The sequence below is a fragment of the Schistocerca serialis genome, chromosome 1 (assembly GCF_023864345.2).
Source record: "Schistocerca serialis cubense isolate TAMUIC-IGC-003099 chromosome 1, iqSchSeri2.2, whole genome shotgun sequence".
Taxonomy (NCBI): Eukaryota; Metazoa; Arthropoda; class Insecta; order Orthoptera; family Acrididae; genus Schistocerca; species Schistocerca serialis.
In genome coordinates, this window is record NC_064638.1 from 548,656,451 (window position 1) to 548,728,539 (window position 72,089).

A 72,089-nucleotide genomic window follows, 5' to 3' on the forward strand; every position below is an offset into this window, starting at 1 on the left:
CTTTCCGCTTCCCCTTCTTTGTTTGGGACTGGTTTTCCATCTGAGCTCTTGATATTCTTACAGGTGGTTCTCTTTTCTCCAAAGGTCTCTTTCAATTTTCCTGTAGGCATTATCTATGTTACCCCTAGTGACATATGCCTCTACATCCTTACATTTGTCCTCTAGCCAGCTCTGCTTCGTTATTTTGCAATTCCTGTCGATCTCATTTTTGAGACGTTTGTACCTTTTTCTCCATATTCATTTACTAAATTTTTATATTTTCTCATTTCATCAGTTCAATTCAATATTTCTTGTGTTACCCAAGGATTTCTACTAGAAACCGTCTTTTTACCTACTTGATCCTCTCCTGCCATCACTATTTCATCTCTCAAAGCTACTCCTATTTCTTCTACTGTATTTCTTTCCGCTGTTGTTGTCAATGGGTCGCTAATGCTCTCTCCGAAATTCTCTACAACTTTTAGTTCTTTTAGTGTATCCAGGTCCCATTTCCTTAAATTCCTACATTTTGCAGTTTCTTCAGATATTTTCTACGGTTCGTAACCAATAAATTGTGGTCAGTGTCCATATCAGCCCCTGGAAATATCTTACAATTTGAAATCTGGTTCTTAAATCTCTGTCGTACCAGTATATAATATACCTGAAGCGTTCTATTGAGTTATGCTCTGTACAAAATTCTACCATTCAGCTTCCTATTTCATTTCTTACCCCCAGTCCATATTCACCTACTCCTATTCCTACAACAAAATTCCTGTCTCCCAAGATTATTACATTTTCGTCTCCCTTAACTATCCGAATAATTTCTTTTATCGCATAGTACATTTCTTCAACCTCTTCACGATCTGCGGAGCTAGTTGGCATATAAACTTTTACTACCGTGTTATGCGTGGGCTTCGTGTCTATCTTCGCTACAATAATGTGTTCACTATGTGCTGTTCATAGTTGCTTATCTGTGCTCATATTTCTTATTCTTTATTACACATACCTTTGCATTATTCTTAGTTGATCTTGTATTCGTAACCCTATATTCACCTGACCAGACGTCTTGTTCCTCCAGCCACCGAACTTCACTAATTCCATTACATCTAATTTTAACATATCTATTCCCCTTTTTAAATTTTCTAACCTACCTGCCCGATTCAGCGTTCTGACATTCCACGCTCCAATCCGTATAACGCCAGTTTTGTTTCTCATGATAACGACGTGATCCTGAGTAGTCCCTGCCCGGATATCCGAATGGGGACTTTTTTACCTCCAGAATATTTTACCCAAGAGAACGCCTTCATCACTTAAGCATACAGTAAAGCTGCATGCCCTCGGGAAAAATTACGGCTGTAGTTTCCCTTTTCTTTCGGCCATTCACAGTACCACCACAGCAAAGCCGTTTTGGTTAATGTTAAGGCCAGATCAGTCAATCATCCAGAATGTTGCCCCTGCACTTACTGAAAAGGCTGCTGACCTCTTCAGGAGCTACACGTTCGTGTGGCCTCTCAACAGATACCCCTCCGTCAGATCCACGGTTAATGGGTGGATCTCAGATACGCTTCCACAATTCATCATGTGAATTAAGATGTCTCCAGATGACTTCCCATTCTGTCTGAAGATAGTGTTACAAGTTAGGATGGAGCGAGCATTGCTGACCTTGTTAAATGCGTAGATGATTTTGCAGATTGGTTGACTGGCCAGCAGGTACAAAGAAACAGTTCCTCCGTCACCGTGGGATCATAAATGCAGCAGTTACAACGTGTTTTGTCAGCACAATTGATACAGGCGATGTAGATAGTGTTCCAGCGCATGTGCACGATCCTGGGTGACAGCAGTTGCCTAGTGAAGCACACGCCATCACGAGGCGAATAGAAACGTGGCCACTGCAAGTGAGCGGTGCCAGCTCCTCAGCGAGTGCGCAGCTACGTCAGATCTGATGCTGTCAGACGCACAGAGGCATCAGATTTCTGTGTGCGCTAGCCAGCAGCTCTAAGTGTGTCAGGTGGAGGAGGCACCTTTCGAAAGCTCTCGAACCAATGGGAAGACGTCAGTTCGAGTCACAGAAGCATTGGGGTTGGGCATGGTTCATAGACAAGCAGATATTAGAGGCAGCAGCTACTTCTCACTTCTGGGTCTCTGGCTAGTATGCAGGAGCTGATAGCTGATAGTGTTAGGTATGTGGCTAATACCTATACTTGCTCACCTTCGAGTTATTATGAGAAACCGCCTCTTGTACTCGCGTACAGGGCCAAGCCACCCAATATCAAGGCGCACAGTGTGGCAACCACACTAGCTTCACTGCCTGACAACAGGCTTTCACAACGACAGCTCAGCACTCTTCTGGCACTGGCAGCTGAGCTTGGCAGACAGCCTGCTGACACGCCTTGCTGGAGCTAGGGAAGATGGTAAGATGGTACTACAACATACTCAATAAAAAATGTACAAGATCACACAACACGAAGGAAATATCCATATGGAATGGAAATTCGTAGATCTGATGTACATGCACAGACAAATAAATCATTACAGTTTGACAAAAGCTGGGTGATCCAAAAGAACAAATTTCACAAATTGAGCAAGTCAGTAGTGCACTGGTCCATTCCTGTGATCCTTATGTAAGCAATTATTTCGTTTGGAGTTGATGTATAGAGGTGTTGTATATCGTCCTATGGGGTGTCATGCCAAATTCTGTCCAATTGGTGCATTATATCGTTGAAATCCTGAGCTGATTGGAGCCCCTTCTCTATAATGCTCCTCACTTTTTCAGTTCGGAAGAAATCCAATGACCTTGCTGGCAAAGGTGGAGTTTGGCAGGCATGAAGACAAGCAGTAGAAAGTCTCGCAGTGTGTGGACGGGCCTTACCTTGCAGAAAGATAAGCCCAGGATGGCTTGCCATGAAGTGCAACAAAACAGTGTAAAGAGAATCGTTAACCTGTCGCTGTGCTGTAACGGTCCTGTGTACCAAAGGCGTTCTGCTATGAAAAGAAATGCCAACGCAGACCGGTGTCAAAGGTGTCTCTAGACATGTCTTTGGCTTGGAATCTCAATGGTGTAGAATTATCTTCGGTGATGAGTCCCGCTTCAAAATGAGCGCCGATGACCAGAGATGTCCTGGACAATGGGGGGATGCCAATCGCACTGAAGCACGACATACGGCGCAAAATCCAGGAGTGGTGGTGGTCTAGGGTCCCATTTGTTCTCACAGCACGACTCCTTTGTTTATCATCCACTGCAACATTACAATGGAGGGTGAGTATCTAGTGAAAGACCAACTCCAAGTCATGGCAATAACTGAAGTATTACGACTTCCTCTCACATTTAAGTAATAAGGAACGAAAAATAACTTTGTCGCTGAAGTTCAACCACGTTTTATCGTTTTGGGTATGAAAAGCTCGTTCGTCTTTGCAGAAACATGGAACGTAGAAAAGGTGCCTCTGGTCAACTACTGGGTCCAGAGGCGCTAGTGCTGCGTGTTTTGGGACTTTGGAGACAGCAGCAAGGCGGCGGGAACTTACCTGGAGTTCTGATTGCGTCGGTAACTCTGGCCTCGATCGCTGTAGTTCCTGCTGGAGCTGCTCTCAGACTGTGTGCAGATTTTCCAGAAGAACTCGAGGAATTGGTGCTCTGCAGCTACATGTTTATTATTTGCTCCGGATCTCTGATTAAGGTGAGGCTTATAGGGTTTCATAGAACGATATCTCTGCAAAAAGAGACAGTTATCTTAGGAGAACACTGCTGAAATGAATTATTTCCTATATTTTAGTGCTGATCAGTTAATTACCAGCGGTGGAGTAAGAGCGTAATCGGCGAGGCTTCACCAGAACACTGTGTCCCCATTCCATCGCGTTGCTATTCTAACATATTCTGTATGTCATCGAATTACCACGTGATCGGAAGAGTAGTTGTAAATGCAGTTATTGTACCTCAAATTGGGATTCTAAAACAGACCTCTCACGTTCTCAAGCGTTATTCTCCCAGATGAGCCACCCGCTTAAGCCCAACTGAAAGATTAAGTCTGTCATAACGCTTATTGTGTCAGTCATTCTCTGGCATTTGTAATGCAATACAAAACTGCAACTCTCAGAAAGATTACCAGAATAAATTCAGTCTTAGTGGGAGTGTAGGAACATTGTAACAACAGTAACCTAAGTAGTAGGTAAAGCGGCGATGTTCACACAGTCTCAGTGACGACTTCCTTGTATAACCGTAAATATCAGCATTTTCGCAGATTGGTATGTAAAGATTCGGGTCATGAAAATAGGTGAGCAATGATATTTAGTCTCTTACAGACCATGCAGCTGTTTATGCGGAACCGGAGAACATATGATGGTCCTGTGCAGCGATGAAATGGAAGGCTCGATGAAGAAATGGGTAACGCTTCATTTAGAAACAAATTTCTCACGTTATCTGTTATGTATTCGAATATACCATACGTTGGTGACCAGTAGTTCCTTTAGTATGGATATAATATATCTCGATATATAACGGAAGCTCGAAATTTAACACGGACATCAATGCGGGATGCTTATAATAGTTTCCACCATGAAACTTTGTCTCGAAACCTGGCAGCAGATCAAAAAAGATTCTGGCCAGCGGCAAGACGCAATCAATGCCTTCTCCACGTAAGAGCAATGGAAACATGTCAATGACAGTGCTTCTAAAGTAGGGGTACTAAACACAGCATTCTGGAATTTCTTCACCAAAGAAGACGAAGAAAATATTACAGAATTTGAATCAAGAACAGATGTCAATATGAGTAACTTAGAAGCACATGTCGTTGAAGTAGTGAAGCAACTTCAATCTCTTAATAAAATCAAGTCTTCCAGTACAGATTAGTCTTTCAGAATAGGCTGATGAAATAGCCCCGTGCTTAACAATTATATATAACTGCTCACTTGTAGAAAGATCCATACCCAAAGCCTGGAAAGCTTCTCGGGAAACACCAATATTCAAGAAACGTACTATGAGTAATCAACTAAATTATAGGCTCATATCGCTAAATCCATATTCGGCAGGTTCTTGGAACATATATTGTGTTCGAACATTATGAATGACCTCGAAGAGAATGGTCTATTGACATATAGACAACACGGATTTACAAAACATCTTTCTTACGGAACACAACTAGCGCTTTACTACCACTGTGTTCACTGTTATCGTCAAAGGATTTCACACTGATCCGTATTCGAGATTTCCAGAAGGATTTTGACACCGTACCTGACAAGCGGCTTGTAGTGAAATTGCTTGCTTGTGGAATATCGTCTCAGTTATGGAACTTGATTCGTGGTTTTCTATCAGAGAGTTCACAGTTTTTAGTAATTGATGGAAAGTAAACGAGTAAAATAGCAGGGATTTCTGGCGATTTATATGTCCTCTGCTGTTCTTTTTCTATATAAACGATTTAGGAGACAATCTCAGCGTGCTTCTTATGTTGTTTGTAGGTGATACTGTTGTTTAACGTCTTTTAAAGCCATCACAAGGTAAAAACAAATTGAAAATCGATTTAGGAAAGATATCTACAAGGTGCGGAAATTTGCAATTGACCCTATACAGGGTGGCCGGAAATTCCCGTTACAAACGTCTAGGACTTGTAGTGGGTTGTGAGTACAGAACATTTTGAATAGGAACCCACGTCCGGAATCGTATCGTTTCCGTTCTACGACAGCATGATGGAGCACCACCTCACTTTTCACTGGCTGTCCGGAGACATCTCAACAGACGGTATGCGAAAGATGGATAGGCCGTGGTGGTCCAACCGCGTGGCCGCCACGATGGCCGGATTTAACCCCTCTGGGCTATGTCTTGTGGGGTCGTATGAAGAGCCTAATTTGTGAGACACCTGTAGAGACAGAGGAAGATCTGCTCGCACGAGTTCTGACCCCTGCACAAGACACTGAAGAGACACCAGGTGGGATGGAGACAGTGTACCAGAACATGCTACGGAAGTTCTATGTGTGTAACAACGTTGGTGGTCGCCACATCGAGCCGCTGTTGTAACGCATCGGTACGTTGCAGCTGGTGCCGTAGATGCTGGGTCTTGTTGTTGTCGGCTAATGTAAACCATAACGTATAAGTTGTAATGAAAATGCGTAAGTAATAACGGAAAGAGTCAGTATTCTTTTCAAATGGATTGCTACAATTGTACTGGATCACGAATAAGTATATTCCTCACGTGGGTTTTGATGAGATAATCATCTGCATTGAAACTGTCGTAGAATGGAAACGGTACATTTCCGGACATGGGTTCCCATTCAAAATGTTATGTACTCACTACCCTCTACATGTCCTAGAAGTTTGTAACGGGAATTTCCGACCACCCTGTTTCAAGAAACGTGTGAGGTGATGCCCACGAGTACTAAAAGGAATTCAGTAAATTTTGGCCACATGATAAATCAATCAAATCTAAAAGCCGTAAATTCAATTAAATATCTAGGATTAGCAATTACGAGCAACTCCAATTGGAAAGAACATATAGAAAATTTTGTGGGGAAGGAAAACCAAAGCTGCGTTTTTTGTCAGAACGCTCGGAAAATGTAACAGAACTACTACAGAGAATGCCTACACTACGCTTATCTGTCTGCTACGCGATGTGGGATACTTAACCAGATAGGGTTAACGGAGTACATTGAGAAAGTTCAAACAAGGGTCGGCCGTTTTATACTATCGAGAAATAGGGGAGAGAGTGTCACGGGCGTGATACAGGATTTGGGATGGACATCACTAAAACAAAGGCGTTTCTTGCTGCGGCAGGATCTTGTCACAATATATCTTCACCAACTTTCCCCTCCGATTGCGGGAAACTTTCTTTGCTGTCGACCTACATAGGGAGAAAGGACCATGATAATAAAATAAGGGAGATCACAGCTCGCACGCATAGGTGTTGATTTTTTTTTCTTTTTTTTGCGCGCTGTTCAAGAGAGGAATAATACAGAGAATTATTGTGAAGGTGGTTCGACGAACTCTCTGCCAGGCAGTTAAGTGTGATTTGCAGAGTAAGTACGTAGATATCTAGAGTATTGTACACAGGCGGTGGACAAAAGTGTGGAAACACCAAAAACACAACAAATTAGTTTGCGTAACAGAGCGTAGGAATTCAGTTGTGATTCAAAGCAGTTTCCAACCTTCTCGGAATGGATAATTTCAGGTCTTGTACGGTTTTCTTTGGAATCTTATATTATTCTTCCTGTAAAACAGTAGCAAGTTTATGTAATTATATCGAAGGTGTATTGTGATCACGATCCCTTCTCTCCACAGTAGATCAGCATTGCTCAACAATATTGCAATCTGGTGACTTTTGTGGCCAGGAGACTGGCGACAACTCATCCTCGCTCTCATGAAACCAGTACTGGACGGTGCGAATTGTGTGAAAAGGGTCCCTGTCATCTTGGAACACAGTATCAACGTTGCGGAACAAACACTGTATCATGCAGTGGCAATCAGGAACGCCCCACAGTGCAATAGGCAAGTGAGCCCCGTGGCTGGATTGCTTAGTAGCGAAGTGTAGTGCTTCTGGAGGAGTGATGATACGACATTGATGGGCGAATATCTGTCAGTTGCAGTTGTGGTCACCGAAAACCGGTAGCATACATTGCTGACTGGGCAAACGAACCAACGTCTCACGCTTCATGCTGTCAAGTACTAACCGCGTAAAAACTGATTAGTAATGAAGGTATCCAGACGTTCTCTGGTGCTATATAACGACGTTTGGAGACGTTTGGAGACGCTACTGCGGAACGTTAGAGATTCATACCAAACTGAATGCTCAAGATCACAGATAATATAAGGTTCCGTCATTCTCATCATCTGTGTATTGTCATATAGTCATTCCACGGCACAAAACTAATCAAATACGAATGTCTTGTTCTTGTTGTTAGCATATTTATAAAAGATGGTGTAGTTATTAGACACTGTGTCATATAACAAACACAACTCATAGATAAATTTATAATTATAAATTCAACATAAATTTGTGTATAGTGGCTTATCTCAGTTAACAATTGCCAGCTTATACAAGAAGAAACGTATTTGTTACCAGCGCTCCCGTCATAGACATTTGCCGCTGAAATCGAAAATACTGGAATACCACACTAAATTAGCAAGTGCTATTTTCGAAAATTTACTCATACGATGAATTGAAACCGTAGACACTTAGTAAGACACTAAATGACAAGGCTGATGAAAATCTCTTGTTATTACAACTAATAGTGTCAGCAGAGCTTGTATATTTCCAAAGAGTGGTTTTATTAATTGACAATAAATAAACAACCTACAAAGTCTCATTGGAAATGTATGTGGTGGTGATTGTGGACATTATCACCAGTACATCTCCTGACGCACAAGAAAATTAGGAAGATAAGTATAAATCTTCTCGTAGTGTACTACTTAGTTATTATTATCATTATTATTATCTGCATTACTCAGTGTATACTTACCTGTTACTTCAATCGCTTCAACGCTGTTAAAACTATGCTATACGTTTATCTTATTCTTACTGATCCTTTTTTCCTATTTGCAGTTAATATCAGGATGTAAGCATCTCAGCTCAGCTATATGGTTAACCGTGATATAGTGCCACGATGTATGTAGGAGCATTGTCAGGAGAGCCGAGTTTCATCGTTAGAGTTTCTGTCTGCTTGGGTTAATCTATTGTACAAATGAATTAATAGGAAAGAAATTATAAGCCGAATCTAGTAGGCAAAAGCTGCTTTTAACAAGAGTAGGAGCCTTTTCACATCCAGCAGCATCGATAAACATCTCAGGGAAGACCATATAGAGACGTTTGTTTTTAGTACACTGCTGTACGGATGTGAAACATTGACAACCGGAGAAGCAGAAAAACATAAAATAACATCCTTCAAGATGTAAAGCTGCTACAGAATGTTCAAGATTTTCTACATAGACAGGATATCAAACGAAGACATGCTCCATAGAGTGGACGAAGAGAATCCTTGTCTCCTGAAAGTAATCGAAGACTAAAGGGACACATGGGTTGGTCGTCTGCTGAGACAGGATCGTCATCAGAAGTTACGCTGAAGCAACAGTAGAAAGGAAGAATGCAAAACGCAGATCGAGACTACAATACATCAAACAGATCTTGAATGGCACCAGATGGACCAGCTGTACCACTCTACTCTCAAAAGGAAGGCTGAAGACAGAAACGCACGGCCGGCTGCTGCTAAACCAGCCTGATGGCCGAAGAAAAAATTCCCTTGGGGAGGACGGAACTTGTGCTAGTTGCCAGTCTTCGCGATAACGTCTCAGTAACATAGCGGTTCTAGATCTTGACTTGCTAATATACTAGTAAATATACAAGAGAGCTTAATATGCTAGGTAATGTGTCTGAATAAAGCCCTCTTCCTCGTTAATAGCTCCTTCACCGCTTACTTTGTTACAAGCGTGTATGCAGGCAATTGAGGTGATGGTGTAACAGGCCGACGGAGTTTAACAACTTCCTTGCATTTCTTTCAGGTTGCTCTTTTGATTGGAGAAGGGGGAACTCTACGTGAGCTGGTTCGCCTACTGAGCGATACAAGGAGACAGTATGGCAGCGGAGACAGCAGTGATTGCATCCGCAACCGTTATACAAGAATAGTGGATAGACTGCACCGATACTTCCAGGTGCGTGTTTTGCTTTGCTCTTCGGCATCTTATGTAAATTATTCTTGCTTTGTAGCGCTTTTTAAGTAATATTATTGACTTTTATTTATATTTAAGTCATACAAAACTTCGCTGTTTGTTTGCTATCTGAAAATGGCTAGTATGGAATCCTTTTAAACTATTATGTCAATACCGTTAACAAGAAAACAGTATCACCTTATCCTTTCAATGGCTTTTGCTACAAGTACCGCGAAAACCAGTTTGCAACGTAATTTTATCCTTCGTGTGGATGTAATACAAATTTTAGGGTATTTGGATCCTGGCAGTTCTTTCCTGTAACTGCTGTCGTTCTTCTTCAGACTGTTCTTCTTACTCATTTTAAAAGGCAGCCACGCACATCACTCTAGCAGCCAGTATTTGCTATTGTTTAACTAATGTATAAAGACATTTCATTCAATTACGCAAATATCTCTAACAGGCTACAACGTTGGGCACATGTAGTAGCGAAAGTATGAAAATAATATGGTCATATTACGCACTCGTATTCACGAGAGCTATTCGGGAAGTAAATTTCAATCGGTCGCGAAATAGAAACCACTGTGAAAATCAAAAATGCTTTATTTGCAACAGTTACCTATATCTACCAGTTACTTCTCCACGCAGTCGCGGCTCCGGCTTAGACCTTAGACCTTAGATCACCTGTCTGACATAACAGGAGACCACGAAGTTCTTGGAATGACTTCGTCAATTGAATAGTGCTCCATTTCGGGATACGCTAGAAGGAGGCCCTGCATATAGAGGCTCATTAATTAACCTTGTAGTAATAATAATAATAGTAATTACAGTTTCCAAAATGTAGAATTCCAACGCGATGTAAATGCGTTGCACGGTATCCGAATCCTGACCGTATGCCAGTTACGGACTTCAAATGGCGTTCGATTATGATGATGATTTTTGATTTGTAGGACGCTCAAGCGCGGTCATCAGTGCCCGTAGCAAGTCCCAATTTTTTCACAGTCAAATTTTTACGCAATCCAATTTAGCCACTGTCACGAATGATGGTGATCATGAGGACAACACAAATAGCCAGTCCCCGGGCAGTGAAAATCTCCAACCCGGCCGGGAATCAAACCCAGGACCCTGTGGTCCAGAGGCAGCAACGCTAGCCACTAGACCACGAGCTGCGGACGCGTTCGTTTAGTAGCACACACTCGAACTACGATCTTGGGCAAAGGCCTCTTCTGTTATCTGCGATCATAAGGCTGAGATTCAGCTTCGTTAAATTCGAATTACGCAGATATTCATATCTTAGTTTTGAAATTAGTTCAGGGATCGTCGTTGCATGAACTTCGATAAACCTCTTCTTTGAAAACTGCTTAACTGTCTCATTGTGTACCGAAAGCCAAGCACCTCTTCTCAGAACATCTCTTAAAAAAAAAAAAAAAAAAAAAAAAGACACAGTTGTACAGGCGACACAAAAAGTTCACTCAGTATCTCCTGACCAGAGTTTTGCAGTTGCAGAACGTTATAAGACGTCAAACTACTGGAATACGAAACATACTGAAGAAGTGCAAATGCCCTTCTTTTGAGTGAAACATTTGGATAACATGAAGTAACCCAGAAAGATGATTTGCAGTAGGCCTTAATCAGATTTCCTTTTTTAACAATATCTGGAAAACAATAGCTCAGTAACAAATCTTTCGTGTGACTTTAGACGTTTGAAGCGACTCTAAATTTTCAGCTAAACATTTTTATAGAAAATTCTCGTACGAATCTACAACATACATTAAAACATAGTACTGAATGGAGCACTTAGTTGCTGAACCTAGAACGGTTTGGGAATTTGTTTCACTGTCCTCACATAAGCGGTCAGTATCGGAAATCTGGGAATTTGCTAAACAACTATAGGTCTCAGTTTGAGAAGTGTATTAGTGATGTTCATGTAAATGTGTAGTCCAAGAGTTGCGCCGTAGAGATAGAGACATTTTTACGTATTATTATTGGTTTTTCTGTCGATTAGACTATTCGTCCCTGTCTGGTATAACGTTATGATAGTAACATGATAGGCCGGCCGCGGTAGCCGTGCTGTTCTAGGCGCTACAGTCCGGAACAGCGGGGCTGCTACGGTCGGTTCGAATCCTGCCTCTGGCATGGATGTGTGTGATGTCCTTAGGTTAGTTAGGTTTAAGTAGTTCTAAGTTCTAGGGGACTGATGACCTAAGATGTTAAGTCCCATAGTGCTCAGAGCCATTTTTTGAACCAAGATCTGTCTTGCTGTGTTTGCTTTGTTTACTAACAGGTTTTGACTTCCGTGACTGCCGTCAGAGCCCAGTTAACGGAACTGACGCGAGGTGGCAAACATGTAACAGGTTTTTAATCTGGGTATGACATTCGAATGGTGTGCTAGGCAGCCTGCGGAGGAAACATTATTGCTATAACACTCTATGTTGTAGCGTAACAAGACAGCTACGCCACAATGAAGCAGCCGAAAGGCACGCGTAATCTCACTTAGGCTAGATAGAGGTCTGAAACAGGATACGTAATAAGTGGTAACAAGAAAAGTACGTAGCTGTTTTAATACTTAACTTTTAATCGTCCGTGTTGTATACATCGTTCTTGATGAGACATTTCATACGATAACTATCAACTATGTAAGGCTAATGGCGCCTTGCTAGGTCGTAGCCATGGACTTAGCTGAAGGCTATTCTAACTGTCTCTCGGTAAATGAGAGAAAGGCTTCGTCAGTATAGTCGCTAGCAAAGTCGTCGTACAACTGGGGTCGAGTGCTAGTCCGTATCTCGAGACCTGCCTTGTGGTGGCGCTCGGTCTGCGATCACACAGTGGCGACACGCGGGTCCGACATGTACTAAATGGACCGCAGCCGATTTAAGCTACCACCTAGCAAGTGTGGTGTCTGGCGGTGACACCACATTCCTCCCCCGCAAATCGGCGAACGGTCGTGTGATAAGGCTTCCGCCCGCCGTGGGGAGGACCCCATGTTGACGTATGCGATGAGGTGGGGAGCCCAACAACAGGCGAGGCTGTGCCACCCGCACCCGGCCATTCGGTCCGAGGGGAGCTAGGAAACGCCTGAAAACCTAGTCCAGGGTGCACGTCAACATGCGGTGTATGCCCCCGTAAAGAGACAGGAGGGGCCGAAGGGTCGACCTCCATTGCGTCGGGGTACCCGACGCGCGATGACGTCATGTGGTCCGGAGCGGGCAAGAGTTCCATGGCGGAGGACAGCTGGTCATGGGAAGCGATCGGCGGCGCGTGACCCAGGGAGGCGCTTGGCGGCTGCAGCGAAGCGTCGAATGCGGGCGGCGCCGGCGGGAGAACAGGCGGCGGCGGCGGCGGCTGCGGCGGCGCGTCGCCATAGGGCAAAATGGAAGGCATCGTCGGTAACACCTGGGGATGAGGAGAGCCAGTAGATGGGTCCCCAGGGCGCTGACCGGATGGCACCGTCGCTGAAAGCAGACGGGGAGCGGCAGAACCCGTGCGACGACAGAGGCGCAGCTGATTGAGATGCCGACGCACCTCACCAGAGGCCCCCAAAACCAAATACATCGCGCGGCCGAGGCACCGAAGAATGCGCCCTGCGAGCCAACGCCGTGAACCTCGATAGTTGCGATAAAATACAACGTCGCCTGGAGCAAAAGCAGAAGTCTGCCGCTGCACAGGAACCTGATGCGGCGGGTGCAGCAAAGACATCAAGGTCCGATGAGGACGACCGTGCAGCATCTCAGCCGGCGAGCGACTATCTCGGGGCTGAGAGCGATACGATGACAAAAAGAGCAACAACGCGACCTCCCGAGAATGCGACTCTGTCAACTTCAACATCTGTGACTTGAAAGTCCGGACCAATCGTTCAGCGGCACCGTTTGACTGAGGCGAAAACGGCGCGGATGTCAGATGTTGAATACCATTGGCCTGGCAGAATGGCTGGAATTCTGCGGACATGAATTGTGGGCCATTGTCGGAAACAATAGCGTGTAGAAGACCTTCAATGCAAAAGATAGCAGACAACGCTTGGATGGTGGCAGAGGACGTCATGGAAGACATCCGGACTACAAAAGGAAAATTACTGAAGGCATCCACCAGAACCAACCATCGAGCATTCCAGAATGGACCAGCAAAATCAATGTGCAAGCGTTGCCAAGGGGAAGTGGCTTTTGGCCATGCAAAGACTTTCCGCGGCGGTGCGGATTGTTGTTCGGCACACGCCATGCAAGAAGAACACATAGTCGTAATCGCAGCATCGATTCCGAACCAAGTACAGTGCTGACGAGCAAGTTGTTTCGTTCGCACTATACCCCAATGTCCTTGGTGAAGAAGCCGTAAGACAGAGGACTCTAACGAACGTGGGACCACGACTCTGGACTGATCATTATCAGAACGCAACAACAAAACACCACGTCGAACAAAAAGTCTTTCTTTGTGAGCAAAAAATCGGCGAACCAACGGATCCTCGATCCGAGACTTTGACGAAGGCCATTGCGTAGCAACAAAACGCAAAACGGTAGCAAGGACAGGGTCAGCAGCGGTGGCTGTAGCTACACGACGAAAATCAATCGGAAACGATTCGACCACTTCATCGGTTTCAGAATCAATGAACATGCAAGCAAGTTCGGAAGAATCGAATGCTTTATCCTCAGCAACAGGCAAACGGGACGACGCATCGGCGTTTCCGTGCTTAGCAGTGGACCGATACAAGATATCGTAGCGGTACTGCGAGAGGAAAATAGACCAGCGAATGAATTTCTGCGCTGTACGCGGAGGTACAGGCTTGTTCGGATGAAAAAGCGACGTCAAAGGTTTGTGGTCTGTGATGATGGTAAAGTGACGACCATACAAGAAATCATGGAACTTAGTAACACCAAATACGAGAGCCAAAGCTTCTTTCTCTATCTGTGAATAATTTCTTTGCGCAGACGAGAGAAATTTGGACGCAAAGGCAATAGGGCGATCATGCGACCCATCTTTGTGCGCAAGCACAGCACCGATCCCGAAATCCGATGCATCTACCATCAACAAAATGGGTTTCTGGGGATCGAATGGCGTAAGGCAAGTATTAGAAAGCAACGCCGATTTCAACTGGCGAAAGGCGCGTTCGCATTACGTCGTCCAGACGAACGGAACACCCTTACGGCGTAAGCTATGAAGCGGAGCTGAAATGGAAGAGGCATTGCGCAGAAAGCGATAATAATAGTTAATTTTACCCAACACACTCTGTAGCTGCTTCACATTCTGTGGCGACACGCGGGTCCGACATGTACTAAATGGACCGCGGCCGATTTAAGCTACCACCTAGCAAGTGTGGTGTCTGGCGGTGACACCGCACTCTACATTACAGAAACTGAGAAAACTGAACCTGAGTGCTAGGCAAGTTCCAGAGGAAACTTTATTTCTATAGTATAGACTTCTGCATTACAGAAATTGTGAAAACTGAGCCTTAAAGAAATGGTACTGGAGTGCATATGCGAGGCAGTAGGTTACGAACTGCTAAACCGTAAATAAAAATTCTAACTTAAAAATATAAAACCCCTTTCTTAGATATAGAAAAACGCATAATCTGAAAGTTAAATACAAAGGACTAAATTAATCTTCTGCTGTAGTGGAAATCAGAATAAAGGAATGGATATTTGTAGGGAAACTAACATTATCGTTGGGAATAATTGTTCACAATGTACACCCATCAAAAAACGTTTTACATTACCTCGAGTCCCTGAACTCCTCAAGATAGACATTGACTGTGGATATTGTACCACAGACATAGTCCCATTGACTGTTCAGATATGTCACTAAACCCAATGTAAACAATCATGCATGAGCAACGTCTATTAGACGGAGAGGGTACGACAGCCGATCAGTTCCAGTCATTCAATCAGGAAGGAGGTACACGGCTCCTGTTTCCTGTAGTTCAAGCATGCCTAGACGGTCAATACCGCTGTTCTAGCGCGTCCTCATTGTTACTTTGTGCCAGGAAGGATTCTCAACAAGGGAAGTGTCCAGGCGTCTCGGAGTGAACCAAAGCGATGTTGTTCGGACATAGAGGAGACACAGAGAAACAGGAACAGTCGATTAAATACCTCGCTCAGGCCGCCCAAGGGTGCAAAATGGCTCTGAGCACTATGGGTCATCAGTCCTCTAGAACTTATAACTACTTAAACCTAACTAACCGAAGGACATCACACACAGCCATTCCAGAGGCAGGATTCGAACCTGCGACCGTAGCAGCAGCGCGGTTCCGGACTGTAGTGCCTAGAACCGCCCGGCCACACCGGCCGGCCCGCTCAAGGGCTACTGCTGCAGTGGATGACCGCTACCTACGGATTATGCCTCTGTGGAACCCTGACAGCAACGCAACCATGTTGAATAACGGTTTTCGTTCAGCCACAGGACGTCGTGTTGCGACTCAAACTGTGCCCAATAGGCTGCAACTTCACTCCCGACGTCCATGACGAGGTCCATCTTTGCAAACACACCATGCAGAGCCGTACAGATGGGCCCAAAAACATGCCAAATGGACCGCACAAGATTGGCATAAAGTTCTCTTCACCGATAAGTGTCGCATATGCCCTCAGACAGTCGTCGGAGACGTGTTGGAGGCAACCCAGTCAGACTGAACGCCTTGGACACACTGTCCAGCGAGAGCCGCAAGGTGGAGGTACCGTGATGTTTCGGGGAGGCATTATGTGGGACCGACGTATGCCGCTGGTTGCAATGGAAGGGGCCGTAATGGCTGTACGATATGTGAATGCCATCCTCCGACCGATAGCGCAACCACAGCATATCGTCGAGGCATTCGTCTTCGTGGTCGACAATTCGCGTTCCCATCGTGCACATTTTGTGAATGAATTCTTCCAGGATAACGACATTGCTCGATTAGAGTGTTCTCCAGACATGAATCTTATCGAACATGCCTGGTATAGATTCAATAGGGCTGTTTATGGACGACGTGATCCGACAACCACTGCGAGATCCACGCCGAATCACCGCTGAGGATGGGACGATTTGGACCAACAGTGCATTGATGAGCTTGTGGATAGTATGCCACGAGGAGTACAGGCATGCACCAACGCAAGAGGACGTGCTGCTGTGTATTAGATGTACCAGTGTGTACAGCAGTCTTGACCATCAACTCTGTAGGTCTCGCTGTATGGTTGTACAACATACAATGTGTGGTTTTCATGAACAAGGAAAACTGCGGACATGTTTATGTTGATTTCTATTCCAATTTTCCTACAGGTTCTGGAACTCTCGGAAGCGAGGTGATGTAAACCTTTTTTGATGTGTGTATATGCAGTAGTATGAAATCGAGCATAACGACATATGTCGGATTCGGTTCCCGGCTGGGTAGGAGATTTTTCTCCGCTCAGGGACTGGGTGGTTCTGTCGTCTTCTTCATCCTCATTTCATCCTCATCGACGTGCAAGTCGCCGAAGTGGCGTCATCTCAAAAGACTTGCACCAGGCGATCCGGTGAACCCGCCGGGAGGCCGTCGCCACACGAAATTTCATTTTCATAGTAAATTCGTTACGTGTATGCTTCAGATATTGTAGTATTATTTTCGTGGAACCCTGCCTTTATACTGATTGCCACTACTGTATAGCTGAACACGCCACGTCGCCAGACGGAGAGGTGAACCAGACAAGGATTAACGATAGATTAACAATCTTTGACTGGTACAGCGACCTGTGTAATGCGGTTTTATAGCTGACGTTACATGCTCATTTATGCAAATGCTGGACTGGTCACCCATGGGCGCCTCAGAAAACACGATTCACCAACTGAAATACAATGAAACATTGAATAAAGTTTACACAATTCAAAGAATGATGATGCCCTCACTTACATTACGTAGCAACTGTGGCGAGAAAAAGAACAGCTTGTCAGTAAAATAAAATAAATATGTCAGTCATGAGAACAATGGGTTTCGTAGAATGTGATAACCGTTAGATAACAGACGTAGGGTGAGTCGTTCAGAAAGAAGATACTTTGCAAATCCTGTAAAACTAGGTGTTTTAAAGCAGATAAATAACGAATTTTTCGAAACCTCACACGAGAAAAATTTTGATTTTCTTAAGGTACCGGAACTAAACAATGTTACAACCCAGTTAACTTGTTCACTGGCGCCGATTTGCATGTTTTGCAAATAACTTTTTGTTACTCACAAGGTGGGTCGCATATCGGTCTGTCACGTACGTAATCGTTATGTTCATCAAAATCTGCACAAAACGTTTACTCACGTATTAGTGAGAAACGAAAATACATTACTTCGCACAGACTCTAGAACACATAGAAAATAATTAAAAACGTATGTGGTACTGCTCTTGAAACTCCATGCAATCCCTGCTTCTTAGTACTGAGTCTTTCTCCAGAGTTAAATGAGACATTTATTGTAAGTACCTGGAGTACTGACCGTAGTGTTTGGTCACGCAAGACCATTATATCCCCTAATAGCATGTGGTCTATCGTAGTATTTGTCAGTTTCAGAAACCGTTCTGATGTGTTTTGACTCAGGACCTGCAAGCACCTGAGATGACAGCACACTCTGATCGTGATGCTGGATTTGTGGGTCGCTCAACTGCGCTGTCATCAGCGCCCATAGAAAGTCCCAATTTTTTCTCAGTCCAATTTTGCCACTGTCACACATGATGCTGATGATGAAATGATGAGGACAACGCAGACACCTAGTTCCCGGGTAGAGACTGCGGACAGCAGCACAATCTGGCCGTTGCACTACATCAAATAACTTTCGTAGAGTACGTAGGCATATTTCTTCTTTGAATAGCCATGAAGTGCTTTCTTTATTCTCAGTATCAGATAAGAAATCATAGAGAATACTTTTAGCGGTTTGATCCCTTCCAAGAAATCAGCTCTGTAGCCCAGTTAACTGTTCTCTGCCTATGAGGCTGCTTCAGGAGATGGTGGCTCTTATTTCTAATGCACGTCCTGTCCTCTTGAAACCTACGGTATGCACACGTCTCTACACAAATAACGGGGGAAGCCTTGTAGTTCTTAAAGATAGTTCGAGTGGTGTTCTCCATCGAAGTTAGTTTTTCTTCAATATTCGCGGCACCGCTCAAACTTTTCCTAAAGTCACGTGCGATATTATTGAGACTCACCGTCCTTTTCCAGAAGACAAAATGGCGCAAATAAACGAAAGCAATACAAAGGTAACAGTAGTGTTCATATGTGCCATTCGGCTTGCGATATCTGTTCGAAAGTAGAGATCGCCATACCCTCTCTGGTTATTGCGTTTCCTCCGCAAACATTAGTTGCAAAGATAACGCTGTTTGCACAAAATGCATTGTAATGTTCGTTGAGTATGTAATTCATATCATCCCTTAATATGATTAAAAAGACCCAAAAGCATCCTCCAACCTTATTCATGGCAACATGTTGAACCGCTCTGTAGCTTCTTTTATTGTGATATAGAGTTGCTAACGCCCAGCGCATTATGATACAGTACTTTCGACTTGGCTCCTCCATCTGGAAACTTTAGTAATTGTTGGTGAGTAATTTCCTTCATCGTAAAGTGTAATTCTGCGCTAGTGAGTATCCACAAAAAGATATGTAAATCTTTCAGAACAGAAATCAGCTTTAATAAGAAAAAGAACTGCAGTTTCTGCTTTGGAATATCAGTGTAATAATCAGATGAACAGATTCGAAACGATACTACTTCATTAATTAAAACCGTATTGCAACCATGTTAGTTCCAAAATATTTACCGGTGCACAACTTGTTGTTTATATTCAAAAAAATGGCTCTGAGCACTATGGGACTTAACAGCTAAGGTCATCAGTCCCCTAGAACTACTTAAACCTAACTAACCTAAGGACATCACACACATCCATATGCGAGGCAAGATTCGAACCTGCGACCGTAGCGGTCGCGCGGTTCCAGTCTTAAGTACCTAGAACCGCTCGGTCAGCCCGGCCGGCTATTTATATTCATTCATTCCTAACAACAGAATAGTAACAGAAGATAAGGCCTGTGACGTTTATCCTACTTTGCAGGTGATGACTGTACCTGCGCTGATGTGTTGGGTGGCGTCTCCGCTGCTTTCCAATGGCGCCCTGACAGCTGGTCAGCAGGACCAGCGACAGCTGCCTCTGCCACTCTGGCTACCTGCAGACACACACGCGTCGCCGACGTATGAACTGCTGTTCATCATCCAAGCCACCTGTCTGACGATAACGGCGGAGGCCACGCTGTGTCTGGATGTTTTCTTTGTTCGCCTCATGATGTTCGTTGCAGCCGAGATAGAAGTCTTAGATCAAAGCATTTCAACAATGCATAATTGCCATCTGAAGGATACAGCGCCGCATGATTATCTATATGGAGTCAGGAGCGAGCGGTCGTTGATGGCAACCGGTGTTTGTCACTCAACTCCACCTGTAGACGAATCCTCAGACACCGCTTCAGATGAAATGTTCTCTAAGCTAGTGAAGAATGCTCTTCATCACCAGGCAATTCTCAGGTTAGCATCAAAATACAACTGAACACATCTGACTGTTCTTAAGGCGTTAAAATGACGCACCTGGCAGTATAATGAACAAAATATACAGAAAACGGCACTATATTAGCTTACATATATTTATTATTGTGACTGGTAGCGGATATTTTTCTACAACCCCATAAAGAAACACTCACGGAGTTCGACAGCATCCACTATGGATAAAATTCACATGTATTTATGTATGTGGGAAACATTTTGCTAACGATATGTGATGTGCATGATCGCCAACTAACTTCGAATATGTTGTATCTATATTTGGTACATACGGTAACGAACGCCTTATTTACAACACCCTCACCGTCCTATAAATACCTAGGAGAGAGATGTATCCGTAATCATTTGATTAGGTAATTACGTCCGAAGATGTGCCGACTTGCTTCTATAGGGACAAACAAGTTTGGCAATGGATTTCACTCTACATTGCCTGCAGGGTATGGGCAGTAGTGATTTAATATTAGTACAGTATTAAACTTCTAACTAACTAATTAATAAGCCAAAATGGTAAATTTTGCTGATAGTGTTGTACATCTTCAATGTATTGAAAAAAGGCAATTTTTGAACACCATTACTCTCCTCTATAGATACAACGTTTATTGATAACAGTTTTTAGTTATAATACAATTCTCCAGTTGGTCTACATAACAGACAAGAGTAAAGGCAGAAGGGGTACTTATAGTCCAGTGTACGTAAACTTATGGGTTCATCTCATTTTATGAATACTGAGATATACAAAGGGAACTTTAATAAATCGTACTCTGATGATTGGAAATGCAGTTAGTCACTGAGTTAGCTGCATATCTGCATGTTCAATGGATCATAATCGCGGCTTCTGGTCATCAACTAGACCGAGTCAGTTTTACAATTAGAGTGCGCTTTTTTCAATAAACAAGAAGGCAATATTTGATCAATTATTTAATTTTTAAGGTGTGTTTTACACGCACACAGTGACTGTTAGTGCACTGTATTCACGTTCTCTCTATCTCCTTCTCTCAATTATTTTCTTTCCCACATACATTGATTAATTTACACTTAATAGTCCATCTGTCTCTCCTTCGTTTAAATACACGTTCCTATATCACTATACCACATTCAGAGATTCTTGGATGGTTTGGAAAGAACTGTGAAGTATTTCTGATTTCAGTACGAATCTGAAGATAATTTTATGATTTCTTAAATTTTTTAAATCCCTGGGTAAGAGGTCAAATATTTTAATCACTAAATACCACTCATATCTGTATACATTATGGCTGAAATACAGATATACTAACTTTTTTATTCTTCTAGTACTACATTTATGAGCTTCTTGGTTTCTTTAACTCTTTAGGATTGTTTACTGTAATCTATGGAATACAGTAAATGCAATCTGAAGCCATTGTCAGCAGTCTCAAATGTTTAAATAGTTGCGCACAGGAAGTCGTAAAGCGGCACCAAATATTATCCTTTTTGCACGCCTCAGTGCAACAAACACATTCTTCATAAGTAACAAGTTATCCCGGGATGTGATGTCATAACTAATTTACTGTAAGAAAAAGAGTTCTTCATTCGTGGCGTATTACTGTAGTTGGTGAAAAAGGGGATGAGTTACAAGGTGGAACGAAAACGGCAAATAAAATAAAATAAAATGAAAAGTCCAGCTTCTTGACTGCAGTTAATGAGACTACCCATAACTCAATTGATGCACTACTTGAAAATTTAAGAGGACCTCTAACATCAGACTTCACGTTTAAGTTCTTATCAACATAAATCTCCAAGAAATTAGAATAGTCTGTTTCATTTATTAATTTACCTAATGCATTACTTATGGCGATATCGTCGGTTCTTGTGCCAGACATAATTTCATGTATCGCGTTTTATCTAATTTCAGTGACAGTCCCTTCGCTGTGAATCAGTTGCAATGATTACCAGGTTTAAATGAACTGTAAGCTGCAGTATGTCTTAAGACTACGGTAGCCTCCAAAATTATGAACGAGGAAACTTGTTACTATTAAATGAGACATGAATCACAACTACTTTACTTTTACGACAAAATTATCAACAAAAAGAAGACAAACGGTGCCAACGTTAACAATAATAAGGCTTTGGCTTATGTAACATTGGGAGTTGAGGGAAAGATGCTTATAGTCATTTAAGTGAATTAATTGCAGTTGCAAAGTGTCCAGTGATTATCATGATGTTAACTGAAAACAGAAGGGAACACGTCACGCCTGTGGTTGGAGTTGTAAGAAGATTGTTCACTGATTTGAAATGCAAGTCTTCAAAGTGAAACATGAAATGACGGAAGTGTTATAAAATTGCTTTCGCTTCTTTATACATTAACTCTCAGTTGCGGCTCAGTCTCACTGTCGTATTCTGGATGGAAGCTGTAGTAGCTGCAAAATCAGTCATTGGCGGGACGACCGACTCTTGCCGGCGGCAAAGTACCTATCAGCTCGCTATTTCACGAAGTCCTTGATAAATCAAATACGAAGAGACAGGTCAGATTCTCTTTGCGATTTGGCAATGAAGCTGAAGATGACAAAATTCATGTTGAATACCAAGATTTTTAATATGTTTTCTTAAGACAGCACATTGTTCATTGCCATATGTATTCACTCCTATTTCTTTCTTGAACTAACCATTCTAAAAAATTTCCTGCTAATAGCACATTACTGATTCCTCTTTTAATCCAGATTTTTATGTCATATTAACAATATATTTTATTGTTTTCTTGGGAAACCATCTGTTAAAAACTAGCACACATTCTCAGTATACAGAAAACAGTCATCAACACACAAAATAATACACAACTGTTCTAAATATCCCACAGCTCACAAACGAGTCAGCTTTAGGTACTTCCTACATAGACTGAACAGAATACCAATAGATAAACGTAGCTAGACAGATTACCATAGATAATCGTTACAAATTAAACGCAGTAAATAAATTAAACCAAAAAAACAGAAACACAACCGATACAGCATAACACATCAGTGATAATCATACAGCAGAGCACACAAGAAATACTAAAACTACACTAAACTCCGCCCGAACAGGCCATCAAGGCCGAAAGGTACCGACCGGGCGCCGTGTCAACCTCAATGCATAGGTGTTACTGGATGAGGATATCGAGGGACATGTGGCCAGCACACCGCTCTCCCAGCCGTATGTCAGTTAACAAGACCGGAGCCGCTACTTCTCAATCATGGAGCTCCTCAGTTTGTCTCACAAGGGCTGACTGCACCCCGCTTGCCAACAGCTCTCATCAGACCGGATGGTCTCCCATCCAAGTGCTAGACTAGCCCGACAGCGCTTATCTTCGGTGATCTGGCGGGTTACACTGCGGCAATGGCGTTGGCACACACAAAATACACAAGATGGAAAACAGGAAAACATTGTAGATTCTGACTTTTGGCAACTAAATAGCCCAAAGAAGAAGAAAATTATGAACAGACAAGGAATCCGTGTGGCAAACTAAACAAAGAACACACTACACAAGATACTTAAAACGGCCAACACTGCTACAGATAAATAGGTAAGTAGGTTTACAAGGTGTCACGCCTTTTGGGAGAATCTGAAGCAGTTGATAGTGGGTCCACAACCGATTGTAAGGAGATAGGGAACCAATGATGGGGAATGCATACTTATTTAGTTATGGACACACACAGAATGCACCACATAACAACAGTGTGGTTCGTAGTCGCCGTTCAAGGTGATGACTACCAGTCTCAGTGAGTGTATTGCAAGAGATCATGCACTTCTGCCGCACTCTTACAAAGAGTTGCGCACTGAAACAGGCCGCAGGTGATGAGCAATGTACATCCTCTGACCACGAAACAGACTTATTGTATCCAACTTAGGTCGTGGCACTTGTGTCATATGATGACGGCAAGTATCAAAACGGTCCATTAACCTGTGCCGCATGCATACAACTATCTCCGTTGTCAGTTGTCCTAGTCGTACGCAGGAAAGCTCACGAAATGTGGAATTGGTTACGAGTACCTGTGTTCATTGTATCTGTGATGTTCCACTCTTTGATCATGTTTCACCATCATATGCACAACTGTCCTGGCTGCGTGCAGACAAGTGCACAGATTGGCATATCATCTACCTTCTCTACTGTCCTACCAACGCGCAGTCCCTCTTATCTTCTCTCAAACCTAACGCTCTTCTCTGAACAAGACGGCAGAACACATGTTCCCAACAGAGGAAAATTTTTTGTGCCCCACTCTATCGTCCGGCCATTTCCTCGAATTCCGCCTCAGTAGAAGGAACCCGGCTCTACAACAACCTACCACATTATATTAGAGAACTGGGAACTGGATCTTCAGAAGACAGTTAAGGAAGTATCAACTAATACAACGACAATGATTACCATTATCCCTGTATGCATTGTTTACCCTACTACAGCCTTCTCTCGAATCAGATCTTTTTCATTTTCCAGTATTCTTAGCTAGTGCAATCTCCTAAACTTTCCTTTCTCCAGAACTGATTATACAAGAAAATCTTTTTTATGTACCACAATCATTGTTATTATTATTATTATTATTATTACTAGTATCACTATTAGCAACAGGAGAAGCAGACGTAGAAATACTACCACTATTAACTTTATTACTTCATAGTCGGTATTGTTTAGTCACATTGTCACTACAGACACACACAATTTTAATACTACTTGTCTCATTAAAATTATTATATCTTAGGTAAGTGTGATGTGAAAACGGTGCTGATACTATGTATGTTATAGCCTGATGGCCCTAATCATATCACATTGGATACACAAATAAATAAATTAGAACGATCACTTAGGAAAGGGTGAGAGCAAACAAAGACCACACTTAGTGGCAGATGTAACAAATCCATAAAGACACCACCTGTACTACGCCTTTCCGTCCTCAACTGGAGTATTACTATGTGGCATGGGATCCTTGCTATGTAGGATTGAGGGAGAACATAAAATATTTCAAAGGACAGCAGCACATTTTGTATTATCGAGAAATAGGGGAGAAATTGTCTCGGGTATGACATGCGAATTGGAGTGGCAATCATTAAAACAAAGGCGTTTCTCTTTCCGGCGGAATATTAATCACAAACTTCCTTCTAAGAAAGTGAAAAAATATTTTTGACGCTGACCTACATGGGGAGAGATCATTGTCGCGATGAAATAAGAGAAATCAGAGCTCGTGCGGAAATACTTAAGTACTCATTTTCCCCGCGTGCAGTTTGATAGTGAAACGGTAAAGGAATAGTGTGAAAGTGGTTCGATGTACCATCTGCTGTTGTCAGTTGCAAAGCAATCCTGTAGATGTAGATGTACCTCACGATGAAGGAAACAGCTACCATTTTAACATTACTCTTTTGCTGGAGTTCTTATGAAGTTGTCATGGCAGCAGACATTGAACGAAATCAGAAGCGTGCAAGTAGGATCTCAACATGTCAGTATATTCCGCACGAAAATGTAATAGTAACGCTTGGCGAACGTAAATGAGAATAAATGGAAGAAATGTGAGGCTGCCTTCAAGTATATTTCGCGCAGGAATGATTACAATAAGATAAGAAAGATCAGAGGAGTATGGACGATAACATTCTTTCGTTCAGTGGGCGAAATGCATAGAATTGAAAGTTGCTGATATTCGTTCGCAGCAGTTTGCCCCAGGCGCTCTGTAGTTGCTTGTGGCTGAAGCTTGTGGAGCGAATATATGCTGTGTGATAGAAAAACTGAAGTTGCCAGTAAGGAAGGAGGACATAAAATGAAACTTCACGGTTTGGAATGATATGTGACGTTATTTCGGTGATTAAAAAAATCAAGTCTAATTTATAAAGCACGTGTCAGTATGAACCCGCTTATGAGTACAATGTTACAGTCCCTCTGTTCCGCATGCATACGCTGATTCGGTTGGGAACGTGTCAAAGCTGTTTTATTCTCTCATGAAGCAATCGGACCCAAAGCTGGTCTTTGATAACTTGGGTGTAGCACCGAGGCAAACTGACATCGGAAAGGCTCCCACTCATGTTACGACTGATCTGGGATCTTCATGGCCACAGTAATACTTCAACATGAAACAGACAGTTCACAGAGACATGTGACATATGTGGACGAATTTTGTCGTGCTGATAAGTGGCACCACGATGCTTTCACGTGGGAGGTATCACAGGAGGACGCATTAAGTGTGTGGCATATCGTTGTGTCATCAGAGTTCCCTCATCACTATAAGCCTTGACGTGAAGCTATATCCGGTTGTCTGACCACGTCACGATCGAATGAGTACCGCATCCACACCTCTCCGAAGCAGGTCGCCCCCATATTCGCCCACGACAATCACCCGGGTGGTGGAGAACTGCAGTTCATTCCTGAACGCAATGCAGACTCGTTTATCAACCCTGTATGCTTCCCGGTCACGCAGGCGTTCGAGTTGTGGTGTTAACGGCAGCTTACACAGGAAGCTATAATTCCATGCTTCGGCTGCTGCTAGTCTCCGGCCAATGGTGCAAATGGTGCGAAATGTCCCTGGACTGCAGGTGCAAATGTGAAGGTGCTACGATGTGCTTGGTGCACAATGCTGCCATCGTTCCTTGTGGTGGTCAGACGTGGTCGACCGAAATCTGACTAGGAGTATGGCTGCCCTCTACGGTGAAATGCAGTTCAAAATTGGGCCACTGTCACACAAAACAATTGCATGATTCGACCAACCGATCAAATGGGGACCCACAACCGGGACCGTTTCAAACTCCGTCATGTGTCGATAATACTGTCTCAGACGAGTGCCCTTCTTAGTGATCCCTCAGCATCTGAATCAGTTCACGCCAATAACATGCCGTTCCAGGCCACGTAACAGTATTAAAACCGAACGACACTAACACACTTCCGCGGCCGGTCTTCCTACCACAGAGAACTGCATATTTAATCATTTACATACCTGTCGATGTTGTGTCACAGTACGAAGTTGTACTGCGGTCCGAAATGTGATATGTGTGCTTTACTTATTTTTTCTGGCACAATATATTTTCCCTCAGAACTAGGAAGATGAGAAGAATATTCGGCAGGTAGTAAATAACTGCAAGCATAAGTTTCATCACCAAACAGAGCACCAGTTACAGTATAATCATTAGTCAGTTTCTCTATTGTAACATTCTTGTTTTCAGTCTTCTCACAGTTCATATGTCAAATTTTTGTTGCAGGTCAGCCTCTTTGTTGCAGACAGCAATGAACGTCTCTACCTTCATTCTTCTGTTTTTCAATATGGCAAACTTGTGTTCAATTATGTTTGTCACGTCTGGTGTAAGTGATTTTACTTCATTAGTAATAAAGTATAAACTGTTTTTGCGTATTTGGTATTCCACATAATGAACGCGTATATTAGTTATTGGGCAGGCACCATACATTACTAAGTTCAAACATATCGCTCAATCACGAAGTACACTATGTGATCAAAACCATCCGGACACCTGGCTGAAAATGACGTAAAAGCTCGTGTCTCGCTCCATCGGTAATGCTGGAATTAAATATGGTGTAGGCCCACACTCTCGCAGGTATACGTTCAATCAGGTGCTGGGAGGTTTCTTGGGGAATGGCCGCCTATTCTTCCCGGAGTGCTGCACTGAGGAGTGGTATCGACGTCGGTCGGTGAGGCCTGACACGGAGTCGGCGTTCCAAAACTACCCAGAGGTGTTCTGTAGCATTCAGGTCAGTACTCTATGCAGGCCAGTCCATTACAGGAACGTTATCGTCGTATAACCACTCCGACCCAGGCCATGCATTACGAACAGGCCCCATTGTGTTGAAAGATGCAATGGCCATCCCCGTATTGCTCTTCAACAGTGGGAAGCAAGAAGGTGCTTAAAACATCAGTATAGGCCTGTGCTGTGATAGTGCCACGCAAAACAACAAGGGGTGCAAACCCCCTCCATGAAGAACACGGCCACTCCGTAACACCACTGCCTCCGAATTTTACTGGTGGCACTACTCACGCTCGCAGATGGCGTTCACCAGGGATTTGCCATAGCCACACCCTGCCACCAGAACGCCACATTGTGTACCGTGATTTGTTACTCGACACAACGTTTTTCCACAGTTCAATCGCCCAGTGATTACGTTCATTACACCAATTGGCATTTACCGGCATGATGTGTGGCTTATGAGTAGCCGCACGACCATGAAATGCAAGTTTTCTGACCTCTCGCCTAACTGTCATAATACTTGCAGTGGATCCTGATGCAGTTTGGAATTCCTGTGTGACTGTCTGGATAGATGTCTGCCTATCATACATTACGACCCTCTTCAACTGTTGGCGGTCTCTGTCAGCCAACAGACGAGGTCGGCCTGTACTCTTTTGTGCTGTATGTTACCCTTCAAGTTTCCACTTCACTATCACATCGGAGCCAGTGGACCTAGGGATGTTTAGGAGTGTGGAACTCTCGCGCACAGACGTATGGCACAAGTGACACCCAGAATTTAAAAGATCGCTGAAAGACCTAAACATAAACAAGGTAGCTGGAAAAGACGACATATCCCTAGAGATACGATATCATTAGTGGAGCCAGCAATGACAGAAGTACTACACCGGCTTTAGGAGGTTTATGAGGGCAGTGAGATACCCTGATACCTCAAGAAGAACGTTATAATCGTGGTGCCTAGAAGCCAAGAGGTCCAAGTACAAAAAACATTATTTCGAGATAGTTGAAGTTATAAAGTCCAAAAAAATTCGAGTAGGTCACGTTTGGAGTTAGGTACTTTTGTTTACATTACCATGTACCTCAAGGATATACTACATCATAAAACATTATTTTAATACTATATTTTTATGTACTGAAAGTTCACCATGTTTGGCACGCTGCACTTGAATCTCTTGTACATCTGCACTTGTACCTCTAGGATTCTGAATGTAGGTCAATAATGAAATCATTTTGAAAGTAGATAACCACATGTCTTTATTTTTAAGACCTAACAATAAGTATTAAAAAAAATAAAAATCAATCCAAAAACATACAATCCAAAAGGCGAAACAAATACAAATTTTCATTCATCCTCCTCAGTTCGTTAAACATTGTCCAGAGCTTAATCTTCTTCATCTCCATCACTTAGTAATGCCTCTTTATCATGCCGACTTGCTGCTCGGGCTTGAGGCCGAGTGGCTACATTTTTATAACTCCAAATACACTCCTGGAAATTGAAATAAGAACACCGTGAATTCATTGTCCCAGGAAGGGGAAACTTTATTGACACATTCCTGGGGTCAGATACATCACATGATCACACTGACAGAACCACAGACACGTAGACACAGGCAACAGAGCATGCACAATGTCGGCACTAGTACAGTGTATATCCACCTTTCGCAGCAATGCAGGCTGCTATTCTCCCATGGAGACGATCGTAGAGATGCTGGATGTAGTCCTGTGGAACGGCTTGCCATGCCATTTCCACCTGGCGCCTCAGTTGGACCAGCGTTCGTGCTGGACGTGCAGACCGCGTGAGACGACGCTTCACCCAGTCCCAAACATGCTCAATGGGGGACAGATCCGGAGATCTTGCTGGCCAGGGTAGTTGACTTACACCTTCTAGAGCACGTTGGGTGGCACGGGATACATGCGGACGTGCATTGTCCTGTTGGAACAGCAAGTTCCCTTGCCGGTCTAGGAATGGTAGAACGATGGGTTCGATGACGGTTTGGATGTACCGTGCACTATTCAGTGTCACCTCGACGATCACCAGTGGTGTACGGCCAGTGTACGAGATCGCTCCCCACACCATGATGCCGGGTGTTGGCCCTGTGTGCCTCGGTAGTATGCAGTCCTGATTGTGGCGCTCACCTGCACGGCGCCAAACACGCATACGACCATCATTGGCACCAAGGCAGAAGCGACTTTCATCGCTGAAGACGACACGTCTCCATTCGTCCCTCCATTCACGCCTGTCGCGACACCACTGGAGGCGGGCTGCACGATGTTGGGGCGTGAGCGGAAGACGGCCTAACGGTGTGCGGGACCGTAGCCCAGCTTCATGGAGACGGTTGCGAATGGTCCTCGCCGATACCCCAGGAGCAACAGTGTCCCTAATTTGCTGGGAAGTGGCGGTGCGGTCCCCTACGGCACTGCGTAGGATCCTACGGTCTTGGCGTGCATCCGTGCGTCGCTGCGGTCCGGTCCCAGGTCGACGGGCACGTGCACCTTCCGCCGACCACTGGCGACAACATCGATGTACTGTGGAGACCTCACGCCCCACGTGTTGAGCAATTCGGCGGTACGTCCACCCGGCCTCCCGCATGCCCACTATACGCCCTCGCTCAAAGTCCGTCAACTGCACATACGGTTCAGGTTCACGCTGTCGCGGCATGCTACCAGTGTTAAAGACTGCGATGGAGCTCCGTATGCCACGGCAAACTGGCTGACACTGACGGCGGCGGTGCACAAATGCTGCGCAGCTAGCGCCATTCGACAACCAACACTGCGGTTCCTCGTGTGTCCGCTGTGCCGTGCGTGTGATCATTGCTTGTACAGCCCTCTCGCAGTGTCCGGAGCAAGTATGGTGGGTCTGACACACCGGTGTCAATGTGTTCTTTTTTCCATTTCCAGGAGTGTAAAAGGGATGATCGATGCGTTGTACAAACTGGATCAGCTTAATCAGGTCTTTTGGTTTTTTGGTTTTAGTTTAGTTTTTGTTGTCGTTGGTTGTAGAGTCTAGAGTTTTGCAGGTAGTTTTCCAGTGGCGATTTGTTTCAGGCTAAGTTTACTGTATGGCTCTAAGTATCCTGCTGAATACTTGTAGTGTAGGATGCCTGGAGCACTCTTGTTAAATTTAAGAACTTGCATTTTTCTGATGCCTTTTACCTTTTTGGGGAAAACATTGTTCAGGGCGTCAATATCAACAAAGTCTTCATCTCTCATTTTAGTTACAATAAACTTCCGATTTGTTGGTGCTACTAGGTTCGATCAGTCGCGCGGAACGTGCATGTGTCAGTTGTTTTTTTCTTTTTATCTGTATATGCCCAAAATCTTGGTAACACTCGTTGTACGAGTGGCCAGGTACAATGTAATGCTGGGTGACTGTCTCAATGCCCGTGTTTCTTACTACGTACAACCAAACTTTTGACGTCAAGTGGCTCTTGTTCTGCCCTCCAGGTTTGTCGGCCAATGCCTCAATGTGTTTTCTGTAGCTAGGGAGGGTCTTAATGTATTTTAGAAGGAATCTCATTATTTCCTGACACCCCCTGTTGGTTTCCCCCTCATGCCACATGTACATTTTACCGGTACCGTCTTTGAGATTATGGACATTTAAGTTATCTATCCGCAGTTGTCACATATAATACGCTTTGGAGTTCTTAACTGCAGGCGTTGGCATCATACTTTGAAAGTCAAAACAGATTGAAGCTGAATATTTTGCCTTGTTTTTGGTGCTTTTTCTTTTAATTCTCTTATAGATTCAGCCTTTCTCAAGTGTAATTCTTTTGGTTTCATCGCCAACTTTCTTTCTTCTTCTGTGGCATTTTTATTTGGAGCTTGTCGCATGTGACACAGGTATGTATCTGAGAATATGAAAACCAAAATTAAACTTTGTGTTGAAAATTTTTTGATACAAGCTTTCTTTTTCAGGCCCGATATCTCTTTCCTCACATGACTCTTTGTACAGCTTGTACATAATTGTTAGGTTTAAGTCTAGGAACATTTTATTGACAGCGTTTGCTCTGCTGTAGTGATTTGAGTACTTAGAGAAGCTTCTGATGTGTTCTTCAATAAGTGCCACTCTTTTTGCTGAAATTGGTTTGCAGGTTCCTTTTTACCTCTTTTGTCTCGTAGAGCCACACCTGATAGGTTTTTTTAATAATATTTCTTACTCTTTTGTTTGATACATCAAGGGTTCTCAAAGCAAACTGTACAAATTCTGTAGCCATTAAGGTTGTAAGTAACTGATGTGTCTTTTCTGCTTACAGCTAATTCTTTTTGCCTTTTGATAGGATTCAGTAGGCCGTTTGCAGTTACCAATCAGCTAGGTTCCAAATGCCTCAAATATGACTTGCCTATACCCTTGTGGAATATTTTCATTGCACTTAAAATGACAGTCGTGGCTGTACTCACGGACCTCCTTAACTGCACGATTTTCCGATTCGCGGTCACGATAAGCCTTGCCATAGTAACTTCTTGAATTGTTCTCGCTTCCAAACTCCCACTCTCCGATCTCGCTTTCTTTCAGGTTGCCTCGGTGGTGGTATTGCATTGTTCGGTAAATCCTCGATAGTTCCCCTATCCACTTCAGCTTCTGGTATTCCTGCTGAAAAGGAAAACAGGATAGAAAAGTGAGTTACGTTTAGAGTAAGGAGTCTGGGCATAAATTATGCAAGTAGTTACATTAGGTTAGAGTAGGATTATGAATAAACCAAAATATGTTGTAAAGTGAAATACCTTTTCGTTATGAATTTTTCATATGAGAGGCCTATAAAACAGAATTGACCTCTCAATATCGAGGTACCACTTTCATCGCTTTCACTTGTAATTTCATCGTCATTTTTGGAAACAAAATTGGGATCGGCATTACTGTCATGTCTGTCTCTAAATTAAGCAGCGTCTAAGAAATTTAAACTAGACTAGCCATAAAGTTTTTTACATATTTTTTAGTCAGCAAATAAACAAATATCTATACTCAGATGAATCTTCACGTTGGTCACTCACACTGCAATGAACTATAACTTCTGATATTATAAACAATTCCCTTTCAGTTAAAAAAACGATGAACTTGTTCAAAGCAATGAAAAATCATAGTTTTAATTTAAACACCAAAATGCACTTCAAAAAACAACTGTGAAGTTTCAATAACATACATCGATTTGACTAAAAACATGTGACACTATTTCTCGTTACCTAACAACAACAAAACAATTGGCTCCTTCACTTTGGTGGCGGAGGGATCCAAGTGACAACTTGGCCCCTTATTGCTCCAAATGACTAGCTACTGTCCTGAGTTAATTTAGGGGCACCACGCTAGGTAGCAGCACCTGTCAAGACATGAGCTTGGATCTCTCTTCTTTCCAGTCAGCAGAACTATCCATCTACATCTACATCCATACTCCGCAAGCCACCTGACGGTGTGTGGCGGAGGGCCACTTAACTCCATTCTGACAGAAATGTCAATTGAACCCTCTGGCTTCTAGGCGCTTCCATTTCATTTCTATGGAAATCGGATACTAACAAGGGAACCTCCCCATCGCACCCCCCTCAGATTTAGTTATATGTTGGCACAGTGGATAGGCCTTGAAAAACTGAACACGGATCAATCGAGAAAACAGGAAGAAGTTGTCTGGAACTATGAAAAAACAAGCAAAATATACAAACTGAGTAGTGCATGGGCAACATAGGTCACATCAAGGATGTTGTGAGCTCAACAGCGCCGTGGTCCCGTGGTTAGCGTGAGCAGCTGCGGAACGAGAGGTCCTTGGTTCAAGTCTTCCCTCGAGTAAAAAGTTTAAATTTTTATTTTCAGACAATTATCAGAGTTCAGGCACTCACACATAATCAACTTCGCTCTCCAAAATTCCAGGACATGTTCAGATTTGCTTGGACATTTGCAGGATTTGACGGTCTACACACGGAAAATTTGAAAACGTTAAAGACATATGTTCTGACAGAGCACAGAGAAAACTGTGCGACTGTGAAACTGTTGCATTCATTTGTTGCAGTTTATGTGACACACTCTTATGTTTTCATCACTTTTTTGGGAGTGATTATCACATCCACAAGAAAACCTAAATCGGGCCAGGTAGAAGAATCATTTTACCCATTCGCCAAGAGTGCAAGTTAGGTGGGTCGACAACATATTCCTGTAATGTGACGCACATGCCGTCATCAGTGTCGTATAGAATATATCAGACGTGTTTTCCTAGATCAAATGTTTTCGGTTCCCATTAGAGAGGCACGTCCTTTCGTATACTAATCGCACGGTTTTGAGGTGCGGTCGCAAAACACAGACACTAAACTTATTACAGTGAACAGATACGTCAATGAACGAACGGACAGATCATAACCTTGCAAAAATAAAGTGAGTAAAATTTTCGCTCGACGGAATACTTGAACCAAGGACCTCTCATTTCGCAGCCGTTCACGCTAACCACGGGACCACGGCGCTCCTGGGCTGGCATTCTCCTTGATATTGCCTATGTTGTCCATGAACTACTCAGTTTGTATAATTTGCTTATTTTTTCATAGTTCCACACAACTTCTTCCTGTTTCCTCGATTGATCTGCGCTCAGTTTTTCAAGGCCTATCCACTGTGCCAAATTATAACTAAATCTGAGGGGGGTGCGATGGGGAGGTTCCCTTGTAAGAGGTGTTCACATTGACAAACTGTCAGTTTATTAAGTAATTTTTACAAAATACCGACAACTTGTTTACAGAAGAAAACTTGTAGAGGCTGAGGAAATGTACGAACACACGTCTCAGTATTGAGCCTATAATTTGTCTTTGAAGATGGTTTGAGGAAAGCCAATCTTAAGTTTATAGCATTTGTAGGCTTAGAGGAAGCTTTGTCCAACGTTGGCTAGAATACACCCTTGGAAAACATACAACTTGTACGGGAACGAGGCACTAGTTATGAGAGTGGACGGTCATGGTAGGTAACAGTAGGATTGAGATAGGGTTGTAGCCTATCCCTGGCGTTATTCCATCTGCATGTGGAACAAGCAGTAAGAGGAAACAAAAGAAAAACTATGAGGGTAAATTAAAGTTCATGTAGAAGAAATAAAAGTATGATTTTTACAGATGACAATGAAATTCTGTCAGAAACAGCAACTGACTTGGTAGAGCAGATGAACAGAATGGACATTGCCTTGAAAGGAGGATAATAGATGAACGTCAACAAAAGCAAAATAGTATTAATGGTATATAGTCAAAAATCAGGCTATGAGGAGGGAATTACAATAGGAGACGAGACACATTGGCAGTAGATGAGATTTTCTATTTGGGCAGTAAAGTAACTGATGATGGCCGAAGTACAGAGGACATAAAAAGTAGAATGGCAATGTCAGGGTAAGATTTACTCAAGAACTTAAATATGTTACCACTAAATATAAATTTGAGTGCTAGGAAGTTTTTGTGAAGGTATTTGTCTAGAGAGTAACCATGATCGTAAATAAAATATATACAATGAGCAGATCACGTAAGAAGAGTATAGAAGCTTCTGAAATGAGGTACTAGAGGAGAATGCTAAAGATTAGAGCAGTAGATTGGGTAACCATTGAGGAAGTACTGAACAGAAATGGGGAGAAACTAAATTTGGAGATATAAGTCGACTAAATGAAGGAAATGGTTGATATGACACGTTCTGAGACGTCGTGGAATCATTAGTTCGGTATTGAAGGTATTTTCGAGGTAAACATTTTAGATGAAGACGAAGAGATGAATAGAGCAAGCGATTTCAAATGGATACAGGTTGCAGTAGTCATTCGAGAAGAAGAAGCTTGCACAGGATAGAGAAGCGTAAAGGACAGCACCAAAACAGACTTCGAATTGAAGCCGACAGCAACTTTCTTGAATTGTTTTCAAACTTTTTGTCTGCATTTGTGTCACTAACTTGTAGTCGGGAGCAATAATAAGTCGTAGTTTGCCATACGTTTTTCCAATAATTTCCGCTAAATGAGACTAACGGTGGTTGTCAATGTATTAGAGTAACTTCACTAGTCAGCATAGAAATGGTACTGTCATGATAGATCCCATCTGTAGTGTGCAGGTTAGGTCTCATACCTTACTAACCAATCGCTGCTTGTGCTCGACATCAGCGTTAGTGCATCGTACGTTCAGCACACCGAATCCTTGTTCGTTAAAGCCTACTGACCAAACTAGAGGAGCTGGTGTGAACAAAATCGAAAGCACTGGGGTATGGCTGTGTTATGTCTCTCTTAAAGTCCATCTTACGTTACGTTCGGTAATTTTTATTGAAATTTAAACAGGACGTTATCATAGTTTCTAAAAGTATGGAAATCACATGGGAAAGATAGGCACTATACGGAGGATGTGGAAGGGCTTTCCAGAGAAAGTTCTGCAGCGTAGTCTAAACAATCTTTGCGACTTTCGCAAGACAGTGCCCAACCACATGTAGCCAAGGCTTTTTCGATTACGCTGCAGAAGTTTCACTGGAAAGCTCTAAAAGATCCTCCATGCAGTTCCGATCTCTCCCCATATGATTTTCGTAGTTTTGGAGCTCAGAAGAACGATATTCGTGACCGTCGACTTGCTTGGGTCTAAGAGGTGCCCGCCTGGGTTCAGTCATGGTTCAGTAGACAACCGCAAACATTATTCCATGTAGGCATTGTCCGACTTCCCAGATAGTGGAATAAACGTTGTAACTGTTATGGCGACGACATTCTATATAGTAGACAATTTACTTGCTTTTATTTCACCCGTCTTGTTTACATTTGAATGCCTCTTATGGTTTCTCTTCTTATTGTTATCATTAATTTCAGAGAAAACCTAAGAAAAGGCTCGTGATTGCTTAGACAGTTAGTTCTATGCATTAAAAATGGTCTCATTAAATGATTTTATGTAAGAATTTATGAGAGATTATGTGATTTAGGGTTTTAGTACTATATTGAGGGTACTCAAAAAGTATTATGTCATGGTGATCCTCGCTAATATTTTTCATTCGATAGTTCGAAGAGTGTTACACGTAGAATCATCTTCATGGAGCTGTTATTCTGTAATTCAGCTAGTGAGAACCAAAAGGGTACAAAGCACTCCCATAAAGCTTCGAGAAAAATAAATGTTTGTGAAAATCAAATTTTTGGACAAACCACTAGCCTCATAGTTCTGACTAGTTTTTAAGCAGTTCTCAAAATTCCATATTTACTATGAAAAATAATGATCCCACTTTATGTTATGAAATATTGCTTACTGTTTAGGATTACTGTTGTTAAAGTTTATTCACAATGTTTCCATACATAAATGAAGAGCGTTCAAATGGTTAAAATGGCTCTGAGAACTAGGAGACTTAACATCTGAGGTCATCAGTCCCTAGAACTTAGAACTACTTAAACCTAACTAACCTAAGGACATCACACAGCCGGCAGAGGTTCTAGGCGCTGCAGTCCGGAAACGCGGGACTGCTACGGTCGCAGGTTCGAATCCTGCGTTGGGCATGGATGTGTGTGGCCTGAAGCTCAGATAAAGCTGCCGATATACCTCCGACTACAAAACATTACTACTCCACACATGATGTAGACACTAAATTATGTAGCCAAACTTAATCAGACAGCCTTTCATGAATGTTCATGTATAGCGTTAGTCCGGGGGAGCTGGACCACTTCTTCCTCCAGCATGAAAATTGTGTATTTTTCAACCTCTTTTGATTTCTGGCAAGCCGCGCGGGTTTAGCTGAGCGGTCTACGCGCTGCAGTCATGGACTGTGCCGCTGTTCCCGGCGGAGGTTCGAGTCCTCCCTCGGGCATGGGTGTTTGTCCTTAGGATAATTTAGGTTAAATAATGTGTAAGCATAGGGACTGATGACCTTAGCAGTTAAGTCCGAAAAGATTCCACACACAACATTTCTGGCAAGATGTTCGTATAGAGAGTCATACAAACTTAACTACAATATATTATTGAGGCATTGCCACTTAAAATACAAGATATATGATCAAACGAAAATATGCATGGGTGCACCACCTCACTTGTACACGTACAAGTGAGATGGCCCATTGTACTGGGAGAAATATACAATAGAAAAATGGCTACAGAAGAAGAAAACAGTCAATTAAAATCATATATTTTTATTTGGAATATGTTGTACTTAGCATAGAATTGTTGTATAAAATATTTTAGTCCGAGACAGTATTATCAGTTCATTATACATCTTGAATGAATAGTGGCTTTTCTAATGAGTTGTTGGTTTTGTTCTAGCATTAGGCTATATTTCTCTCACCACAGTAGTTACACTTATTACCAAATGCTGAACAGCACACATGTGACCATCGTCTACAGGAAACACACTGAATCCAACCGCCATTTTTAATAATTTCCTAATAGAGTTTATAACAGCCAGCACTTCAGTCTTCATCACATTCAACGTCTGCATCTGAAGAACAAGATGCAATATTTTTCCTTTTTAACTTCTTCTACCTGTTTTCTCTTCACTAGTATTTCCCTTTGGTGACCTTTCTGTGTCCTTTTCCTGTCTCCTTTCTTTTATTATCCTTCTTTTATTTACCGTTTCAATACTTAGAGCAAAGTTTAGCCATTTCGATACAGTTACTACCTTCCTTTCGGAATCAATGGTTTTATCAACAGAAGAAGCAGCAGATATTTCTTCATAATTTTTTTTCTGTGTTGAATTAGGAGTAATCAGTTCTGAAATTCTATTCTAGGACGTTTTATGTTTAGCAAAAGTGGGGTCCGAAGATGTGTCAGTGAAGAAATTTAACTTGTGCGGATATCTCAGCTCTTTTGATGTGCTTCGGATCACTAGATTTTTTTGGTGAGCTTTGAAATTGTTGGTAGGCCTTTGTGTGAGATTCTGCTTTCCCATTTGTTGGCACAGACGTAGCTTCCAACAAATAAGCAAAGTCCGCAGCCACGGCCATCTTCTGTGATATTATTGTACATGCCTTAAGGTAAATTCAATAGTGCTCCATCTCTCCTACATTAAAACAAATGGTCCATCTCTCCCACGTAACCTGGTCATTCTCTCCTCATGCTCTTGCAGAGATGGACCACCTCGGCTCCTATCTGCAGATAGCAAACTCGGTGGCTAGAAGTAGCGGAAGCTGCTCTCTAGCAGCGCACACTCTACTGGTCCGTCCCACTCAATGGTGCAACTCTCCCCAACTTACCCTTCGGTGTGGGCTTATAGTTAGAGATACATCTGCTTTACAGTTACATCAACAGATTTCAGGGCCATTCACACGAGCTAAAATCTCAAAATCAAAGAAAGTGTGCTTTAGGCCCATATGTTTCTCAGCGCCTCAATTCATTATGTTTGCCAGAATGAATGTTTTCATAATTATGAAGTAAATAAAATCCCTAAATAAGATACAGTTGTAGTATATGAACTTCAAGGATAACTCTGACTTCAGTTCCATGAGTTTCTTTAGGGTGTTTCATGTATCAGTGATCGTCTATCCTCTTCTGTTTGATGACAGGAACTATTCGCAGTACGATTTGAGAATCTGAGTGCTGTACTGAGTTTATCTAAATTTCCTTTAGGGAGAATACCTTCGTGTGGTAGAGTCGCCACTATTATTTGCTAAGCCATATATAATGTTAGACACATCACTTGAATGTTAATTATTTTGGGCTTTTGCTTAGTTGTTGTACTCATGCTTATACCAGTCTACGTGGAGGTAATTTTATGTCACGTTCTCACACACCCTCGTTACTCTGATGTTTTGTGCGACGAAATGCGTTTGCGCACGCGCATTGGTTTGTGTGTGTCTGTCTGTGTGTGTGTGTGTGTGTGTGTGTGTGTGTGTGTGTGCGCGCATTTTTGAGTGCATATGCATGTAACTGCATAAATACATCTATTCACTACTGTAGATTAGAAATAGTGTTTTAGAAATTTGGCCAAGCTGATCTCACAGGCAGGAGACAGTTCAATACGAGTATTCTGTCATGTACAGTTGCTGCAGAGAGACGGAAATCTGACGAAGGCGATGAAGGCGTTCTTGACGATACCTCCCGTCCTGTTCCAGACTGGGATGTACTGCATTTTCGGCCAAATCACAACTGACCAGGTAAGTGTTAATACAGAGGACGCTGCTGAACTCGTTGGAGATCCGGTAGGAATTGGACACAACTGTTTTGTCAAAATGGATAATTTCGTAGAAGATAATACCTAACTGCTGTCACACGTGAACATCGCAATCGCACATTTCATTTCCTATTTTCTTTTATTTGCATTGTTTCTATGGTGTCTCAGTTTGCAGTCATGTAGAAGGTGTTTTAATTTCATGGTAATTCAAAGATTGTAGCTGGAACACGATTTTATGTTTGTCGATGTCACAGAGAAAACCGGAAGCACATCATAGGCATTGTAGGAATGGGTAATGTTAACGCTACGGTTGTAAGCTTCTCAGTTGGTTGCTTAACTAAGAGTAAATCTCTGAGACAGGAAACTTCTACCAGACTGACAAAGCACTTGGAAAATGTGTGAACCTGTCTGGCTAGATCTGACTAGTATAATACGTCTCCGGGACGGATCGCGCAGTCTTACACAAAGACGTACTATGCTTGTTACATACTAGGTTACAGCTCGGAGACAGTTTGCGAAATAAATATAAAAAAAAGATTCGTTGAATGAAGGGGAACTCTAAATTGAATTTTCGTGTATTCTTCGTTCAGTTCACGCGGTAGGCATTTAGCCACAATGTCCCAATGCAGCGCAAGGAAAAGAGAACTTAATGAAAGTCTGCTAAATAAGTGTAAGACCTGCAGCCGTGGAGTGGAATGAAATATATGATCAAGCTCCACAACGTCGAGAGTATTCCAAATCTGAATGACTACCAAACTGCGCAAAGTTGTCGAAAGTTCAAGAGTCCGAAACTTACACGACGTTTCGTATCACCGAGACTAGCTCTTTGTGAGGTCTTACACCGCACGTCGGTTACAGCTCTCACATACAGACAGAGCGTTGGAATGACCACACGCGCCAATTTCTCGCAGTTTATGAAGCATTGCAAGCTGCGCATTCTCTCTCACCTTTCGCATACGCATAATTTTCGGATACCACGTAAATTTAACTCACACATCACATATTATAATACACCTCAAACGATGAGTCTCTTGGTGCAGGTCACTGCCCGCCCTCTAAATCTCACAACGTAGCAAAAGATATACAGGACTGCCTCAATTGTGCACCTCTTTGAGCCGCACCCACAAACGTAACCATATTTGTTCCAAGCACCATTAAATTTGAATAGCAGGCAATTTTATAATTAGTGGGACAATCAGTTATTCAATTCGTTAAGAATAGTGAATTCAAGCTACTGTTTAGATACGTAAGCATGGAATTAGGCATCGGTTGATTTTGATCTGCTCCCATAATACATGTTGATCACTACAAATCTGTGATTTGTCTTGATTAATAGGTTCCGTGTTAATTATAATCACTTTCATGCCGCCCTTCAAGCTACATCACTAAATAGCTTGCCCTGCTCATGGTTCATGGTTCAAAACGCACATTGTCAGCGTGTACAGTACATGTACCCACGCCGATCTCTACTTACACGCCATCATCCATCATGAATCGCACATTATTGCAAACATCGGTACATCCCGCAAGGAAGATATCAGACGACAACCTGCACCATGAGCCACGATACACATAGTCGTACAAAGTCTTGAGCAACAACGCCTATAATGTTCATCAAATAAATGAAATTATTTCAAGCAAGAATCACAAAAGACTAACGACAAGGAGAAGGGAGAGTTCCCACCAGCACAAATTCGAAAAAGCTGTCCAGAATTGCGCAGATGGGAACTCCCCCTGCAGTATATCCTTACGTTCCTGTAACCCTCCTGCCTTCTAACTTCGTTAGTCATTGTCCTTACCTATCTGTCACTTTCCATTTTCCCATTCCAGCATTACATAGCCCTCTATTCCATCGACACAGCCAGTCTTGTACCTCTCTCCTTTTCTGCTAACGCCCCCCCCCCCCCCCCCCACACAGCCCCACACCTTGTCCAACCCGCCGACAGCACCTAGCTGCGCTGCCTTCTCTCCGCCCCGTCCCTGTAGGCTCCTGCATCATTACTTGACAATCCCCCTCCCTTACCTCACTATCACTCCCCTTCCCACCCCAGCCTCTTCCTTACCCCTCCCATCATGTACTGCTGTTCACAGTCTGCCTACAGCTGCTATGGACTGTGGTCACGTGTTTGTGAGTTGCGTTTGCGTGTGTACGTGTCTACTTTTGACAAAGTTCTTGTTGGCTGAAAGCTTATTGTGTGACAGTTTATTTGTTCTGCCTATCTGCGAGTCGGCATCTCAGCTGTATAGTGAATAGCAGCTATCCTTTTCATAATATTGTTACATTTCATCTCGAAAACACAAAATAAAGTCGATGTTCAAGGCTATGACAATAATCCGATCAGTTATACATGTGACAGGTGTCAGAAGAGCTGAACCTACAAGATGCCTTTCGAGTGTCGTCACTCTCACGTCAGACAAGCAGTACGCACTTTAGAATGATGCAGGAAAAAAATTAGAGGTTTTATGGCCCACAGTACTCCAGAACGCCGGCTTGCTCTGGAGAAACCTGAACGGATAAAAATTGACGAAATCTTTAGCGTGACTAGTCCTAAAGGCTTCTGGGACTGTGAACATCTACATCTATGTGATTACTCCGCTATTCACAATAAAGTGCATGGCAGAGTGTTCAATGAACTACCTCGAAGCTGTCTACAGTTTCACTCTCGAACAGCACACCGGAAAAACGAGCACTTAAGTTTTTCAGGGCGAGCCCTGATTTCTCTTATTTTATCGTGATGATCATTTCTCCCTATGTACGTGGGTGGCAACAGAATGTTTCCGCAATCGGAGGAATAAACTGGTGATTGAAATTTCATGAGAAGATCCCGTCGCTACGAAAAACATCTTTGTCTTAGTGATTGCCACTCCAATTCACGTATCATGTCTGTGGCACAATCTCCCCTAATTCGCGATCATATAAAACGAACCGCCTTTCTTTGAACTTTTTCGATGTCATCCGTCAGTCCCACCTGATGCGGATCCCACACCGCCCGCCAATATTCCAGAACAGGCCGCACAAGTGTGGTGCAAACAGTTTCTTTAGTAGATCTGTTGCACCTTCTAAGTGAACTGTCAATGAATCGCAGTCTTTGATTTGCTCTACCCACAACGTTACCTATGTGATCGTGCCAGTTTAGGTTATTTGTAATTGTAATCCATAAGTATTTAGTTGAATTTTCAACCTTCAAATTTGTGTGACTTATCGCGCAATCGAAATTTAGCGGATTTCTTTTGGTACTCATGTGAATAACTTCACGTTTTTCATTATTCACGGTCAATTGCCACTTTTCGCACCACACAGATATCTTACCTAAATCATTTTGCAATTTGTTTAGGTCATCTGATGACTTTCCAAAGTGGTAAATGACAGTATCATCTGCAAACAATCGAATAGGACTACTCAGATTGTCTCCTATGTCGTTAATATTGATCAGGAACAATAGAGGGCCTATAACACATCCTTGTGGAACGCTGGATATTACTTCTGTTTTACTAGATGACTTTCAGTATACTACTACGAACTCTGACCATTCTGACAGGAAATCACAAATCCAGTTGCGCAACTCAGGCGATATTCCATAGGTACGAAGGTTGGTTAGAAGACGCTTGTGAGGAACGCCGTCGAAAGCCTTCTGGATATCTAAAAATATGGAATCTATTTGAGATCCCCTGTCGATAGAACTCAATACTTCATTAGTATAAACAGCTAATTGTGTTTCACAAGAACGATGTTTTTTGAATTAGTTTTGACTATGTGTCAATAAATCGTTTTCTACGAGGTAATTCATAATGTTCGAATACAGTATACGTTCCAAAACCCTATCGTAAATCGACTAGTTATTTGGGCCTGTAGTTCAGCGGATTACTCCTATTTCCCTTCTTGGGTATTAGTGTGACTTGAGCGATTGTATCAGCATACTCTGAGAGGAGCCTGACTGGTATCCATCTGGAAGGGAGGACGTGCCTTTATTAAGAGATTTAATCGGCATTGCTACACCGAGGATATCTGCTTCTATGTTTCACCTTTTTATTTGTTCTTGATTGGAATTCAGGAATATTTACTTCTTCTTCTTTGGTGAAGGAATTTCGGAAAACCGTGTTTAACAACTCTGCTTCAGTGGCACTGTCATCGGTGGCTTCACCGTTGTCATCGCGCAGTGAAGGTATTGATTGTGTCTTGCCACTGGTGTGCTTTGTGTGTGACCAGAAAATCTTTGTGTTTTCTACCAGATTTCGAGACATAGTTTCGTTGTGGAAATTATTAAGTGCATGTCGCATTGAAGTACTCGCAATATTTAGAACTTCTGCAAATCTTTGCCAATCTTGGAGATTTTGTGTTCTTTTAAATTTGGCATGCTTTTCTCGTTGCTTCTGCAACAGCGATCTGACCCGTTTTGTGTACCATGGGGGATCAGTACCATCACTTATTAATTTATGTGATATATATTTCTCAATTGCCATCGATACTATCTCACTGAAATCATTTCACATCTTTTCTACGCTTACGTGGTCAGATCGGAGATTTTTATCAGCATTTTTAAATAGATGCACTTTGCGTTTGTTTTTGATGGTTGTGGTGTTACGGTATTCAACCTAGCAGAAACTGCATTCTGGTCGCTAATCTCTGTATTCGTCATGATGCTCCCTATTTGTCCAGGATTATTAGTTGCTAAGAGGTCAAGTATGCTTTCGCAAACATTTTCGCTTCGATAGGGATCATGAAATAATTGTTCAAAACAATTTTCTGTGATAGCATTCAGCACAATTTCGGATGACGTTTTGCGCCTAAATTAAAGAAGTCATCGAAATAAAAAAATCAGTGATAAGATCTTTAATAGAGACAGTGGCTTGCAGACGCGAGATCGAAGCGTGCGCATGCTGTGACATCTTTCACTTATTCATCATACAGTTCTTGGGATATTATAGGTGATTCAAAAAATCAATTTTCTTTATGAAAGGTCCATAAACCGATGACCAGGAAAATGTCTAGAGACTGATGCCTGGTGTAGTGGATTTCTTTCCTTTTGTTCCATCATCTTTATTCAAGCTGAAAATTGTTTTATGGTGATCTTCTATGAAGGTCACATGTTTACTACTTGATTGCTGAGATCAAGAAGAGCATGGTGCAGCCGCACCAACAGACACTGACAACTACCCGCTGGATTCCAGAACAGACGCTATTCACCGTATCCCTGGAAATGGGGTGATTAAAAGTATCCGGACAGTTGGCTGAAAATTACTTACAAGTTCGAGTCAGCCTCCATTGGTAAGGCTGGAATTCAGTATGGTGTTCGCGCACCCTCAGCCTTAATGACAGCTTCCACTCTTGCAGGCTTACGTTCAGTCAGGTGCTGGAAGGTTCTTAGGGAGTGGCGGCCCATTCTTCACAGAGTGCTGCACTGAGCAGAGGTATAGATGTTGGTCGGTGAGGCCTGGCATGAAGTCGGCGTTCCAAAAGAACCCAAAGGTGTTCTATCGGATTCTGGGATGTTATTGTCGAGTAACCACTCCGCCACAGGCCGTGCGTTATGAACAAGTGCTCGATCGTATTGAAAGATGCAATCGCCATCCCCGTATTGCTCTTCAACAGTGGCAAACAGGAAGGTGGTTAAAACATCGGTGTAATAGTGCCACGCAAAACAACGAAAAACACGCTCGCACCGTAAGAACACTGTCTCCGAATTTTACTGCTGGCACTACACACGCTGGTAGATAACGCTCGCCGGGGATTTCCCATACCCACACCCTGCCATCAGAACGCCACATTGTGTACCGCGGTTCGTTACTCGACACAACGTTTTACCACTGTTCAATCGTACAATGTTTACGCTCCGTACACCAATTGGCATTTACCGGCGTCATGTGTGGCTTATGAGCAGCTACTCGACCATGAAATGCAAGTTTTCTGACCTACCGCCTAACTGTCATGGTACTTGCAGTCTATCCTGATGCAGTTTGGAATTCCTGTGTGATGGTCTGGATAGATGTCTACCTATTGCACATTGCAACCCTCATCAACTGTCGACGGTCTGTGTCAGTCAACAGACGAGGTCGGCCTGCACGATTTTGTGCTGTACGTCTCAAATGGTTCAAATGGCTCTGAGCACTATGGGACTTAACATCTGAGGTCATCAGTCCCCTAGAACGTAGAACTACGTAAACCTAACTAACCTAAGGACATCACACACATCCATGCCCGAGGCAGGATTCGAACCTGCGACCGTAGCGGTTGCGCGGCTACAGACTGAAGCGCCTAGAACCGCTCGGCAACACCGGCCGGCTGTACGTGTCCTTTCATGTTTCCACTTCACCATCACATCGGAAACAGTGGACCTAGGGATGTTTAGGAGTGTGGAAATTTTGTTCTCTCACGATGTAAAATGAGTACTGAGATCGCTGATATGGAGTACCTGGCAGTAGTTGGCAGCACATTGCACCTAATATGAAAAATGAATGTTTTTGGAGGTGTCCGGATACTTTTGATCACAGTTTCAGATTTCACTGTAGGTTCAGTTACCTTCTGTTCCCAATGCTGTATCGGCAACATTACCATTAAGATGTGATTTCTAATCTGAAATTTTACTATGGACGTTCGTGCGGTTATTATTTTCTCAATTATTATCACGTCAGTGGTGTAACTAGTAGCATCTGGTCATTTATAGTTTCCTCCTGGCAGATCGCATTTTGCCGTAGTACGAAACACTTTCATTTAGCTATGTGACTTATTACAGACGACAAATGACTCTCAGCTCAACGTAAACTTATGAACAGAAATGTGCATGCAGTTATAACCGAGAACGTCATCGTGACCTTTTGGCTGCGTTTGCAGCTTACACTTTGATTAGTGTTTCAATGATGGCGTTCCAAATTAAATATTTACTTTCTCGTATTATGATGTCCCTAATAAACTGTTAGTTTAATCACAGACAGATCTTTCGGGATATATTACATGTCTCTGTTTAAAACCATTTGGTGTCTGACGTTATTCACTACCAAATAACAAGATGCAGTCTTCACAGACACCGAGACCTCGCAAAAGTCCGTTGGAACTCTTATCGTAAGTAAATAATACTGAACGAGAAAACAATACTGGACAGTGTCTAGTTTAAAAAGTGTAAGAGTGGATTCAGTTTGATATCACGTCAATATAAAACCTTAATAAGTGTTCATAACAAATGTCCTGTGGGTAACAAATTTAAGGGAATTCCCATGTAAGATTACTTGCACTAACGATGGTTAGTCGAAGTAATCTTACATGGGCATTCCCTTAAATTTGTTACCCAGAGGAAACACGTGTACGCAAAGCTTTGAGTAAATGTAAGAACTATCATTATCGAATTTGAAGCAGAGGTGCTAGATCACCGAGAGAAAGATTATAAATAGTTTTGCCGTGCTCGTCACCGTTAATGACACCTAAAATGTTGCAGAGTGAGAAGCTGTCTCATTCGGCCTTCAGCTGTGGTTGGATCAACTGCAATTCTCACTTCAAACGCAGCCTGCTCATCTTCATGATGATGGTGGGAAGGCCGGTCGAGATCACAGTCGGAAAGACGTGCCAGCTGTCCAAGCAGATGTTGCTCCAGGTTAGCAAGCAGCCCATGAATCGTGAATATACATATCCTAATCTCAATCTGTTTATCTCAGTTGATCTCTGCAGTGATAAGTTAACTATTCCTGTATGAAATAGCACAAATGCTACGTAACTGTCGATTTTATGATAGGGATAGTTTTGTGGCATATATGCTAAGGAATCTCGAAATGGTATACTATATTGCCTCCTCGTTAATCGCTATGCTAGGTACGTGGCATAAGGGGGCGATAGAATCCACAGAAATGAGCAAACGGACCTGACAGCTAATTGGCCTGCGGAGAGAGTAGTGTGACGCAAAATTCCAGGTAGATGATGGCTGTCACCTCATCAGTTATAAACACACTCGATTTTTTTAAAATCGGTGCCTGAGAAACCTGTCATCATCATTATTTTTCTGTTTAGTATTTCCCTGAGTTTCCTTACCTCTCCTATTCATTCCATTAGCTCTTCAATTCGAACTTTCTCTGTCATTTTATATCTTAACATTCTTCTAAGGCACCATCACATATCAAACGCTTCTAGTTATTTCTCTCTGGTTGCTTCTTAGACCTGGCTTCACTGCTATGTATATCTGCTCGTAGAACAGAGGTATTGTTTCAGAAACACCTTCCTCAACTCTGTTGCAGTACTGATACTTGTCTGTAAGTCATTTTATTGTGTATTCTGACTCCTTCTACGCTAAATAACATTACTGAGTATGTGGCTTAATAAGTCAGGTCTGTTCTTCCTTAATTCGATAATTAGTTCTCATTCAACTTACATGACCCTAGTACTGTTTATCCGATTCTCCAACGTATTTCCAGCTCTTGATCACTTTGAACGAAGCCGCTGACAATTTTACATAAAATCTATGTTTATATGCTTAAGGAAATTCCCAAGCAACTGCACATTTCATTGCCCACGTCATGTTCTAGGATGCTACCCAGCAGATGTGAGAGTGACTTCTGATTTTCTTCAGTGACCGTATGTTCCCATGTTCCATATTCAGGCTTTCCTATGTCATTCTTTTCATTTTTGTGTTATACAATATGTGGGCAAAGACGTAATATAAAGACATATTTCTTATGATATTTTAATTTTTAGTTTAAAATACAGTTAAATTTTAATTGCTGTCTCATATATATATTTTGCCCTAAACAGAAATATTCTCATTTGGTACACATAAACAGAACTGGAAACGAAACAAAGGATGCACATATGTAATTAAATAACTGAAACATCCTACAGCCGTTGGATTCAAAGGAAAAGTCCCCTGGTCTTTCTGTATGTGATCGATTGTTCGCCGGCTTTAAGGCAAATCGACAGCGGGCTCATGGACGTAGTGTCACTCTGACATTCACTCCATTCGTTAAAAAAGTGGTGACAAGTGGGAGAGACATGAATCCATCCACGCGTTGTTTGTACAACTGATACAGAAAGTGCCACTATTAGAGAGCTAAATAGTTGAAAATTTGAAGCTAGCAAGTTTGTGTTCGAATCACATTCGACTTACACATACGTATCTATTACAGATATCGTTAAACGAGAGAATCTTTCATCAAGAAAGGTGTTTGGTACAGGGATTTCTTCTATAGTTAAATAAGAAAGAAGGGATGGCCCAGGACCATAATGAATGTGGTCTGATAATTCGTAGAAGTCTTGGAGCGTATAACCTTACACACTAACAAGGTAGTAAAAATGATAAAATTAGCACTGAAATAATTAGAAGGAGATTGAAAATTAATGTTGGTACACGAGAAGCAGGTCATAATATTGTATAAAAAAGTAAGGACTTTAAATCATTAATGAATTGAATTGAAGATTTTACAAGTAATCCTAAAGCCACCTCTCACGACTTTTATTATGTATCTATATATATCTTATTCTAACTGAGGTTTGTTCTTCCGACAGGTACTCAACGGAACATACGTCCTGCTCAACATGCTTTTCCAAGTACGCAACACTGAGTAAAACCTCGGCAATACATCTATTTCATAAGTATTTAAGCTTTAAAAATTGCTTCACTGTAGCATACACTGCAGCACACGAATTTTTATGGAATAACCTATAGAAAAAGTTAAATTGTATATTTTATGCATGCTAATGAAAAATATCAGTGCCAGTCAGTATAAGTGTTCGCGAAACGACTATTTTAAGGTATTGTACACCCTCCTTTCAATTAAGATTTTTGGTACGTGTTATCTTGGGAACATGACAGAGGCTTATACACAGTTCCATTTTTTTGTACTCATCTGAATAATAAATAAAAACCATGGGTTTACTTCATAAAATGATTTATTTTCCGATGTTCGTATTGTACATTTAATAACTAAATTATTTAAAATGTACACATGAGTGAGAAAAATATCATCAAGATTAAGTAAGCGTACATCACCTGCGAAGAGCTGAAATGGACACACGCCAAAACAACGCGGTTTATAACACTGGTTATGTCTCTTTGGGGCTGTGACTAACTATCTGAGTATATTTTATTACAATTATCAAAATTATGAGTAGACAATTTTCGTGTGCACATACCATTTAAAACACGGAATATATGAAAATGTAAATCACATCTGTCGTTAACTGATTCAGTACACCTAAATGTATATGAGAAACAGTCCTTTAGCGAAAGTTGAAATAAAGTGCATGTTACTAAATATTGTTAAAGGAATTGTGAGAGAGAAACGCATGCAGGCAATAGGCAATATGTAAAAGAGATGGAATACGCTGCTTATGTTTTATTGTCGACTTGATTACTCAGTTGACGCCCAAATTTTTATCTCTACCGCAATGAACGTCATTCTAAACGTGCGCCCCATTTTATCGATCTTCAATCGTATAGCGTTAAACGAAGTCCAGTAATTGATCTCTATCTTTACTGTTCCAAACATCAGGTGTCTCTTCACTATCATACTGGCCAAACAGCACTCCGGCCGCATTCCTGCCCAGAGCTCCGAGTGCAGCAGCGAGTGTGGGTGATGGGCGGGGAGGGACAGGGAAACGATGGCAGCAGCAGGACGCCGCTACTGCAAAGCAGTCAGACGCCATGCAGTTTGCTAACAGTGCTACTTGCATTAAATTACGTTTACATCGAGCACTGCGAATATTGTGGCATCTACGCAGTTGTCCAAAAAACTGGAGTGTCGAAGCCACATCGTTCAGTGCCGAAAGGAAATTACTTCAATATTGGTATAGTTTAAAGGTCATGTAAAATGCTTAACAGGCCATCGCACTCTTATGTGCTAGAAAAGTGCATATTAGAATGTTATTACAACGCCAGCCACAAAGTCAATATGGTGCACTTGTCTTCTGACGAACGACAGTGAATTCCGGTTGAAATGAAGGCGGCCATTACAGAAAAAACCGAGTTAATGGTTAATAGAGTGCCGAAAATATTTTTATGATCGACGTCACCAATTATTTGAATTCGTTAAGTTTCTTAATCCAAGGGTAGAATCATTTGGTAATTGGCTTGGATGACAAGATTGATACTATCAAACAAAAAGTAATCCTACGGAAAAATCTGCTGCAAGTTCATGACAAGGAATATTTTCTATAACTCGAGGCAATCGTGTGTGGACCAAGCAAGACTGACAGTATCTATGTAATTGAAACATTTCGCTATGAGTTCTCAAAGAGATTCTCATATACTTTACAACCTAAGACAGATTTATATTTCATTGTCAGACCCTTCGTTTTTGGCTACCAATGTAGCTGTTTACTTCCAACTTAACCCTTCAACATATGTGTGAGAGCGTGGGTTTTTTTTTTTTTTTTTTTTTTGCTGTTATGAAACCGACAAATTCCCCCCCCCCCCCCCCCGACACTCAGATTTAAGAGACTTTAATCTACATAAATCCATGTGATTGATTATCAGACACTGATTAGTAATGACCGAATTACATGCATCATAAGAACCTTAGAATATGCATCCAAACATGCATGAAAAATGCATAAAAATGTATGAAAAGTGTCCAAATATGCAACATAAAAAAAGAAAACACGGTAGTTAGTGTGTGCATTATACCTCTAAGTGAAACCTGTGCATATCAGTTATGAGGAAGGGCGCCGACTGTTAGAAAAATTAGTACATTTAGAACGCTGATATTTTCTGGTAGAGGCTAACCTCTATAATCCCAGAAAGGCCCACTTCCCAAGAAGGGGCCTTTCTGGGATTATTTTCTAAAAAACTGCAAAATTGGGACGCTTACTGTGTTTCAAGAATTGTTCCTACTTAGCTATTGTTGTCGATATCAAGCAGCTGAGACGCGAGTGTGTCGCAGTGAAACAATCGATATGTACAGGACCAACTTCCAGATGTACTGGATGCAGAGGGGCTCCCTCAAAAACTCTGTAATATTTTATTTAAAAAAAAAGACATAAAATCATGAAATATTTTTAACAGCATTAACTTCTAATTAATACTATTGGACCAAAGCATCATATACCATTTATTGTACAATTTTCTATTGTTGTAAATAAATGACCAAATACTGTTCCAAATATTCAGTAGTAAGATTGTGTCTTATAAGCTGAAAAGGACCGTTCAACATCAACTGAGGTAACTGGGCAGTATTTGAATCTGGATGCTATGTTGGCACTTAAAGTTCGCCCATCCCATTAATAAAACTATCAATTTAGCACAAGCTGCCTACCTGCCTAAGACCGACTGTCCTCTTTCGAGTCTCCTTCTGAACTGTCCTCTGTCCGTCCGTGGCCGCGTTTCCCGCGCGCCGAACATCCTCACTCAACTGACTAGAGCAGTTCCCTTTCCTGAAGTGGTACATCTGATTGGCTACTGCTTATTCTACATTACTTTACATTTTAAAATATTTAAATAATCAAAGCTTGACCATTTCACATTCTAAATTAAGTAACAATAATATCCATTACATGTTGTTGTTGTTGTGGTCTTCAGTCCTGAGACTGGTTTGATGCGGCTCTCCATGCTACTCTATCCTGTGCAAGCTTCTTCATCTCCCAGTACTTACAGCAACCTACGTCCTTGCGAATCTGCTTAGTGTATTCATCTCTTGGTCTCCCTCTATGATTTTTACCCTCCACACTGCCCTCCAATGCTAAATTTGTGATCCCTTGATGCCCCAGAACATGTCCTACCAACCGGTCCCTTCTTCTTGTCAAGTTGTGCCACAAACTCCTCTTCTCCCCTATTCTATTCAATACCTCCTCATTAGTTACGTGATCTACCCATCTAATCTTCAGCATTCTTCTGTAGCACCACATTTCTAAAGCTTCTATTCTCTTCTTCTCCAAACTATTTATTGTCCATGTTTCACTTCCATACACGGCTACACTCCATACAAATACTTCCAGAAACGGCTTCCTGACACTTAAATCTATACTCGATGTTAACAAATTTCTCTTCTTCAGAAACGCTTTTCTTGCCATTGCCAGTCTACATTTTATATCCTCCCTACTTCGACCATCATCAGTTATTTTGCTCCCCAAATAGCAAAACTCCTTTACTACTTTACATAATAAAAACTACATTACATAATAAACGTTAAATTCTTTTACATAAAACCAGTACCATTTCCTTCTTAGCTTTGAATGCCACGGCCAGTAGCCTTGCACCAGTGTCCTTTCTGATAAATAAATAAAGAACAAAAGTGACTATTGCGCACTAAACTTTACAACAAAAATCTCTTACCTAATGATTCAATAAGGTGTCATTGTTTAACGTGGTTTGTGTGGAGGAGGTGATGATTTGATGCTTAACTGAAAATACTGATAATTTAAATATACTACACCTTTTAAACAAATAAAGTTACAGAGTTGATATTTATAACGTTTTTCATTTTAATGATGCGCTTCTATATCAAATGTCGATCAGTAAGATTCACCAAAGCGTTCAGATTTTAGCATTCAGATCTTTGTTACAAAACTTGTTAATTTCAATTTAACAGTAAATCCTAAACTATTATAGATATTATCAATACTCAAGTTTTATTGGGATCAACATGCAAATTTATGGAGGATGGCGGATTAAAATTACTATTGCAACATTCCCTGTATTACTACAGAATTATATAGTTTCCATAAATGTTTCCTTTTATGGCTGATCTTAGGTCCGGCATATTTTAGACTGCTACGTCTCCCTGGCCACAAATCCCTTCTACTCGGTTTCCCTATGACGTAGGTTCTCGCCTGTCTCACTTGCATACTACAGCACAATAGGTGCCTGTGAATTTCCCTATCTCGTGGCGAATCTGCGCTCTTTGAGGCACACAGTTCTGGACGACAGGGTTCTTTTCACAATTCCTGAAGGCTAACTCTTTTCGGCCATATACTTAAATGATAGCGAAATGCTCGTTAACTCACACACCTCCACTTCATAACATGTTGGCGTGCCATGGATGTATGAAGTAGCACCCAAAATTATAAGATACAAATTTATAATACAATAACACAAGTATCTTAAGCGCCAGATCAATAGTGTAATTACTTATAGTGGTGTTGATGCAGCTTGCTTTAAGCTTAAAGAAAGTCATATCTAACATAAGTTATGAATTTGGGCATGTTAATTAAATGCTAAATAGAACTATACGTTTATCAAAGTAGACTGTCTATTGAAATGCCGCAGAAATATTAGCGCCACTTGGCTCAGTATCGAGGAACCTGAAACATCCCCTTAGAAAAATTAATGAATTACTGTGCTGATAAACCCCTTACGTTATTTGATTTTCAAACAGCTGAGGAGAACTGAACGTACTCAGACATTTCTCTCTTTACTTATTCTGATCAACACTAAACTGACACACAATATTCTTAGCGCAACGCAATCTGACTTTCAATAATCCCTACAAAATAATAGCCCTGACTAACATTAACCTGTACCTTTCATGAGTCACTTACCTCACAAAAATCTTCGTTACTCGAACTACTGCATTACAGCGAGCGCCAATACTGCCACCTATATAAGAGATTCTAACTACTGAAGGCACTAACTACTGATAGGCATAGTTAGCAAATGAAAGAATTTGATAGAGAACAAGCAATGTATTTACCTTAATAGTATTCAAAAGTCATAATATATATATCATTTCATGACATCCAGTCTTACAAATTTACTGTCTCTGATGGACAAGCGTCCAGATCATCCGCTCTCAAAACTCCGCCATCTCACTCCCCACATCCCCCACTGCTTGCGGCTCACCTCCTACTGCCCAACGCTATGCGCTGTTCACATCCAACCGCCCAACACTACAATAGCGAATATTCTAACAATGCCAACCAGCCACAGACTTCGCACAGTACAGTCAGTGATTTTCATATAGAGAGCTACGTGACGTTACCAACATAAAAACCTAAACAGCCTACTTACAAACCTTTTTGCCACAACGAAGTCTCCAGCGGCGCTCCACACATTCAGAGCCGAGTACCCTGTTGAAATTCTGTATGGCTCTGCATTCCATCGCCAAAGTTTTTCGGGAGCAAATCTGTTGATATTTGAATCGGGTTTAGAGACCAGAAAACAAACATTTTCTGGAACCACCCATGATCTGCGCTGAACGCTTCCCCCAGTGGAATCGATACAAACAGATCCAAACAACACAGTAAACAATTGATTTACTGTGTTTCCAAGATGCTCGTAAATTCTTCAATGATTCTGACACGTTGTTCAAGTCCCAATAGAGACATGCATCTCGTAACAGATTCCCAATCGACTTTATTGGCTGATTAATATGTTCTTTTAATTTAAATAACTCCCTTAGACTTAAAACTAAAAAAAATATGGACAAATCTCACCCCTCATTTAATTCCATGCAGTGAAACTGCGTACACAAATCGTTACTCCATACAACAATAAATTATTCCCCAAAAATATTCTCACATAAGTAGGTAAACATACATCTGTCTTCCTAGGTAAGCATTATTAATTTTCATTTCCAAAATTTCTCTGACCTCCATGCACACAAAATGATATGGCCACATTTCGCAATTTCTAAATTACAACAAACATAAAGCCATCCAAAACCTTAGGCCTAACGCATACATATACATAAGTAAATTCCTTATATACTCCCGAAAACCTAATTTATACGTACAGTGTGCACGGATTTTTGACTTGATACCACTCACCAAAAAATCGAGTTCTCTGACCTCCATGCACCAAAATGTGCGTCTAAATTATCTCTTTATAATTGCCCAAAAAAATCCTTATGTGACAAAACAACAAAGAAGCTACTATAAATGCTGCAATAAAACACTGCAAATTACCCTTCCAAATAATCTTATAATCTAAACAAAGATACACATATTTCTTAAGCTACTTTCCCCTACCTTATTTGCTTACTTGAACTGCTAACTGCCACTTTAATTTACAGACAATGGTATTAATTCCTTATTCCTTACCCTATGTACAAAACCTTCTGACACTGCTGGCATATTACTTCCAGAATCGAGCAGCGCATCCACTTCCTCGTCATTTACTTTCATTTCAATGATAGGCTGTACATTAATCATTTCTTTTCGATCCAAGCACTCTTCCCTCAATAAATCCTTCTCTAAGGGTTGTCCCTTCTCTTCCATCTCTCGAGTACACATATCGTGTTCGATCCACCCCTCAATTACGTTCTCATCCCAAAATAATTCATTAAATGCTTCTTTAGCCTCAATTTCGTTTTTTCTCCCTTCTAAATCTCTCACTATCTTAAACTTCTCTCGAGTCCACAAATGAGGCAATAACGATCGCTTTGTTCTACCGTACCATTGCCAATCAGTTACAGTAAAATCACATTCCTTCTTAACGTACTATTCTGTCCAAATATCACTTTGTATATTAGAATCAAAATCATTGTATTCTCCCTTAAAATTATCGACATTAGTAGTTACATCATTATCACGAAATAAAGCATTACATTTTATTTCCATGTCATCACAAACACCTTCACAAACAGCACTTTCAACAGCTGCTGATACATCAGACAACTCGCTACATAAAACCTTATTTACCTCCGTCGACAAATCACCAATATAAGAACCGCTCAGATAGTCACCATCCTCTGCCGTTACATCACATAAATTGTAGCTACAGCTTCGTGCAATTTCAGAATCAACAGTACAACTAAATTCTGCAGAGTATTGACTTAAACCTGAACATAATACTTTTCCCTCTTCTACACGCTCCTACACCAAATTAATTTCAGATCGCACATCAGATTCAGATCCACATTCACTCTCATAGAAACTTTCAAGATCCACAGTTCCACCCAGACTGTCGGGTTCACCTCTATTAGTAGAAAGGTCCGCACAAATTCCTTCCTCTGAATTATTAATACCAGCAGCTTCAACTTCCGTAACTTCATCACATAAAACATGACTACTACCTTCCTTTAAAATAATTCACCAATATCCGCCGATACACACACAAATTCATCAACAGCCTATGAGACTAAGCTATACCGCCCTTGTTTACCTCCGCAACAATTTTCGCAGTCACAGTATCACTTGAAACATCATCACATTCATCACAATAATCCTTACCGCTGGTTAGTACCTCTTGACAATTTTCTATACCGTTTGTCTCACCAAATTCAGCTCCCCCCTCAGCCTCCTTTTGGCACATACAATCTTTCATTCTATTAACATTCGCACACTCTGTTGTCTCACATTCATAAAACAAATCATTTAGCTCTAGATCGTCGTCATCGCCTTTATCGTTATCTTCCATTATCTTAGGATTACACCTTTTACGTATGATCTGATTTGAAAATTTACCTATTTGATTCTCATCTTTTACTAATTTCATTTCACTATCCTGACGCCTTTCTGCCTATTTATTAACACGTGTCACATTTCCGTTTACTCGCGTCCTGTTCATCGCCGGTTTATTTTGCCATCTCCGGACCTGAGTTGCAGCGAAACTTAGTTTCCCGATCTCCCATTACGTCGGTTCATTTCGCCAGGAGCCAGTCCCTCAAATCTAAGTTCTTGGTATCGGTCCCTGTCACAAAAGTATTCGTTCCCATTACCCCTTCGAAATTTTTCATTGGATGTGTTCCTGTTACCATTTCCCTTATCAAAACTGCTGTTTGCGTTCTGTTGATAACTTCCCGGATATCTTTCATAGTAATCACTCGGACTGTAGTTAAGATTTCCACTCTGAAACTATTTGTCTGCTTACTTGTCGATTTAAATCTCAACGCCAGTTCTAATTATTGTTTTACAAGACGAAAAATTCGCCTATTGAGTTGCTAGGACTTTACAGTATATCCCACTGCAAATTTTCCGGTAACCGCCTTTTCCACGTCGTAATTTCGGTAAGCACACCCCATGGGCATTTCACATGCACTAATCTCGCAAATTCACGTTTACAAAATTCTGGCATCGACCCATTCCCGTATTTAAATGTTGACCCATTCAGAAACACATTTTGGAGTCATGCTTGATTTGCTTCACTCCAGAACTTGTTCAGGAAACTGCTTCCAAATATTTCGTAGGTAGTGAACGTACCACTGTGTATATTTGCCCAAGATTGCGGCCCACGTTCCAGATGTCTTTCCACGAATTTTATCTTCGCCTCGAGGGACTATACTCTTATTTTTATCCCTGAATCCTGCTAGAAAATTTATTGGGTGATATTTCCCGTCGTCTCTAAAACATTTGACCGATTCTGAGTTCATCCACGGAACACTGATCACTGTAGAGGTTTGATGTGCTGCTAAAGAATTCAATTCGCTTTTTATTCCACTGATTAGCTTTTTAAATTCACTATTTGCAATTTTAATTCCAGATTCTACTTGTTCCTTTATTTTATTTACTTCTTTCTCCGCTTTACCTATTCAAATGGATAGGTTGCTAATAGCCTCTGTCGTCTCAGCCATTAGACCATCCTGCCTCCTCATACAATTTCTTACGTTGCCTTTCAGATCTGCCTGCAACTTCTCCACCTTATCACTCAAATTTTTCTTCGCTTCATCTACCTTAGAGTCAAGTATCCCAACTTCATGAGAAATTTTGTCCATTTCATCCCGAATGGATTTTAATTTTCCCTCCATCAATTCCTCGATTCCTCTGGCCATTTTACCAACTTCGTCTGTCACAACCGAAGCTACTTCGGACTGAACCGAATGAATTTTCAAATTTACTTCAACCATATCGGTTTTAACAGAGCCAGTTTTTAAATTTACTTCACCGATATCGGTTCTAACAGAATGAATTAAGGATCCCATATCAGTTTCAACAGAATTAATTTTTGATCCCAATCATCTTACCATCTGCATTAATTCCGACATCATGTCTCCCCCAAATTCATCTCCCTTGCTTGATTTCGGACTATTTGCCCTACTATATTCACCGCCGATCATGCTCTCGCGCTCCCACTTCGGACTAAGCGGCTCGCTAGTATTTTCGGACCCACACAAACTGGCCGACTGCTTAATATTAGCTACATCTATTATTGGCGATTGAACTACAGAATCATACATAATCTCAGGTACTTAGCTTTGTTGTGCTGGATTCTTCTGCCATGGTATTGCCGTCGATGTTGCAGTTGAAGCCGACGCTGAAGATCTCGTAGCATCTGCTGTGGTACTCCAGTCGCCGAGGCACGATGAATCGCCGTTGAAGATACCGCTGCTGGCTGGAACCACGTGATTTCGATGTCACCTCTCCTTCCGCGCTACTTTTTCATCACTCCTAACCACTGCCAAAACGCGTTGCCCACGACTGTTGCAAAATTCGTAGCTCAGAGCCCCTACGCAAACAGCCACAGACTTGGGATCACGGTCACAGAATGTCGTTAACTGTGAGTATTAGAACTGTTATTTCACAACCATTAAAGAAACCCAATATTCAGTCCTGAACCGATCTCACCTTTAACATTTGCGAGAGGTCCTGCCCATCGAAGCTCAGATAATATTTCGGAAACACTGAAGAATTCATATCCAATCGTAAACTTTCCACAGTTCATATTTCGCAACTAACACTTTCCAGATTCCTATCCCGGATGAGCCCCCAATTGCGAGCTAACATCCCAAAGATGTTTGGGCTCACGCACGGTTCCCCTTGGTCGAAATGTCTTGGCTCAAACTCGTCTAGGCGTTGAACCGCACGTGTCGCATTACAAGCCCTAAATTAGACACTTGTGACCCTTTGGTTAAATTGTCTGTCTGATGGCAAGTTTGAGGAATTGTATGAAGTATATTTAATGCAACATATAATAACAGTAATAGTACTTTTTAATATCGCGAACCAAATTAACGACCCATAAATGATGTAGGCCAAACAGTTGCGATTTCGTTAGAATGATGTTTATTCAGAAAGAAAACTAATAGCGAAAGAATTACTGTTACACTCGGGCTCATATCCATTTGACACAGTTCGATCACTCAAAATCTCATCGCGAAACACAATTCCAATACTCCGCCTCGATATTTACACGAAAACTTTGAGTTCACACCATGCGCGCGGCTCTTCACCGCTCAGGGACAGTCAGGCGATAACACACAGCTCGAAATTTTGTAAGTCGGTTTCACTTTCTAGCTGCCTGAAGACCAACTGTCCACTTTCACGTCTCAATCCAAACTGTACCATTTGGTGTCTGCAGCCGAACTGTCCGCTTTCGCGTCTGCACCAGCACTGTCCCTCTGCCCGTCTCTGGCCGCGTTTCCCGCCCGCCGACTATCCTCTCTCAACTGACTGGTCGTTAACTCACAAGTTCGACAATATAAAACAATTCCGTCATATATCAATGTTCAGGGATGGTCAGGTATCCACGAAACGACGTTACTTATTTCGGCCGGCATGGAGCCCAACACGTTACACACTAAACGTCGTAAACGCGTTCAACTGTTTACAGCTAAATAGAACGCTACACTGAAGCAATGGACAACAGCGAGTAATAGCTTGCTTATTTTAATTGATGCCGACGCGTACTCTATGACAGCGGCGAGGATTAACCGGGGGGCGCGGGCGCGGGAAAATTGACTGTCTCTGCCTGTTCCTCTTCTGTAATGATTTCGATACGCAATTGCCTCTCATTTCGCGATTGCACGCAGTTCTAGGTCGCGGTCAATCGGTGAGATATAGAAGTAGACATAAAAGCTAGATCGAGCATGAGACCGTCCGTTTAAGTTTGGAAAATATTGTAAACTAAACATAGAGCGAAAATATGCCTCGTGACTAGTTTTTAGCTAAAATATGCAATAACCGGTGAAAAGGACCCAAATATGCAAATGCTTATGCAACACGGATATGCATTTAATCCGGCCTCTAATAATCATGAAACATATTTCCAGTCATATAACACATTCAAAAATCGAAATATGCATAAATTTACAAATATCTGATCTTACGTTAGATGGCTGTATGCAAATATTTCTGTAATTCTGCTCACTCTGTTAGTAGAATGAGAGGTCGTTATTTACTCAACAAGCGTTACTGCTTTGGCAGGAAAATAAAAAGTTGAATGTAAACATTGGCTATAACAAATGGCTCTGAACACTATGCGACTTAACTTCTGAGGTCATCAGTCCCCTATAACTTAGAACTACTTAAACCTAACTAACCTAAGAACATCACACACATCCATTCCCGAGGCAGGATTCGAACCTGCGACCGCAGCGGTCAATCGATTCCAGACTGTAGCGCCTAGAACCGCACGGCCACTCCGCCCGGCCTGGCTATAACAGTATGCTGCTAGATTCACCTCACAGAAGTAGCCGCACTGTTTTGCAAACGTGTCTTCCTGAGTTGCCCGCGTGTGCAGCCTACCACTCACCTGCTTGAAAGCCAGAGCGTCGGGCAGACTCGGCTGCGCTAGCGGAGCGCGAGGGTGCTCCGGGAGGGCGAACCCTGGCCATGCCTGCTGTTACATAAGTGCACATCGGCTTAACAATTTCTTCTATCTCCCAAACATCTGCCAAATTGTAGTACCTGCAAAGGTATATCGACGATATATGTTGTTTTGTTAAATCTAAAATCTTGAAATTTATACCGCTGCATTAGATCGACTACCGTTTCTGTAGTCTACTGAACTATTCCCAGTACCTCAGCTTTTTGTATCTAATGAATCTCCATTTTACTGTAATGCTTGTCCAGGTATTATTACTTCCCTCTCACTATTTTCCAGTTGTCCTCTGGTGAACTGCACTTTTATTTTCGTTTATCCCAGTGGTCACCCGCGAGAAATATCGCATTTGTGCCTTTAATAAATTTATGAATGTTTTTGTCTAACGTGCAATGCCTGTCTCTGCCTGTCTTACTAAATATGAAGCATTATATGATTGTGACAAAATCTTAATACTACGTTTTCTCAAGAATTGTTGCAATTCGGGTTTTGGTTTACAGCTTTTAGCTAATTATGAAGCAGCCAACCAGACACCTCCCTGAAACTCGCTGGCAGAATAAAATTGTGTGCAGAGTGAGTATCGATCGCTTGACCTGGGCTTTTCTCGAGCAAGTGCTCTACCGACTCAGCTGCCCAAGCACGACTCATGACCTGTCCTCATAGCTTTACTTCAGCCTGTACGTCGTCATCTATCTTCCAATCTTCGCAGAAGAAAAGATGACTTTATTAAAAAAAAGCAAAAATAATCACCATTACACCTATCTGTGTCTTAAATTTTTTCATAAGCATGGATTATGTAGTCAACAAGAAAGTTAAAAGTTGTTTCTCCTTCTAATACATTGCGTCTGTCATATTTATGAACAGTAATATCTATGTTACATATAAGGGATGAGGCTGCGATGAAGTGAGGTATACTATAATTCACAGCATCTTTGTATAACTGTCAACGCAACAAAATATTCTAGCATTTACACCCCTGCATAATCTAAAGAACTGCCTTTCTTCTGTTCTGGCAACGTATAAAACGTGAACAAGAACTCCACTGGGAATGTTTCAGAGGATTTCTGCAAAACGTTCTGAGCTTTATAGGCCAGTTTTGTTACAGAATTATAATGTAATTATGATCTGTTCAATTAGTTACCGCATGCACCCTTGTTTCTGTGAATATACCTTCCAGATTAGCGAGGAAACGTGTAATATGCGATGAACTAACCATACAACGCACAAAGCAGACTAATGCAACAATCTTCAGAAGGAAGATGTGCACTTTTATCATAGTGCATTCATTCTGTTCTGTTAGTGTACAGTGCAGCATGTAGCAAATGCAAAACGGTTCCCTTACAGGTATTGTTCAAAATTTCAACCACTGACAGTCTTGCCAGCTTTAAAATTACACAAGTTTCGCATACTATTTTTTTGTCTGTGGTAATCCTTGCAACCAGGTCAGTGTGGATGTCGACCGGAGTCCCGTACAATAGATCCTTCGCATACCTATGGAAGAATAAGTCCATTGATTTTATGTCTGGTGACGGGGCTGGCCAGGGAGCAAGATTACTGCGATCGATCCATTTTTGTCCAAACTAAATGCAACAATTTTAAAACGATCTGCCAGAGATCGTGTCTGCCTGGTACCAAAATATTCAGAACGTATCCCTAAACAACTCAAATTTTGTCTGTGGAGGTCTGGTTCGCCATGTATTAATCTTCTTCTATCTCTGGTCTTTCTATAACGAGTGAGTGGGTGCATTGGTTAGCATTCTGGAGTCGCATTCAGAAGGACGATGGTTCACATAAGTGTCTCCCAATCCAGATTTAGGTTTTCTGTAATTTCACTAAATCATTTCCAGCAAATTCCGGGATCGTTCCTGTGGAAGGGAATGACGTATTTCGTTCCACGTCCTTGACGCAATCGGAGCTTGTGCTCCTTCTCTGATGACCTTGTTGTCGAATGGGTGTTAAATCCTAATCTGCCTCTCTTCCCTCAAACATATACCGTATAAATTGAAGTTTCTTGGTCCAATTTTTTCTGTCTATACTAGAAGGCTAATTCATGAACTACTGAAGGATTTTGATGCGGGTTTCACTGACGGACTGTTTCAAGAGGAAGGTTTGTGTGCACAACAGATACCAGGTGTAATGCCGACCGACTGCATCAATACACGAGCGCAAGTTACCGGTACCAGGAGTCGGAGTGAGTTAACAACGACTTTCTAAACAACCTTCAGTGCATGACGTATTATAGTAGATAGCTAAGAACGTATACAAGGACGGGAAGGAAAGAGGACGAAAAGTTTACATACAAAACGTTATTGACAACCAAACTTGCACAGGATTCAGGAAACTGGCATGTGAAGACTTTCAGTTGCCTAACGCTGTTGTCTGGATTTTAATCACAGCTTTACACAGTGGATCGTAAACAAAATTTCAGCTGCTGCACCATGCAGATACCCACGACCTGTCTGTCCTTGCAGTAATAAATAAGCCTTAATCGTAAATCAATCTATCTATTAATCAAAATAGCATTAATTCTCTACAGTTTTTCCTGAGATTAGTCTTCACATGCAGACAGGAAACTCTGGTGAGTAGCTTTATAATATGTAGTGAAGATATGTAAAGATATATAGAATCTGGATAAGCTTCACTGTTCTCTGGTGTTACTTTGGCTGTTCACGTAATAGTTGTTCCCATCAGGTACCGACTCGTCTGTAACTGCCCAGCTCGTACCTCCCTCCCTTCATTGTCACGACATGTCACTCCTAGTCAGTTAAATATGAAACAAGTAACAATACACATTTTAAACATTTAACATTACTAGAATTATAGATTATATACATTAATGGTCTTCCTGAACTGTTGTGTCTCTTAGTGCGAACATTATCCAAATCGCCACCGTAGCTCCTAAGATTTTCTTTAAATAACTCGATCCTGGGGCGCGTGAAATTTGTTCTTCGTGTTCTCCAGCTAACTTTTCTCCAACAAATAATGTGAGGTCTGGATATACATTATGATTTAAATTTATTTCTTCTTCCATGGTTGATTAAACATTAGGTTTAAATTTGGGTTGCACTATTATTCAGAAGCTAAACAAAAGATGTTCCACAAAGCTGCACAGCACAGTGTTCAGTTACCAGTTGTATTCACTGTGTTGTTGGTCTCCTTTGACTCAAAACTCAATCAGTACACCTGAGTAGTGACGTTGTCAGCAAGTAATACTGCAGACATCAAACGTCCTACATTCGTAAGCGAAGTGCAAGTGATTACCGTGTATTGTAATTTTCCCTTCTTGTTAAATTATTATTATTGTGGCGAATTATTTAGGAGAGGCATAAGTCGCATTGAGAGAAGAGGGTTGGAAGAGAACTCACGACCAGTTAATGCTCTGTCTTTCATGAATGACAATAAGATATTCCAGATAGATGCCTGTAGTTCAGCACAACTTAGTTTAATTGGTGACAACAAGTAGTCTACGTACAATGCATTTCCTGTCCTATGAGGCCATTTGGATGTTACCGTTAATTTGTAGTGTAATTCACGCTATTACTATCAGTTTCTCACGCTTGCTCCCAAATAAGCTACTGTTTTGATTAGCGTTCCTATATACTTATCGAGGGTTGAATACAACTTTTAGCAATACCCAGAATGTAGCACAAGTCAACTTCCTACAATGTTACATCTCCTCTCTTAATTCACTTCTCATAATTAAGGAGTTCACTTATACACTGCATCGAAGCCAACAGCTGCATAAAGAAATACATTAACTTACGGGAGCGTACAGCTTGAAAACTTCTGCTTGTCTCCTCCCTCGCACTTTACAAAAACAATTAAATTATGAGCGACAATGTGAAATAGCTTGCCAACGCCGCAAACGAAATAAGCGCACGTCAGAGCCACTCGTGTATCCAAAAAGTGCCAAACCAAGAGACACTGTACGTTTGTACCAGTAGTGTAATTTACTGTCTTTTTGGGTGAGATATGCTTTTGAATATAGTACATGCCACAGCCACAGAGCTGAAAAATGCGACAAGAACTGCAACAGTGTTTGTCATACAGGGAGTATCTTGCCAGTTAGGGGGCTCCAAAATTAGACCATGAGAGTCCTTGTACCTATCTAAGAGTGAAGCCAAAACCCTCCTTTGTTTGTTTGGAAGATTAAGTGTTAATCATATTCAGATCACTTCTTTTCGATATGTATTACAATAATTTCAGTTTGTGTTTGAGTTGAAAGAAATAAAGTGTATTGTCAGCACAAAGAGGCTGCTCTTAAACTGTGAGGTAGACAACAGCCTGTGTAGTATATGAGTATGAGTTTAGGGAAACACACTCACAGTTTAAGAACAGTGTTTTTGAGCTGATAATACACTTAATTCCTTTCAACTTAAACACAAACTGAAATTATTGTAATACCGGTCGAAAAGAAGTGATCTGAATATGATTAAGACGTAGACTACGTCAATGACAAGGACATCTATATTAGTAAAGGTTTGTACGAATAATTATAAGCTCTCACCAGCTACCTCAATGAACTGAACGATAACAGTACTGGGAGTGAATGAATTGTGCTCATTTGTTAATGTTCAAGTTTACAGTATTACCAAGTTAACATATTCCTTAACAACAGTAAGTATAAATGAAGAAATAATTACTTACAAAAAAGAAAATTTGTTATTTGTAAATCACTTAGTGACAATGTACTACCGAAATACGGTAATTCAGACAATGTAAACGCAGCAGGCACAATCAACAAAATCTAAGGTTGCAGAACATTGCATGGCTACAGGCACTCAATGAAGTACGAACTAATCCAACTGTTAAGACAGATCTCGTCGTTTTGGGACTGTGTCCTGAATGAGGTTATTGAACTTCGATTGGCCCACTCACGTTGGGTCAGAATGTCGTTGAATTGGCTACAAATAAAAAAAAAGTCGCAGTTAGAAAGTTTCCTTTAACAGGTGGTCTAGAGTAATGTCGCGACCATTAACTCCCGGTCGTAGAAGCGGCCATCTCTTTCTTCCGAAGGTTCAGTTTCGTTCGGTTGAAATATTTTTCTTCAGTGAAATCACACTGAATTTATTTTTAAATGTAAGCTATTCCACTAGGTATGTACTTAATTACGAACACTTATTTCATTATTTATTAATCAATTAAACATCTAGTTTTGTTAATTAACTTTTCAGTGGAAATCAAACAAAAGATTATGAAATGGGAGACAAAAAAAAGATATGTGTTTTAGATTCTACAACATTACACCTTTTTTTTCATTTCGTCCTTAGGTGTGTGCTATTACCTTCGCGATCAGCCTTAAAATCCAACAAGTATCACAACTCTGGCTTTTAGTCATTGTTAAGCGACAGTTGCCAAATTCCGTTATTTACACTGAAAAAACAGAAATGAAAATTTTACTAAATTACGAATAAAACATATCCACATGTAATCATAAAATTGTTATTTATACAATGTTGCAAATAAACTGGCGCTAAATAAAAATATAATTACTGAACATAAAAATCTATTTTAAATATATGAAAACTATGAAAAGTACTCTTTGTAAAATAATTATATTATTTCGCATACATAAACCTTTCATTGATAAATTTCATTTTGTTCTACTATTTTATATTTCCTCTTCACGGAAACCATCTCTGACGAAAGTGAAAACTTTGTCGTCGGAAGCTGTTGCCCTTGGTACCTATTGAAGAGGATTGCGAGGAAGAATATCTGAGGATGAAGAAGAAGATACCGATGTCGGTGAGGAAGTTGATGAAGAGAGGAATGACGACGAAGAACAAGAAGCACAAGAGGAAGAAAATTAAGAAGACTTATAAAACTTAGGATAGTAATAGAAGCAGTTGTATAATAAAGTCTACCATTAAAATTATAAACGTTTACAGAAGACATGTTTTGTGTACTTGATTAAATTTTTCCACATTCCTCTGGCCATACTTCATACTTGATTTTTAATTTTTTAATTTTGATGTAAAAATCGTTAACATAAGTGTCAGAAACCCCATTATACCCATTTTAGCGCATGCTGGAGCAAATTTGGCAATTTTGGCCAGGTGTTCAGGATTATGGTCCACTGTGCTGACAAACAAAAACAGTGTCTGGATTCTATGCAAAGTTTGGGACCTAGCGCACATCCAACTAAAATCACAGCGTCAGCCGAGAGCCACTTTCGCTCCCGAAGAGAACTAGAGAGGCACTGAGAGACCGGTGTTCGCACCCAGACTTCAGCGACGCCGTCCCACCACCATCCCCCCCGATACTTCGTGCGACCGGGTAGTGGAGGAAGGAATGGGGAGAGATCACAGAATAAAGGAGTTGGGATGTAACAAAGAGGCTCAGACCACAGGTATCACCTAAAGATGCCGGCAAGGTACGCTGTCGAAATATCGTATCCCGAAGACGACTGCATCCGTCTGTACACAACCTAATGGTCATTCATCGACGAATCTTTTTTAAGTCTGGCAGAAAATCTTTCCAGCTTTTCACTGATTCTCCCACTCGTACCCAGTCGAGCTAGCACTCTCGTAAAAAAGTACACTGCGAGAATGTTGTTTAGTCATTGCACTATAGCACCTCAATATCAAGGCCGATTTACGAGTTATTACGTACCACGTCCTTTCATATACACTCCTGGAAATGGAAAAAAGAACACATTGACACCGGTGTGTCAGACCCACCATACTTGCTCCGGACACTGCGAGAGGGCTGTACAAGCAATGATCACACGCACGGCACAGCGGACACACCAGGAACCGCGGTGTTGGCCGTCGAATGGCGCTAGCTGCGCAGCATTTGTGCACCGCCGCCGTCAGTGTCAGCCAGTTTGCCGTGGCATACGGAGCTCCATCGCAGTCTTTAACACTGGTAGCATGGCGCGACAGCGTGGACGTGAACCGTATGTGCAGTTGACGGACTTTGAGCGAGGGCGTATAGTGGGCATGCGGGAGGCCGGGTGGACGTACCGCCGAATTGCTCAACACGTGGGGCGTGAGGTCTCCACAGTACATCGATGTTGTCGCCAGTGGTCGGCGGAAGGTGCACGTGTCCGTCGACCTGGGACCGGACCGCAGCGACGCACGGATGCACGCCAAGACCGTAGGATCCTACGCAGTGCCGTAGGGGACCGCACCGCCACTTCCCAGCAAATTAGGGACACTGTTGCTCCTGGGGTATCGGCGAGGACCATTCGCAACCGTCTCCATGAAGCTGGGCTACGGTCCCGCACACCGTTAGGCCGTCTTCCGCTCACGCCCCAACATCGTGCAGCCCGCCTCCAGTGGTGTCGCGACAGGCGTGAATGGAGGGACGAATGGAGACGTGTCGTCTTCAGCGATGAGAGTCGCTTCTGCCTTGGTGCCAATGATGGTTGTATGCGTGTTTGGCGCCGTGCAGGTGAGCGCCACAATCAGGACTGCATACGACCGAGGCACACAGGGCCAACACCCGGCATCATGGTGTGGGGAGCGATCTCCTACACTGGCCATACACCACTGGTGATCGTCGAGGGGACACTGAATAGTGCACGGTACATCCAAACCGTCATCGAACCCATCGTTCTACCATTCGTAGACCGGCAAGGGAACTTGCTGTTCCAACAGGACAATGCACGTCCGCATGTATCCCATGCCACCCAACGTGCTCTAGAAGGTGTAAGTCAACTACCCTGGCCAGCAAGATCTCCGGATCTGTCCCCCATTGAGCATGTTTGGGACTGGATGAAGCGTCGTCTCACGCGGTCTGCACGTCCAGCACGAACGCTGGTCCAACTGAGGCGCCAGGTGGAAATGGCATGGCAAGCCGTTCCACAGGACTACATCCAGCATCTCTACGATCGTCTCCATGGGAGAATAGCAGCCTGCATTGCTGCGAAAGGTGGATATACACTGTACTAGTGCCGACATTGTGCATGCTCTGTTGCCTGTGTCTATGTGCGTGTGGTTCTGTCAGTGTGATCATGTGATGTATCTGACCCCAGGAATGTGTCAATAAAGTTTCCCCTTCCTGGGACAATGAATTCACGGTGTTCTTATTTCAATTTCCAGGAGTGTAGGTTCTACAGCATAACTGAAATAAATTATATGCATCAGCACTGTTAAAGTAAGCGCATCTAACTGTCTTGCTGTCAGAAAGGATTTCCTAGTTATTACGGAATTTTCATATGTGTGCATGAATTTCAAGATATTGGGCAATAGCATACGGAAACAATGAGAGGTAGCTAGCGAGTTACAAAAAATGTAGTTAAAACCCATTGTCTGGCTAATAATACGATAGCTTGCTGAAAAAACTTAAAACACTTGAAAGCTGATCCCACTGTGAACTGGCTATCGTATACTTGTATTAATAATACACGTTATCTATAGAAGCTAATTCACTTAAAAACTGATATTGTATTCTGCATCGTAAATAAAATATTTCATTCCGTGACAGTGTGTCAGTTTGAATAGTAACTTGACTTAACGTAAACTAATTTCATAAAGAAAATTAAACCCAATGAAAATTACGATCATTTGTTCCGTCAGTTGGATACTGTAACAGAGATTATGATACAAATAGGGCCAGCGACGCAATTCAGCACCCCCACCGAATTTCTTTTATTTTTATGTTCTGACAATAAAATCTTATTTTACTTTACGTAAAATGTATAGAATGTCTGAGCGATTTGATAAGATTTGTGAAGCTACGTTTGTCATACAATTTCATTTAAGAATAGTAGTTTCCTTTTTCACAATTAGACAGTCGTAACTTCGTTATATTCTTTATGAATACTTCAGTTCAATTATTATTACCTAGGAAAAATTAACTGCTTTTTCCTTTCTTAACATGACTTTGTGCAAATAATACATTCTTCAGACTTTTCGACTTTGTTTCAAATATAAGCCGTAGAACGGAATTCTATTCAGAATTATAAGTCGGGAACTACCTATTTTCTATTCAGTAACGTCATTTTATTTTTTTCTCCCATCCCAATACAGTAAGGCAAAACACATTTCAGTGTACTAGCGCCAGCAAAAATTTAGAACCCCACTAACTAACAGCACAAAAGAATTAAACAAGTAACAGTGACACCACCAATTTTAACCATACAATCACACATTTGTTCAAAGCTCACACCCTCTTCAGGTGTTGGTGTTATGCGCCCTGCTACAGTCCCAAGGTTGAACGGTCACACAGTCAATATATGACACCTTTTCTGTAAATATGCTGCTGTTAATGGTTCCTTCAATGTTCGTGGACTGTCTCTAACAATGCTAGAGGAGATCTTTACTAATGCTCGGCCAAATTAAAGTTGGAGGAACAAGCCAAACTTCTATGTGCATACAACAGGGTCTGTCACAATAAAATAACGCTGTTCAATTGTTACACTGAAAGCCCAAAATGACAATTCACCAGCAACATAACACCCAAAACTCTGTTACCTCAGAGTGTGCCACACCACGAAGAAACCACAACTCAGATTTACAGCATGGAAGCTTACGTGTCCCAGTTCGGTACTATCAAACCAAAACTCACAACCGTTAGGTCTTGTTCCTCACAGCTCATCAGATACTTCCCTCGCTATAAATAACTGCGAATAATTGGAAGCCCAGAAAATTATAAACCATAATCGCAGATTTATCAGCATAACAGTGCTTTTTAGCAAAACCTAACTCGTCAACCAAGAAACCAGTGAGTCAGATCCTAACAAAACTTATCGTGGCACGAAACTTGAAAACACATATTTATCCGGTGGTCTGTGGTCCTTGCGGCTCACCTCATACGTTAGTTCGCTACCGATGACTCGTGTACCCTTCTCGTCACAAAGTGTTTTCTCGTCCAGTAGCAATGGTATTATATGTCTATTGGTTCTAAAGGGCGGAAACCATTAAACTTTGGAGAAATGTACGGCGCCACCATCGACGCCAACTGTTTCAGTATTGATGGTGGTGGCTGCCGGCTGCAGTCTCAGCGGCCAGCTACGACTCTGGGCAGTAGCCACTGTGGACTGCAGGGGATGACAGATATTCGGGCATCACAGCGTGTCACGGGCAAGAACGTATTGCATTGTGACTTTATGACATCGAGAACACAATCACAAAACAAACATTAATCAATTTTACCGTCATTCGTATATACATTACCTGATATTTATCAAGAACCCAGTTGTCACTGTCAATAAGAAAGGACGATAAAAAGATAATACATATTCTCCTAAATGACAGCACACCATTTTGAAGTTTTGGGTCGAATTTTCCATGCCTGGGAAATGAAATGGAAAAGAAGAAAGTTTGAAACTGAATGTCTCGTCTCGATATACAAGGTGGTCCGTTGATTGTGACCAGGCCAAATATCTCACGAAATAAGCGCAAACGAAAATACTACAAAGAACGAAACTCGTCTAGCTTGAAGGGGAAATCAGATGGCGCTATGGCTGGCCCGCTAGATGGCGCTGCCATAGGTCAAACGGGTATCAACTGCGTTTTTTTTAAATAGGAACCCCTATTTTTTATTACATATTCGTGTTGTACGTAAAGAAATACGAATGTTTTAGTTGGAGCACTTTTTGTGGTTAGTGCTGCGAGCGTTTCTCTGTCGTACTAGAGCGCGCACAATTACAGACCCACCACTTGCGTCCTCCCTGTACAACTCTCGCTTCTAGCGTTTGACGATCAAGGTGCAACGAATGTCACAATGTAGCCTCTCTCTGCGGTACTAAAATCCACAAAATGCTAGACACAGTGCTTGGGTACGACCAGCATAATACTTATCGTAACCAAGAACATTTAGGAATTTTGACTCTGAATTAAATGCACAGTATTATATTTAAGACATTCCACATCAGCAAAATACAAGCTATTATACCCATGCAAATCAATCATGAGAATCTAATAAAATTTAGCGCAGGTACACAAAATGCAC

The 72,089-nt window shown here is 41.8% G+C and overlaps 1 protein-coding gene across 1 annotated transcript; it reads left to right on the forward strand.

Moving 5' to 3' along the window:
* Positions 1–3,395: 3,395 nt before the first annotated feature.
* Positions 3,396–49,345, forward strand: LOC126413443 (odorant receptor Or1-like). The gene is made up of 7 exons (XM_050083268.1): positions 3,396–3,650; positions 9,452–9,601; positions 19,603–20,066; positions 27,264–27,363; positions 39,674–39,787; positions 47,232–47,387; positions 49,286–49,345. The coding sequence occupies exons 1-7, from the start codon at positions 3,396–3,398 to the stop codon at positions 49,343–49,345; spliced, it is 1,299 nt and encodes a 432-aa protein (XP_049939225.1).
* Positions 49,346–72,089: the final 22,744 nt, after the last annotated feature.

Coding starts and splice junctions, on each gene's coding strand:
- LOC126413443 (XM_050083268.1), top strand. CDS start 3,396: ATGGAACGTAGAAAAGGTGCCTCTGGTCAACTACTGGGTCCAGAGGCG. Junction 3,651..9,451: donor GCTCCGGATCTCTGATTAAG/GTGAGGCTTATA, acceptor CATTTCTTTCAG/GTTGCTCTTTTGATTGGAGA. Junction 9,602..19,602: donor GACTGCACCGATACTTCCAG/GTGCGTGTTTTG, acceptor CCTACTTTGCAG/GTGATGACTGTACCTGCGCT.